The sequence below is a fragment of the Lactuca serriola genome, chromosome 5 (genome assembly GCF_051521515.1).
Source record: "Lactuca serriola cultivar US96UC23 chromosome 5, Lser_US96UC23_V15, whole genome shotgun sequence".
Classification (NCBI taxonomy): Eukaryota; Viridiplantae; Streptophyta; class Magnoliopsida; order Asterales; family Asteraceae; genus Lactuca; species Lactuca serriola.
In genome coordinates this window covers 326,561,607-326,633,695 of record NC_136412.1, presented here as the reverse complement: position 1 = coordinate 326,633,695, position 72,089 = coordinate 326,561,607, and the positions used below count along the sequence as shown (strand labels likewise).

At 34.7% G+C, this 72,089-nt stretch overlaps 6 protein-coding genes across 6 annotated transcripts; 1 reads left to right on the top strand and 5 right to left on the bottom strand.

Moving 5' to 3' along the window:
• Positions 1-713: 713 nt before the first annotated feature.
• Positions 714-1,847, top strand: LOC145055172 (uncharacterized). The gene has a single exon (XM_079003467.1). The coding sequence runs from the start codon at positions 857-859 to the stop codon at positions 1,538-1,540; it is 684 nt and encodes a 227-aa protein (XP_078859593.1). The 5' UTR covers positions 714-856; the 3' UTR covers positions 1,541-1,847.
• A 30,305-nt stretch (positions 1,848-32,152) lies between these two features.
• On the bottom strand, positions 32,153-34,624 carry LOC145050952 (uncharacterized). Its single transcript, XM_078999118.1, has 3 exons — positions 34,552-34,624; positions 32,556-34,462; positions 32,153-32,479 (listed from the first exon to the last, which is right to left on the bottom strand). Exons 1-3 carry the CDS (start codon positions 34,622-34,624, stop codon positions 32,189-32,191), a joined length of 2,271 nt encoding a protein of 756 aa, XP_078855244.1. The 3' UTR covers positions 32,153-32,188.
• Positions 34,625-37,899: 3,275 nt separating this feature from the next.
• On the bottom strand, positions 37,900-40,243 carry LOC145055170 (protein CIA1-like). Its single transcript, XM_079003466.1, has 10 exons — positions 39,891-40,243; positions 39,513-39,659; positions 39,202-39,420; positions 39,066-39,130; positions 38,893-38,958; positions 38,677-38,748; positions 38,528-38,590; positions 38,361-38,430; positions 38,164-38,247; positions 37,900-38,073 (listed from the first exon to the last, which is right to left on the bottom strand). The coding sequence occupies exons 1-10, from the start codon at positions 40,083-40,085 to the stop codon at positions 38,002-38,004; spliced, it is 1,053 nt and encodes a 350-aa protein (XP_078859592.1). The 5' UTR covers positions 40,086-40,243; the 3' UTR covers positions 37,900-38,001.
• Positions 40,244-42,338: 2,095 nt separating this feature from the next.
• Positions 42,339-45,875, bottom strand: LOC145055169 (Iron-sulfur cluster biosynthesis family protein). Its single transcript, XM_079003464.1, has 13 exons — positions 45,251-45,875; positions 45,049-45,156; positions 44,863-44,963; positions 44,682-44,768; positions 44,537-44,609; positions 44,386-44,451; positions 43,807-43,893; positions 43,618-43,683; positions 43,409-43,536; positions 43,221-43,307; positions 43,055-43,118; positions 42,814-42,957; positions 42,339-42,740 (listed from the first exon to the last, which is right to left on the bottom strand). The coding sequence occupies exons 1-13, from the start codon at positions 45,668-45,670 to the stop codon at positions 42,597-42,599; spliced, it is 1,575 nt and encodes a 524-aa protein (XP_078859590.1). The 5' UTR covers positions 45,671-45,875; the 3' UTR covers positions 42,339-42,596.
• A 3,495-nt stretch (positions 45,876-49,370) lies between these two features.
• LOC145055168 (pentatricopeptide (PPR) repeat-containing protein) lies at positions 49,371-51,246 on the bottom strand. Its single transcript, XM_079003463.1, has one exon. The coding sequence runs from the start codon at positions 51,175-51,177 to the stop codon at positions 49,729-49,731; it is 1,449 nt and encodes a 482-aa protein (XP_078859589.1). The 5' UTR covers positions 51,178-51,246; the 3' UTR covers positions 49,371-49,728.
• A 4,588-nt stretch (positions 51,247-55,834) lies between these two features.
• On the bottom strand, positions 55,835-56,263 carry LOC145050951 (uncharacterized). Its single transcript, XM_078999116.1, has one exon. It carries the CDS (start codon positions 56,261-56,263, stop codon positions 55,835-55,837), a length of 429 nt encoding a protein of 142 aa, XP_078855242.1.
• Positions 56,264-72,089: the final 15,826 nt, after the last annotated feature.

Sequence of the window (72,089 nt, the reverse complement as noted above, 5' to 3'; positions counted from 1 at the left end):
AAATATTAAAATATGGTTATAAATTTGAGACTTATACTATAAAACTATAAAGATAGATATATTAAAATATGGTTATAAGTTTGAGACTTATACTATAAAGAAATAGATAATATGATTTTACCACACTTTTTAAGTGTGTAATTTATTTCACACATATTTAATTATCTAATTGTACCACTTAAAAGTATGGCGATTTAGATTCAAGTACTATAGTCAAACCATATTTTCCATATAAAAGCAAATCATGTATACAGAATTCTATACACTTAAAAAAAAACTAAAGCTTTGAAAACAACTTTTAAACACTTGTAATCGCGAAAATGCAGTAAACGAGGAAGAAAGAAAGCCACAACTTTGTAACGTCTTATCTAGCTTTTGTTATAAAAAATTAATTTACTACAATGTTTATTTTTATACAAATAAATGAAGTATTTGGTAGGTGAGAGACTGAGAGCAGTAAAGGTTAATTTAATAAATAGTTATATTTTTTTTTATAAATACAATAATTGTTATACGAGGAATTAAACGTACGTAATAATTAATATTTTGGACTATATATATACATCCCAAAAGATCTTTAGGCCATCAATACTAACTTGCTAATTCCTCTGCAATGATTTAACCACACATTGTCACATCCAAAGACTCCCATGTTAAACAAGACACGTTCATTTTTCATAAACCATACAAAACTCACACTCTGTGTCCTCATGCATTACCACATATATGACACACCACCCACCATCACCCTCCATATTGACCCCTTCCCATATATATCTAACCCTCTTCTCTTCTCTTCTTCTCCATATAACAAGTCACGAAAGATCGTACACTCAGATTCATCTGCATTTTCTCCATGAGAAACCACCAAGAACACCAACAGGATCAAGAAGTACTCATGGTTTCAAAGGAATATTCCCAGGAAAACCCTAATCTTGAAACCACCCACAACCACCGCCACCACCATGTCATCGTTCCAGTAGATTCCCAAAAAAAGTCTCATCTTGAAACCACCCACAACCACCACCATGTCATGGACGTTCCAATGGATTCCCAGAAAAACCCTAATCTGGAAAGCACCCGCCACCATGGCCCATCATCACCATCGTCTTCTTCACAAGATTTCAAGAGAACCCATCATCAGCTTATTATGAGTCATGTTGTAAAGAAGACTAATCATGTAGATCAAGGGTGCATGGTCAGCAAGAATGCTCCTCAAGGGATCACAAAACCTTATGTTTCTTGTTCTTCGTTGGCGGCCGGAGGAGACATGACTACACCTGCACCACCACCACCACCACAACCACAAGAGAGGTTGGCCGTGGTGGAGGAGAGTGGAAGAGAGAAGCTAAAGAGGCACCGGCTTGAGATGGCGGGTCGGGTTTGGATCCCAGACATATGGGGACACGAAGATCTGCTCAAAGACTGGATAGATTGCACTGTGTTTGATTCTTCTTTGGGGAACAACAACATAATGTCGGCACGAGCAGCTTTGGTTAAGGAGAGAAGATCAACCTTAAGAATAGATAACCGATGCTGATCGATTAATTACCAAATTATTTTTTTCAAGTATTTTTCCTGATTTTATATATACAAGATTAATCTAGGTTTTTAATTTAGTTATATATATAAGTTGGGTTTATTTACATGGTCGAACCAGCTTCTTCGGTATGATCTTGTGATTCCCGAGTTTCATTCCTCCATATCCTTGTGTATTAATTCTTTAATCTTTAGTGAATTATGGAAGGTACGTACGTCATTGGATGAATGATAAGACATTCGACCCTTCACTTCAATTGTAATTTTTTGAGTTCTTTTTTATGAAATAATTACACAGTATTTATGTATTTCTTGATCCATTTAGGGTTTGATGATTTTATATGTCGTTTTGCGTGTCTTTCCAGGAAAAGTAATTGAAGCATATATACAATGTAGAATTGGATTTACGCTAATTTACGTGCTTTGTTATTCCAAAGTCATAAATTAAACTGTTTTAAAACCGAATGTTATAATTTCAGAATTCAGATATATCAATTATGTCAAAACAATCATTCGATCCAACATCTTTTTTCTTTAGGTTCGGTTTCGGGGATGCTTCAAACATCAAATCATGCACGTTTAATCGAAGGTTTTCACTTGGATCAAGCAACATGAATGGTCATAATTAATACATCTTCCATACATTAATATTGTTTCTTGTGGGATTTTTGAAACATGCGTATAATATATAGATCGATGTAACTTTTTGGACCATTTTAGTACGAAGGATCTACTGGTCAGTATCCCGTTTGCCTAATATACCAGGAAGCTGCCAAATATATAGATCGATGTCAATAATAAATTAATATCCAAGATTTCATCATTAAATCATGTGATTTTCCGAGTCTTTTCCTAAGACGCTTTGTAACTCTTTTACTGGTCATGACCGTTGATTAGCTATAGACACGATGACCAAAAGCTGCCAAAAGCTATCCTAAGACGCTTTGTAACAATTTTTATTTTGTGTATTTTATATTTTATTTCTCTATAGTGTGTAGGGGTTGTGATTTCTCATCAGCCAATTGATAACTAATGTACTTTCGTTTGTCATGTAACAATTTTAAGAAGGGTTATAAGGCTTGAGGGAATAGCTATAGTTTGAACCATGGCTTGCCACATTGGCTATGGTGCACACCGCCTCTTGTGTGTAGCTTGTTCCGAGCTTGGCTACCACATGCCACTATTAGTGTATATATTTTGTTATATATTTAGCTTGTATACTTAGCCTATTGTATTTGTATATATTCTGATTAATGAAATCATAATCATTCATGGGAAAATAATATCAAACATGGTATCAGAGCTTTGATATTCTTTCATTATTTCTCTCATTTATCTTCACCTTCATTCCCTCTCTAAAACCGACGGTTCCTAACCCTAGAACATCGGCCTCCACCTTCCTCCATCATTTCTATTATTCTCATCTTCCTAATTGTTCAAAATAGCAATCAAAAACCCTACGATACCACCAACATCAATGCCTACGTTCTTTTTATCCTTGATTTTAATGAACTAACCTACGATTCTTGGCATGAGTTATTTCAAACTCATTATCGTGGTTCTGGAGCATTAGGGAATCTCACTGACATTTCCAAACCAAAAGATGGCGATGATGAAGAATGGCACAATCTTGACACCATTGTCAGGATGTGGATTTATGAAACTATGTCTCAACCTCTCATGATGAATATGATTCTCAAACCTGATGTCACCGTTCATTCCGTTTGGGTTAGTTTCAAAGATCTTTTTCTTAACAACAAGAATGCACACACCATTGAACTTAATAGTGAACTCTAAAGTATGTCTATTGGTGATCTCATAATCTCTCAATATTGTCAACTGGTGAGACATGGACCTCCGGCGAGTCTTCGGGTCTTCTGCTACTGCAGAGATCTGCTAGTCACAATCAGAGAGATGTGTTAGAGTCGCCCCAAGGACTGTGCCCCGGGAGCGGACTCCGACGATCAAGTTAGATCAACTGATAGATCTGAGATGGTCCTCCATAGCTGGAGAGAACCATCTTGGTGCTGGTGGTGGTGTATGGTGGCTGACGGCGATGGGTGGCGGCCGAGCCACCCGACCGGAGTATAGTGGCGGCTGGGCCATAGGGGAAGATCCCTCTCCATGGAGGAGGTACTGTTCATTATATAGGGGACAATTAGGTCAAGGGGAATTAGGTTAGGCCTTCGGCCATCCCAATTCAGGCCCAACTAGCAAGGAGCTGGGTGAGGCCGCCCAGAGGCGCCGGGCAGGACTGGTGGGCGCGCACCAGGAAAGACTGGCAAGGGGTGTTAGGCAAGGGAGCGCCAGGTCGGGCCGACAGGAGAGTCCCCAACATGGCTAGCAAGGGAGCACCAGGCAAGGTTGGCAGGAGCGTGCCAGGCCAGGCTGGCGCTCTAGAGTGGTCTAGGCCATGCTAATGGACCATATATCATCAAGTCCCCCTAGTCTGGTGTTATTGGTACACGACCAATGACATCGGACTGGAACTAGTCATATAAACTGTGCGTCGTCAAGTCCCCCTAGTCTGATATGATTGGGTTGCCGACAATCGGATCGGACTAGATAAAGCACCAATACATTAAACAATAGAGAGAATGACCGAACCTCGCCCACGAGAGTCGTGGGTTGTGCGATGAGCCAAACATTGCTTATGCAGCTTGAGCTGACTTGGTACTCCTTCACTGAGAGGAGTGTGATCCGTCGGTGCGATGCAACGTAATTGTTGTTGGCAGTGTTATGTGGAGCAAAGATGCTAATAATGTTATTGCAGAGCGGGGCTAGTGTACGACATCTCTGTCGTGGCGTTTCTATCATCTTGGGGGAATGTCATCGACAATTATCTTCATGAGCATTCATAACCATTTTGAAGGTGTTTCTTGCTCGTGCTATTCCTAGCTGGGTTCCCCTCAGTCTGATGTGGGTAGCGTAGGTAGCCGTATCAGACTATGTTGCGCGACTTAAAAGAATTGCCTAGGCTTAGCAGCCATCGGTCATGGAGACGTCACGCGGGAAAGCATCGCGTGGAACAGATCAGGCTTCGCTGCCCACGATTGTAGATAAATCACGCGGGAAAGCATCGCGTGGATTCATAGAGGCAAAGGTTGCGATCCTTTGAGCCTCGATGGCGGAGCATGCCGTTAATGGAGTCGAGCTGAGAAGTCAGGCGACTCAAGGCAAGGGTGTTGAACCTCGCATGCGGAGCTTGCCGCTATAGTGGAGCCGGGCTGGGAAGCCAGGTGACTCGAGGCGAGGGTACTGAACCTCGCATGTGGAGCTTGCCGCTATAATGGAGTCGGGATGGGAAGCCAGGCGACTCGAGGCGAGGGTACTGAACCTCGCATGCGGAGCTTGCCGCTATAATGGATTCGGGTTGAGAAGCCATGCGACTCGAGGCGAGGGTACTGAACCTCGCATGCGGAGCTTGCCGCTATAATGGAGTCGGGCTGAGAAGCCAGGTGACTCGAGGCGAGGGTATTAAACCTCGCATGCGGAGCTTGCCGCTATAATGGAGCCAGGCTGAGATGCCAGGCGACTCGAGGCAAGGGTACTAAACCTTACATGCGAAGCTTGCCACTATAATGGAGTCAGGCTGAGAAACCAGGCGACTCTAGGCGAGGGTACTAAACCTCGCACGACTGGGCGTCACCCTACAATCTATGTGTCTAGCTCGTGTGACCAGTCTGGGTTAAAGCGGAATGGTACCTGATGCTTTGCTGCCTCGCTAGTCGTACTAATAATTGAGGCCTCGGTGTCTTGACTGTTTGCGGAGAGCTATGTGGTAGTGCTACTTAGAGCTTGATAGTGTAGCTATTGTTAAGAGGTGCGTAACGAGGCTGCTATCAGGAACTGTCAGCAGGGCCGTTGAGGCCCGGGCAGCGAGCTGCTAGCGATAGGTGAGCAACACGACTATTGAGAGTTGGGCAACAAGACTACCGAGAGTTGGACCACGGTGCTGCTCTTTCAACCCGAAATACTAATGTCGTCTCGAGAATGCACTACCGTGCATAGTATCAATTCTTCATGTACTTTAACTCTGCCCCTTCGGAATAAAAAGCACTTCTGCATGGTGTCACTAATCCTCCCCCCACCCATTTTCTTTTTATTATAGGAGGCAGAGAGAGAGAGAGAGAGAGAGAGAGAGAGAGAGAGAACGTTGGATGCATAGCAGGCCGACAATAGCTGGGTAGCGCTACCGCTGAGAGTTAGGCAAGGCAACTGCTGGGAGGCAGACAATGTAGCTGCTAGTGTCCAGGCCTTGCGGCCGTTGGGTTGGTTCGTATGGTTGCTTGTGGTCGGGCTGCATAACTGCTGAGGGCTGAGCCGTAAGACTAGCGAGGGCCGGTCAACATGAATGGTGAGGGGTGAGTAGCGAGACTGCCTACAGTTGGTCACCACGAATGTTGATAGCCGAGCAACATGGCCGTAGGTTCGAGTCCCACGGATGGCGCCAAATGATGAGACATGAACCTTCGGCGAGTCTTCGGGTCTTCTACTATTGCAGAGATCTGCTAGTCACAATCAGAGAGATGCGTTAGAGCCGCCCCAAGGATTGTGCCCCGGGAACGGACTCCGACGATCAAGTTAGATCAACTGATAGATCTGAGATGGTCCTCCATAGCTGGAGAGAACCATCTTGGTGCTGGTGATGGTGTATGGTGGCTGATGGCGGCAGGTGGCGGCCGAGCCACCCGGCCGGAGTATAGTGGCGGCTGAGCCATGGGGGAAGATCCCTCTCCATGGAGGAGGTATTGTTCTTTATATTGGGGACAATTAGGTCAAGGGAAATTAGGTCAGGCCTTGGGCCAGCCCAATTCAGGCCCAACTAGCAAGGAGTTGGGTGAGGCCGCCTGGAGGCGCCGGGCGGGACTGGCGGGCACGCCCCAGGCAAGGCTGGTGGGCGCGCACCAGGAAAGACTGGCAAGGGGCACTAGGCAAGGGAGCGCCAGGTCGGGCCGACAGGAGAGTCCCCAGCATGGCTGGCAAGGGAGCACCAGGCAAGGCTGGCAGGAGCGCGCCAGGTCAGGCTGGCGCTCTAGAGTGGTCTAGGCCATGCTAATGGACCATATATCATCATCAACACATCAAGACTATCTCGAATCTCTTGGGCAATCTTGACTCACTCGTACCGGAGAAGACTCCCATTGCTTATCTCATTTATGGCCTTTCACCAAAATATGACAACATTGCCATTATCCTACGTCATAGATATCCTCTACCTACATTTCTTAAAGTTGGACCTATGTTAACTGTCGGAGAGTTTCATCTCAACCTGAATCAATCATATCAACCCACTCATTCAGACAGTTCTTTGGTTCCCAACAATCCTTCAAAACACCACCGCCAATCAGCCACCCCAACGTCACCAGTCAAACAACAAATGAGGTGGTTGCCGCCCGTACCAGAAGCATAGTGACTACCGCCAACCGGTTGCTCCATCTTCTGACGGTACCGCTCCTGCAATGCTACCTTGGTAGCTCTACTTGTTGCCTTACCAGCCCTTTAGCTTGCCTATACCACCCCTTGGTATGTTCCATGCTAGCCCAATACAACCCAACAACGACAACAATAATACCAGCGACCCACCGCTCCTTAACACGACTACAACATTCCGGGCCCACCTCCCTAGCTGGTCCAGTAACCTCCTTCAGTCAACTCGATAGTAGCCTAGTCTGCCACATCAAGCTTGACACCTCCTTCTTAATGGTTTCATCATCTTTAATCTGATCACGCCACTGATCTTGCTCAAGCGTATAGCTCCATGTCTCTAAATGATGCAAATTAGTACATGGACACCGGGGCCACCTCTCACCTTGTCTCCGATACTAGCAAACTCACTTTTTTAGCGACAAGAATTATTTTAATTCAGTTCTTGTTAGAAATCTTCAATATATACATGTCTCTCACATTGGACATACTTACTTTCACACCCTTCATTGGTCTTTACATCTTTATAATATCCTTTTCACATCCAATAAAATTAAATATCTCACATTTGTGCCTAAATTTACCACCGACAACCAAGTTACTATTGAATTTGATCCTTTTGGTTTTTCTGTGAAGGATATCCCCACTCATCAGATTCTACTTAAATGTGATAGCTTCAGTGACCTCTATCCCGCCATTCCTACATCTAGCCCTCCTGTTGCTCTTCTTTTGAGTAGCTCATGTCTATGACATCAACACCTTGATCACTTGTGATCAAATATTCTCAAGTTTTTAATTTCTAAAAATTTTATTATATGTAATAAAGAAACTAGCCCTCCTACGTGTCATGCTTGTCAACTAAGAAATACAATACATTTACCTTTTTCTAGTTATTTATCTATTGTTTCTAGTGTGTTTGACATTGTTCATTCTGATTTGTGGCAATCTCTAATTCCTAGTACCAGTGGCATACATTATATATATATATATATATATATATATATATATATATATATATGATTATTTTCCACTTTCTTTGGGTTTATCCTTTAAGCAACAAATCTAATGTTTTTTTTTCAAATTCCTTTACTTTTGTGCATTTGTTCAAAACCAATTCAAAACGAATACTAAAATGGTATAAAATTATGTTTTCTTGTCCCTATACTTCCCACCTTCTCAATTAAACTCCATCTACCTCCATTAAACTGAAATACCATTCACAGACTCTACAAAAAAACCCATTTTTACCTATTTACGCGTTTTTGGCTGCTTAGGCTACCTTCTTTTACCTATGTACTCAACATAAACTCGCTCATCGATCTACCCCATGTGTCTTTCTCGGTTACCCTTCAAACCATCGAGGCTTCTGATGCTTCGACCTTGCTACTCGTAAAATTATCATCTCCCGCCACGTACATTTTGATGAAACCTCCTTTCCCTTCCACTCCATTACACCTAATAAACCTCTATCCTACAAATTCTTTGAAAACCCCATCACTAATTCTCAAAACTCCCATTACCACTAACTCTACACCTCATGCATCCATTCCTCCATTGCTTTCTGTTCAAACTGAGAACACTCCAACTGGGAACACTCAAACCAACACCCCTCATATTGAAACCACCCAAATCGAGAGCACCTCTGACCCTATCAGTCCATTTCTCACTCCCCCTACCTCATCTGTAATACCCCTTGCAGGGGCCTATTTGAACTAGCCTTTAATAAAATCTTTCAAAATAGTTTCATAGTGTTAGTTTGTGGAAAAACGGTTTCCGAATTTTAATTCAAATACTTTACAAAGTTCAAATGCGAATAACAGTCCCAATTAAAAATTTACAAACAAATATTTAGTGGTTTAATACAACAAATCATGCAAGAGTGCTATACTGACGGTGATGTAGATGCTGACACTAACAGATAGCGTGTAGAGTGTTTGACTCATCAGATCATCAGGTGTGACCTTACACTCACAATATTCCATACCACAACACATATACATTGCATACACATAATGACCTTCAACTTATAGCTGGTCCGCACCTTGGCCTTCAATATATAGTTGGTCCGCCCAATATAACCTTCAGCATGTGACTAGTCTGCTCTCTTTTGGCCTTTATCATAGAGCCAGTCTGCCCGAGTCTATTAGCATTCAGCACAGGGCTGGTCTATCCTCAACTCCTCACACAAATACACAGACACACACACACACACACACACACACATATATATATATATATATATATATATATATATATATATATATACATATAGAAAAAATTCACATAACAGGCAACTAACTATCCTAGTATAATTGCCTAAGTGTAGACTACAGGGTAACTATATCCTAACATATAGAGGATACATACTGGAGTATACAATATAGTGAGAAGAACTTACCTTGACAGATTATCATAGAATTAACAGTTAACCGGATAATTCAGCTGACGACCAACACTCCAAAGAGGATTAACCTACATTACTATAGTTTATTAGTTCCTATGGTAATCTGGTAATGTAAGCTAGACCTATCACCAATCCCAATGGATACTGATGGTTCGATCAAATAAGGATCATCCAGGCAGGAAAGTTGGGAGGCATGACCATTTCGGTTGATAGCCTTTCTAAAATCCAATAATCAAGCCAACGTGACCATTCTAGTCACCTCTCCCATAAGTAGATCAATCAGTATGACGACTTGGAATTCCTAAGAAATCTTAATTATAGGTTCCTAGTAACGACTTATAACTATAATTATAAATTACACAGAGGAAGAGTAAATGTAGCCCACTTACATAGTACTATTGATGAGAACCGGGATCACTGACTTGGGAACTCCTACTCAAAGGCTACAACTAGCTGAGCACTTAGGGTGTCGCAAAGTTTCACCGCAGGACAAAAACTCAAGGAAAAGGGATACATGAGGGAGAATTGAGAGAGAGAGAGAGAGAGAGAGAGAAAGGCACTAGGGGTTGGATGTGAGGAGCTTATACGACATGGACTATTTATAGGCGATTTTTCCAGCGTGCACCATGTGCATCTAGGGTTTGCGTCGTGCGCTTCTATGACGTTGCTCCCCTCGGCTCGTGTCACGTGTCGTGATATCGGTGGTCCACATACGCTTCTTCTAGAAGGTGTCACGTGTCACCTTCTAATATGGTGCCACATGTCACAACGTTGAAGAGCCATGTCACCTTGTCTCGAGAGAAAGGGGTTGCCCCGACATGGCCACATGGCGCTTTCTTGTGCTGCCATTCCTTCATGTGCGTCGCGCACTTTGTGAGCCCGATTTTTAAAATGACATAACTTCTTCATACAATCTCCATTTTTGACGTTTTTTAAATCCCCATAAAGATCTCGACGACATCTACAACTTTTCTTTAGACTCCGTCGGCTAATTTTGACTTTATTCTTTTCACACAGGCTCAGATTGTTAAAGCCCGTATAAAATGCATAACTTTCTTGTTCAGAATCCGTTTTCTACCATCCTTATATCGTTGGGTTCCTATTAACGAGATATTAAATTCTCGTTTAGAGTGTTTTGGATAAAAATCAACCGATCTAAAATTCGATTTCTGAGTTGTATACTACTATGTTGAATCTTAGAAAAATCATAACTTCCTCTAATGAAGTCAGACTTAGACGTCTCTATATGCTTGCTCTTGGTTTAAAGACTACTACGACTTTCATTTAGATCACTTAGGCTAAAAAGTAACTTATCAAAAATTTATTTTTTAACGATACGTAGAGTCCTACCAGTTTGATCGTGAAACTTCGAAGAAGTATAAGTTCTTCATATGAAGTCAGATTTACACGTTCTATATATCTACGAAAATCATATCGAGGTTTCCTACGTGTTTATGATGATTATTCTATCTTAAGAATAATATATATGTATTTCGTATTTTATAATGAGGTGTTACATCTAAACTTTAAAAGTTTTCATTCGACGTCCAACCACTATCAAAATTTATTTATGAGTTATCTATAACGTTTATTATGGTTATTAATCAAAATCATTTACCTTTATTTATTTATTTATTTATTTAAATTTATTTTATTTTAAATTACATATATTTTTTTATTTTTACGAAAATGCCTAAAAGTTCTAGCCTCAAAAATAAGATTTTACAATTATCCACCATTTAAAAGGATTCCTTCATCAGAATCAGAAAGGGAAGCAAAAGCCACACTTCTCCAATAAGAATTACAATGTTGCAGAAATCGGCATTGGCGGCCGATTAATCGTTTGACGGCCTTAAACCGATTACGATTAGGGTGCTTGGCGGAAATTGGTCAAAATCGGTCAAAGTCGGCCTTGCCAGTCTCGGCGGTCATAGGCGGGAATTTTTTAAAAATTTCAAAAAAAAATAATTTTCAAATATTACACCAAAATTTTAAATTTTCAAATTTTTAAACTTTCAAATTTTAAAAAATTAAACTAAAATTTTTAAAATTTTAAATTTTCAAATACTTAGTTTTTTAGAGAATATTTATTTTTTAAATAATTTTATTAACAATTAAGGGTCCCCGATTAATCCCTGCCTAGTCCGTTTAATCGCTTATCGTCAGTCGACCGCCGAGCTACCGCTGAACGATTTTTACAACCTTGAAGAATTATCAGAACATTTGATTGTGATCAACGTAATGAAATTCATAGATGCATAATGCGTGTGGATCCACCAATGTAGGGTCGACTCTTCAACTCACAGCTCGATGTAGTTTTTATTTTGCTTCAAATCCTTGACACAAAGGATCAAGTCAACCTTTAAACAAAGAGATCGTCAATATTGGGTAATGATGTCGGTTCATAGGCATGTAAACAAACCGAACGTTCATCGAACCGTTCATGAACTGTTTGGCGGCAAGTCCGTTTATGTTAATTTATTTAATAAATAAACGAACATGAACATAAATTTGCATTCGTTTAGTTAAAAGAACGAACACGAACAATGGCCTCATTCATCCATTTATGTTTGTGGACGTTTGTTTATGTTGTTCATTTGTGTTAGTTTATGTTTGTTCTTTTAAGTTTATTTATGTTCAATTCTTTTTTATTACATTACTATATTATATGTTCGTTTATGTTCATATATGTTCAATTATGTTTGTTTATCTTTGTTCATTTATGTTCGTTTAGCATGTTCATGAACATAAACAAACGAACACGAACAAGGTAATTTGTTAAACGAACGGACGTGAACGAGAAAACTCGTCGTTTATCCGTTCATGTTCATTCGTTTGTTCGACTAAACTAAACAAACGAACATGAAAAAGCCTTTGTTCGTATTCGTTATGTTCGTTTACAACCCTATGTTCATGATGGTATCTTCTTATTCTGATCGTCGATGTTCGTCTTAATCTGAGTCACAATATTCTTAAGCATACACAATTACTCCCTTGAATATAACTTTATTTCTTTGAAGCTCCCGATTCCAAGGGTGGTCATCCACCCCTTAAGACTCTTCTTACAAAGCTCGATTCACAGAAAACAATCTAACTCCGCCAAGTGATGGTGTGTACTATGTGTTAGCAATGTTACACACACCATAACATCGCATTCACACTAAGTCTTGACTTCGCCATCTAGTTTCCTGATTCACAAGTTGTTGCACTGGGTCCTACAACTGTAGCCATTCCCAAAACAATGTCGAAGTCACTTTGCAATGATCTCCTTGAATCTCCCAGGTTTGTCTCGTCGAGTCCTCAAGCACTCTCACATCTTGACAACCTCTTCCTTCGTGTTGTTTCATCGCTCCTCCAGCATGGGTCAAAGCTCTTCTAATGAAGCTGACATTTCCTGCTCCTAAGTAATGTCCTCATCAAACTCATTTCCGACATGTCAGCTGTGACTTTGAATTGTTGCCATCTTTAGAAAATCGATTTATTTATTTATTTAAAAACTTTATTTTTCAATCAATATCTTAGATTAACCTCCTAAGCCTAAGGCGTGACAACTAAGAATTCTAGGTTTAATATTTTAATATAAGATTTCATACTCAAGGTTAACCTAATCAAAAATAGGTCACTTGGGTAAAGAAAGCATAAGGGATGGTAAGACTGAGGTCTATAAGAAAAAAATATTATTTCAATCACTATTAAAGTCTCTGTTTTAAGTCCAAAATATTAATTTAAGCACCTAGTTTACTTAAACCAAAGCTTTGATACCAAACTGTAACATCCATCGCATGGGCCTATTTGAATTAGTCTTTAATAAAAACTTTCTAAATAATTTTAGAGTTTTAGTTTGCATAAAAAGGATTTCAAAGTTTAATTCAAATACTTTACAGATTTCAAACATAGATAACAATCCCAATTAAAATTTTCCAAAAAAAAATATTTAGTGGATTATTACAACAATCATGCGAGAGTGCTACAACTGATGTCAAAACAAAGGTTTAACAAGATTTTACAAACCCGAGGTCTTCTAAATATCCAAATCTTATTAGTCTCTTAAGCTTCTGACAATATCTATTAACCTGCAACAATATATCAACAAATGGGTTAGGCTATGGGGAGCCTAGTGAGTATGATTCCAGGGTTAGACATTATGGGTGGTGCATGAATGACATACACCAATATACAAACTCATATCATCTTAAATCAACAAAATCAACATCAATAGTCAAGTTGAGGAGTAAATATTATATTAGTAAAAGTACATTGTCATTTATGACAAATCTTATAAAAACTTCATCTATGAATAAAAAATAAGAGGTAGATGTACCTCAAGTAAAATATAACCAATAATCAAAATCCAAACAAGATCATATAGATCCAAATAATACTCATACAAGTTACAAAACACACGGATATGATCATCCGATCAATAAACAAGTGTACACTTTTTTTCTCTTTCAAAAAAATGTGTACAAAACTTACCACTTTTCTAAATATATATATTTTCAGGAAAAACAATCAAAATGGATAATGCAATGCGTGAAACTATCCCAATACATGTCAATTTCAAAGTCCACCTCCCAACAATCATCGGATACAAAGAACTCATGACAGAAAACCAACTTTTGTACTCACGTCCAACATCAAAATAATGATGGTTGGGTGTGAAGAATGAATGGCAGACGAGATAGTCGAGTCGCCCTTACACCCACAAACAAGGAAATAGGGCCATCCAACCTAAGCCACACGAGGGGTAGCGAGCCTCTACTCTTGCACGTGATGATTATCTAGAAATCTACTCACAAACAAACAACAAGCAACAACTGTCCATTTGGGTACCCGGGACCACAAAGTCACACTCATGCTAACATGATATACATGTATGCAACAAGTACGATGCCAAAAATTTATTTTCTCAAAATAAGTATTTTAGCTCCATATCAATCAAAATCATTTCTGAAAAATATAATTTCATAAATTCATAAATAATCCTCATACGAGCAACTAGTAATCAAGTATATGTTAAGCAGTTTCAAAACAGAAAAACCAATAATATAGGATGTATGCTCCAGATAACTTAAAATATAACCAAAAAGGGCAATTGTACCCATAATACTAAAGAGTAATTTTAAACCTCCCATAATTAAATCAATTTCTTAAAACATGTCCTTAATTCAAAAGGATGTATTTTCACTTGGAAACGAGAAGACCAGATGAAACAAGAGTACCCACATCTTTTCCCTAGTTCATGAGTAACAACTATAGAAATAATTTCGGGACGAAATTCCCTCTAACGGGGGAATGATGTGACAACTGGCAAAGTTGGAATCGAACAAAGTCTAAGAGTGTATTATGTATAGGTGAAACCACATCTTAACCTTGTTGCAATGGATCATCTACACCCAAAAGGCTTCATTGGTATAAATAGATATATACTTTGGAAACCATATTCATAATAAACCTTTCAAAGTCAGCAAGGCTAACTAATGGTAGTAATAAGTCATCAAAAATCAAATAAATAAGACATTAAGCATGGACTTTACACCCTACCTTGGAGTTTTCGATTTTGGGAATCTAAGGTCATGTTATGCTCGAAAACTCATCCTAGAATCAAAAGCACATGCTAAGGACCGAAATTACCCCACATGGCATCACAACAAGACCGAAAACACCTACTTTAAGGCCCATTAGGACCGAAATCAACATTTGTGAGTATGTACAAGGTGATTTCGGCCATGCCTTGGCCGAAATCATCCTTAGTTAGGCCGAAATCTCCTTAAATAGCTAGATATTTATGCCACTTGATTGGTGGATACTCTTTTCAAGATGAGATGTCACACTAACCCCAGTAAACTTCACTTCATCTTATCTTTTCCTTTCCTATATAAATCACGATTTTAAGACTCTCAACACTTCCCAGTTAAACATTTTCATCACATTTCTCTTAAAGATTAAAACCCTACCTTCATACATTTCCAAAATCATCTTCAAACATTTCCCCAGGAGAAAAACTTTTCCCTTAATCCTATGGAATCATTGTAAGTATTCCATGTATATATATATATATATATATATATATATATATATATATATATATATATATATATATATTCTAGTATTATTTAACACTTTATTTGTTAGTATCTAATTTGCACATATATTATGTGTTTAAAACAAATTAGGACACGACCATATTCACGTATTATAACTCGAAGATCATCGCTTCACTTCATTATCCCACCAAGAACACATTCGAGGTAAGTTCATACCCCCACATTTTCCAAAAAATTTCTATTTTTTAGGTCGGGGGGGGGGATACAAGTAAAACACAAGAATACTTGTGTAAATATATAAATCGTTTCTTATGTTTTCTTATATTTTATTACGTAAAAATGCTAAATAACGTTACTACCAAACTTATAAACTCTTACATGCGAAGTTGTTAAAATACAAAGGTTTTTCATTTCAATAGAACATACATTATAAACTATAATAAGTATAGTTCATCGGTCATTTTTACAATATTTATACACTTAGAAATTTCTATGGAAAAGTTACATTTTCATTTACTAAAGGGTATTACATTTTCATTTACTAAAAGGTATTACATTTTCATTTACTAAAGAGTATAACATTTTCATTTACTAAAGGTTTATTTCATTTCCTTACTCGTAAACTCGTTGAAGCAATAAATTTGTGAGACACGTCTTCAAGTACTTACCTAAGTACCAACAAAAGTCCTGACTTATAACAAGAGTCTCTTGTAGAGAGAACGAGATATTTGTTTATAGATCTATATGGGACTGACAATCCCACACCCTGATTGTTAGCTACAACTGGACCGGCTGGTCTGGGGTGAAAAATATGTCGTTAACATTTCGACGCCTGAAGAACGTCGTATCAGGCCGACTGGGTCACAGTATGGTTATAGGAACTCACATGGAGAAAACAACGACACATTTTACGGAGTAATATATTTTCAAACAGTCTTATTGGGATATAAATCTTACATTTGGTTTATGGGGCAAACATACATTCGACTAGTTTTACTTAATAATAAAACTACATTACATGGTTTTCCAGTACAACACAGTTTACATTTCTAGAAACATACATTTTAAAAGACTTCCATACAAATACAACTATAGTGCACTATTTTTCTAGTACAGTACAACGGACATTTCCGGAAACATATATTTAAACGATTCGATATTTATTAAACTAGTAAGTCTTTAAGGGCCCTTATCGCTAAATCTATGATTACTTAGTGTATACGTTATGGTTTTATATAATTAAGACCTTGTAGACTTAGAATGTATGATTCTGCCTTAATTCTTGTTCCTTGTTTGGTTGTGGGCTTAGGCAGAATCCCTTATTCGACTGTCTATTCGACCTTGATTATATAACTTGTACACACTAAGTGATCATAGGAGGAACCGGTATGGGTCACACCACTTATAAGAAATAAAACTACATATTATAAATTCTAATCATAGAAAACATATACATTTTGGTCTTAAGGTTCTAAGACTATAACACATATACAAAGAAAATATTGGATTTTCTGGAAGCACATACTAGCGTTTTCAAAAGAACAAAGAATATACCTTTACATACAAAATGCTTATGAACTCACCAACTTAAATGTTGACACTCTTTCAAAACCACTTGTATTCTCAGCAAACTAGTAGACAGGTACCCACACAGGTTTCAAGAAGACAGAGCATAGTGGCGTCACGTCTTATTTTTTCCTATAGTTTTGGTGTCAAACAAACAAAGATTCGAACACAATGTAAATTATATATTTTCAATATGATGGTCATGTTTGCTTTGATTACTATTATTCGATTCTTATGATACTATACATGAATCATCCACTCTGGACATTTCCGTCGTTCCGGTTTGGAGGTGTGACAGTAATCAACAAAGTTGAAATCCCTAAGTTAATGTAAAGTTTTATTCAAAATTTCATAATCTCACCATGAGATAAGCATGGCTAATGGATCATAAATTAGAATGGAATACATATCCTAAACATAACATCAAACTCATATCATTGTTCAGAACTATGGAACTTGATCTAAAGCACTTAGAGCTTGAAAATACCCAAATCATAATATGGAAGTTAAACTTGAATCAAACTCTAGAATTCTCACCATTAATTATGAATTAACAAATGGATCATGGATTTGAAGGAACACAAACAATCTGATCACAAATCCAATCTCTATCATTTCTTGGAATCAATAGTTTGAATCAATGATTCCTAGAAAGGAAAATACTCAAATTACCACCATTGGAACTATAACTTGATTCAAACATCATGGAATCTCACCATAAGCCAAAGGGTTGACAAATATATCATTGATTGAAGAGAATGTAATGTCTAACCATAAACTCAAGCTCATATCATTGATTGAAACTTCAAATTCGGATTTGAAGATCTAGGGATTTAGAAACCCACCAAATCACACCCAAACTCACATATCTCCCAACTATTTGTTAGTTGGAGTTTGTAGATATATTAAGAAGTTAAACCACATCAACAATTTCACAATAATCACCCGGTTATAAGCATAAATTTGGATTTCACTATTGATGGTTAAGAAAACTCATCAAAATAACTCAAATCTCAAAAATCTCATAAACATTTTTTGGTTGGAGCTTGGAGATGGATTAAGGAAAGAAACTACAACATTAATTTTATATAAACATCACCAATAGGCATGAAATTCAGGCTTATCATCTCATCAAAACCCTAATTTGAATTTAGGGAAAAAAGGAAGGAAGCGAACTTTTTTGTGCAAAATGTTGAAGAGTTTTGAGAAATGATTCATTTAGAAGTCTCAAGGATTCAAAACCCCATGATATCGGTGAAGAAATTTCGTTCAAAGATGAGTTGGAAGCAAAAAATCGCGAGAGGGAGAAAGATAGGTGAAAATGGGAAGAGAATAGCAAAAAAATGCTGAAAATGGGAAGAGTACAACGTCAAAAGTGTCACGCACTTCCAAGGGACACGACGCGCTCCCCCTAAAATTGGCTAATTCACATTTTTGGTCCTTCTTCTAAAAATCCTTTCAGAAATGGCCTTAAAGCTCACCTAAAACTCACATTAGCTAAAAAAAATAGTCCTTCCATATCTTAACTTATACAAAAAAGATCTGAGATGTTCATTTGGTCAAACCCTCGGGTCAAAGACAAGTTTCCCCAACTTGTTACTTTTGGTCCCTAGACTTTAAAAGTTTTTGTTCGACATCCAAATACTATCGGAATTTATTTATGATTTATCAATAATGTTTATTATGGTTATTAATCAAAATCATTAACTTTATTTATTTATTTATTTGTTTTCTATATATTTTATTTTAAATTAAAGAAACTTTTCTTTTGTTTTTACCAAAATACCTAAAACTTCTAGTCCCAAAAATAGGAAGTTACATCCTCAGCCTTTCTACTCCCCTCATTCTATGCTTACTCGTGCCAAACATGGCGTTAGCAAACCAATCCAACACCTAAACCTTTCATACTACTACTGAATCTGCCTTACCTTGCTCTCATATTCATTCCTCTTAGGACCCCAATTAGACAAATTTCATTCAAGATGAATATAATGATCTTATTTCTAAAAGAACTTGGGTGCTTGTTCCTAAGCCTCTTGGAGTTAATATTGCCAGGTCATTGTTGTTATTCAAAAAGAAATGCAAGGAAGATGGCTCGTTGGATCAATACAAAGCTCGTTTGGTATCTAATGGAAAACTTCAACGACCGGGCATTAACTATGACGAAACCTTTATCCCTATTGTGAAACCAGCTACCATATGCATGGCTCTCAATCTTGCGATATCTACAAATGGACCATTCACTAGCTTGATATTAAGAATGCTTTCTTGCATGGTCAACTCAATGAGACAATATATATGCACCAACCTCCTAGTTTACGAGATTCCCAACATCTGGACTATGTGTGTCATCTTCAAAAATCTCTATATGGTCTTAAGCAAGCCCACAGGCTTGGTTCCATCACTTTGCCACATACATCATCTCTATTGGCTTTGTTCACAGTCTCTCTAATTCTTCACTTTTTATTTTTCGTCAGGGGAAGGAAGTAGCATACTTATTATTATATGTTGATTACAGCATCTTGACAGCCTCTTCTACTCAGTTTCTCAGATGCATCATTTCTTTGTTGGATTTAGAGTTTTTCATGAATGATCTTGGGGTCTTATCTTATTTTATAGGAATTGCAGAAAGTAGAGATAACAATGGTCTTTTTATCTCCCATTGATGATATGCAATGGAACTCTTAGAGTGTACAAATATGTAAAATTGTAATCCCTTCCGGACGCCTGTAGACACTCAATCTAAACTTGATCCCTCGGGTCCGACCATTGTCGACCCCACTATATACAAGGATCTTGCTAAAGACTTTAATATCTCACATTCACACGAACTGATCTTTCGTATGTTATTCAGAAAAGATGCCTCTTCATTCATGATCACAGAGAACCTCATTTTAAATGCCCTTAAACGAATCCTTCGATACGTCAAGGGCACAGTGGTCATGGTCTTTACTTACATCGCTCCATGACATCAGGCCCCATTACTTATTCAGGCATAGAATTGGGTGGATTCCCGGCCACACGACTATCTATGAGTGCTTACTATGTTTTTATGGGTGATAGACTGTTGTCATGGTCGTCAAAGCATCAACCTACTAGCCCCATATCAAGTACCGAAGTTGAATATCGTGATGTTGCAAATGTTACAGCAGAAACCTGTTGGCTTCGAAACTAGTTAGAAAATTCATTATCCTTTTAACACAACTACTATTGTGTATTATGACAATGTTAGTGTGGTTACTTATCCACTAATCTGGTGCAACTCTAACGCACCAAACATATTGAGAATGATATTTACTTTATCCTAGATAAGGTTACAATTGGTCAGATAAGAGTTCTCCACGTTCCCTCTTCTCTTTAGTATGAAGATATCTTCATGAAAGTGCTACCAACTTATTTATTCTTTGATTTTCAATCCAGTTTTAGTGTTTGCTCTAGATCTCCTGCTCAAACTACGGGGGAGTATAAGTGTATATATTGTGTTATATATTTAGCATGTATACTTATACCCAATGTGTAGCCCATTTTATTTGCATATATTCGGGTTAATGAAACCATAATCATTCATGGGAAAATAATATCAAACACCACCCTCTCACTCTCTCTCTATCTCTCTCTCTCTCCCTCCCTCTTTTATTTTACTCCAATTTTTACCTTTTTTTTTTCAAAATTCAATTTTTTACATTATAAATAAAGCATTCAATCATCCAATTTTACTAGATCTAAAAATATTAGAATACTTATTTCACCTCTTCAGAAAGCTACAACCATGTTCTTTTCTTCAAACATACAAAACAACCAAAAACACCTACATGAAACACCTGATCAAACCCTTCATCACTCAATCAACATCAATTTGATCGACTAATCTATTTACCACCCGTCTACCATTATATCAGTATGCTACCGTATTATGGTCAATATCACATGCAACAAAAACGCACTCCACCACAAAATTAACCCCATCTATTACTCCATTTCCAAACCGAATTCAATTCCTTCATTTTTGTGTCACAAAGTCATCCTGAATTTGTTCCCAACAAAATTTGAATCTGAATCTAAACTTGAATTCATTCTGAAAATCAATCCAATGAATTACCTAAAAGAAAAGAGAAGGCCTAGAATAAATCTTGGAAATTGATAGAATTCATGACATTGGCACATGATGGGCCAACCTTCTTACCTAATAGGAATGGACAAAACCAAACGTGAGGTCAAAGGTAAATCCAAAAAATTGAATGACTTAAAAGTGATGGGATCAGAAATCACGAGCCTCAACGTAAGATTAGACAATTTTTTGGATTTCTCTCAAAAAATAACTTAGGAAAAAAAAATGGTATGAGACACTAATTTCAATGCAAGACACAAGTCATTACATCGGGGAGGAGCGGAAAGTGGCTTTGGCGCTAAAAGTCGAAAGTAGGAAAAAAAAATATAAGATTAGTTTTTTTGTTTTTAGTTGTAACGCCACAATTTCACAACCAAAATTTTTTCATTTTAATAAGGTAAAACTCCACATTATAAAACCCATGTTAAGAAAAACAATTGTTCCAAATTACATTTATTGAATCAGAGTAATATAATAATGTGGAATCTTCATTGTTGTTGATGAATGTGTATAGTTACGCCTTTGCCTTCCCACGATAACCAATGATACCTGAAAACAATAATAGTTGGGTAAGCATAAAGCTTAGTGAGTTTCCCTAAAATACCATACTCAACATAAAACATACAAGCATGCACACTAGGTCCTCAGTCATCGGATTGTAATACCCCCGACCCAATCAATCATTGGACTAGAATACCCATCTTTTTTGGCTTGCCACCTCGACCCAACCACTATTCCCGAGCCTCCATGCCAACAACTTGCAGCCGGACCGCAGCAGATATCTTGGCCTACAGCACACAGCAGGATCGCCTCAAGCTCAACTGCCACCATATGTCGACATATCCACCATCAAGGATCAAGTAGGCACATAATACAGGCAATTATTAATCATACAGCTCACTACTGCTTACTAGACATCTCATAGTACATTTCTAGGCTACCATCTAACCTCCATGAAATGTGTAACCATAACTCCATAAGTAACCAGAGGTGAGATAGCCACCCAAACAGATGAGCCTACTCTAGAGCCACAACCAAACAAGGAACGGGCAAGAAATCCTAGATCAAGAGTTCTCAGGCTATCCTATATGACTACATATAGCCCCTAGGGCACTCCACTAGACGATAACCAGCCTACTGGTACTCTAACCAGCATACCACTACTGCTGCATCCTACCACACCAGGATATATATATATATATATATATATATATATATATATATATAGCAGATCACTACAACATACCAACATCTTATACACAAGGATACATAACCAACTCTGCAAGGAATTTGTACCCATATATACCCAGAGGTGAGATAGACACCCAGACAGATGATCCTACTCTAGATCCACAACCAAACAAGGAAAATCCAAGAAAGACTATATCAAGAGTCCTTAGTATATCCTATGTGGCTATATATAACCCTTAGGGCATCCTACTAATAGATGATAACCAAAACTAGTGGGTCGACCTTGGTGCCTTCAACCTACAAGTACAGTGAGGAGAAACTCATATGAAATGAAGAACCCCGAAATACTGAGATGTGCTTTCCTTTCTGCACTGCTCACTCCCATGAATCCACTAATCACCAAACAAGGTAAAATCTTAAATCAACAGTCTAAAAACCCTCAATTTTTACCAAAGGTCAAACTTAGTCAAAAACTCAACAGTCAACAGAAGTCAACGGTTAACAGCCCCTCACGACGTGACCATCTATGGCTTATGTCGTGAGCCACTTCAGGACAAAATAATCGAGACTTATGATCCTCACGACGTGAAAGGCATATCCTCACGTCGTGAGATCAGTCTGAATGACATTTTTGATGCATAAACTTCTTAATGCATTAAGCCACTAATCCATCTTTTCTAGAAGGCTTCCTGACACCCCAAGGATCATAAAAATCGATGCTTTAAGGTCTTTTATATCCAATAAAAGACTTGATCTAGAACTAGGGTATTCATGAAGAAAAAGGAGATCAAATCTCAAACATGAACTCAACTATCATCCAAACTTCAGATCCATTACATATAATCACCAAGGGACCCTAAGGACCCATGAAGTTGCTAACTTTATGGAGTCCCAACACTCTAACTCTTATAGCCATGGATAAACATGCATAAAACCTTAGATCTAGCAACAAGGAAAGAAAAATATTGAATCTTGGTTACCCACAATGGTCTAGAGGTGTTGCTAGAGGTTGCAAATGGAACTTACAAGTTGAATTATGCTTCAATGGTGATCTCTTCTTCTTCAAGCCTTCAAAAATCCACCAAAAGCTCAAGAATCACAAGGAGAGGCTAGGGTTAGGGTTTTTCTACGCTTAGGGACGAAGTAGGATGCTTAGGAACCTTAAAATGAAGTTTATGGGGTTTAAATACAAAGGAAACCTTAAAAGATTATGGGCTTGGGCTGCAGCACATCTCACGTCGTGAGCTCAATATAATACAACACTTTCATTTAATCACTCCTCACGTCGTAACCCCCCTATGGTCACATCGTGAGCCTTGGTTTTACCCAAAATCTATGTCTTTGACTCCTTGAAGCCCTAAATCGATCCGATCTGGAAACCAGGTGTTACATTAGTCTAATGTTATGTAGTTTTTTTTAGTTTTTAGGTTTTTGATTTCATGTTATGTATTTTTAATTTGAATTAATTAAATTTAAAGCTTTTTTTAAATGAAATTGGTTAAATAAATTAAAATAAATAAATAATGCATGTTATGGCACCATTCTTAATGTGTTGCAAAAAGAATGAAATGTGGTAAAGCTTAGGTGGGTGCATAATAGAAGGAAAAAAATAAGCTTTTGATTAGAATTTGATAATTTTTCTTTTGGAATATCAAATCTTTCTTGCTTTAATTGCTCAAGGAACTTCACAACTTCTATAGCCGCCTTGTCTAACTTGAACTTTTAAGAAAGTTTGTATGTAGTATCTTCATCCAAATTCATGTTTAAAAATAAAGCTAGAAAATCGGGGTTAGATATATCAAAACATTCATAAGTTAGAGTGTAACACCCAAGTTTTCATACCATGTACACCCAAAAAAAATATTTCACATTTAAAATTTTTACAATTAACTTGGTGTATATTGGTACTCTGGAATACAAGAAGTCATCACAAGGATCGTACTGGCCTGAAGTACAAGGATCGTATTTGCAAAATAATCATCACGGAAACGTAGGCATCATGGCTTAGTGAATAACAACTATAATAACATGATCACATAAATCACAATCAAATGACCATCACTAATATGTAACAAATAAATTACGACAATTAGTGGTATTCTTATACTCTCTTATTGGCTTTAAATTAATTAGTTTCTCAATGATGATCTATTACTCAGTAATAATCTCTCTCTCTCTCTTCTCTCTCTCTCGCTCTCTCTCTCTCTCTCTCTCTTTCTCTCTTAGTGTGATATATCTCTCAATTATGATCTCTCTCTCTATCATAATCAAATTCTCACTCTTGATCAATCTATCCATCATGATCTATTTCTTAAACATGATATATCTCTTATTCAAAGTCTCTATCTCTCTAATTCTCTCTCTATCATGATCTATCTCTCTCAAAGTTAATCACTCAATTTATCAATGTTTATCTCTCTCAATGAAATTCAATCTCTCTATCAAGGTCTATCTCTCAATCATAATCAATATCTTAATAATGGTCTATCTATTTTTAATCATAATCCATCTCTAAATCGATCTATCTATCAATCATAATCAATCTATCAATTATAATTTATCTATCAATATGATTAATTCCTCACTCGTGATCTCAATAAAAATATAACTCTCAATAATATCTGTTTCTCAGTAATAATCAAACTCTCAATCAGTATCAGTTTCTCAATTATAATCTATTTTTTGAGAATGATCTAATTCGTAGTAATGTATAGTTTCTCCATAATAATAAATATCTCAACAATAATCAATTATTTAGATCTCTATATAATTCACATATTGTATATCATAAATAATATATGTATATATATATATATATATATATATATATATATATATATATATATATATCACAAATCTAATACAAATAATTACTTAGAAATGATCTAGATCTACATCTCAGATCTAATCTATCTCAATAAGAATATGTCACATCAAGGATCTATCTCATCAATGGTCTATATCATTTATAAATTATCTTTCAATTAATAATCCATCTCTCAATCAGGTTCAATCTTTAAATCATATATTACTCTCTCTGAATAATCAATCTTTCAAATATCAATCGGTTACTCAATAATAATTAATCATATAAATCATGTAATGTATATTACAGATAACACATCAATGGATGTTAGAGTAGTGTTACTCACCTGGTTAGTTAGCAGACTAATTCTAGTTTCGATTTCGATCCTTCGATGTCTATCAGCTCGTCACATGGTAACACCTCACTAAATCTCATACTCGAACCTGTATCTCCCTTAAAATGTTACATCTCATCTGTCATAATCTCCCGAGAAGGATTCCTGATCAACATCCTCGAACGAACGTGCCAAAAATCTTTCAAATGATACGAGAGGTTTGTATTTATACTCTGGGAATCGCCACATCGTGGCCATATATGTGTCACATCGTGGTGATCAATTGAACCCCAGTTTCACCACGTGTCTCACTTTCCTGCCACATGTTTCAGTGACTTTCCCCATGCCACGTCATGGTGTATTGTCTACCACATCGTGTTGATCATATTGTCACATGTTGCTCTCCAGTTTACATGTGTCCCAGTGAGTCATTCGTCTCCACACCTTGGTAAACATAGAACCACTTCGTGGAAATCATAGAGTTAACCGTTGACATTGACTTTTGTTGACTTTCTCAAAATAGCAACATACTTTCATTTTAACTTCTAACGGCCATACCTTTCTCACATGAACTCCGTTTTCGATGATCTTTATATCCATGCGTTCGTCTTTAAAAGGATCATTTTCTCAACTCCATTTTTCTAAACAACAAATATCCAATTTAAAGCAATTATATGCTTTATCTTGCTTACTCATCTCACATCAATTTACATCTTTCAAAGTAATACATGTTACGAAAAAAACAAGTGTTACATAGAGGTTCAATAATATCAAGAAATTTAAGGATGAGATAGAAATCAGGTAACATATGACATCATAAAATATTAAAATTATTTACTTCTCATCAAATTCCATAGAAAGCATTCTATTATAAGCATATATTTTAGTTTTAGTTGTTTTCAAGAATGGTCTACCTAAAATAATGGAAGTAGAGTTCTAGGAATCATTGTCTCCTATATCAAATACATAAAAATCAACCAAATATACTAGTTCATTCACTTGAACCAGTACATCATCTAATACACTTTTTGGGCGTACCAAAGAATGATTGGCCAATTGGATGATTATCTTGGTTTTCTTTAATGGTCACACATTTAGTGTTTTAAAAAATAGAAAAAGGTAGGAAATTGATAGAAGTGTCGAGATCTAGCATGGATCTTGGGATTTTAAGGTTTCCCAATTTATAAGGGACACTAGAAATATACGGATCCTTTCACTTTGGATGCATCCTTTTTCGCAACATTGCAACAATATTTTCGCCAAGTTTTTTGTTCCATTACCTTTTAGTTTTTTCTTCGATGTGCAAAGTTCCTTAACAAACTTTTCATACCGATGAACTTGTTTAATTGCATCTAATAAAGGATTGTTTATATTAACCTTACGAAACATGTCAAAAACTTATTGATCTTACCTCTCCTTTTTGTGATTTTCAACCTTGAAGGAAAAGGAGGGGGTGTAAATCTTACCTTAACTCCGATCAGATTTTTGATGTGTTGGATTATCTGTTACTCACTCGGTTTTTTTTAACCATGATTTCTTCTTCTTTGTCGGGCATGTTTGGGCCTTCATATTCTTTCTAGTTTCTCAAAGTAATGACACATGCCTTGTGTTTCGGGTTCTGTCTGATATCCCTTTTGGTTCTTTTTTTCTGTAAAGCCCACTTTTTGTATCACATGTTCGCTTGTTTGTAAACATATATGGTATATGGATTTTTGAACATTAGTTAAGGTCTGTTAACTTTTTTGTATAATTGGATATGTAGTCCATCGAAGTTTATTGCCTCTGAACTAATAGTTAAAGTACATTACCATTTCCATCATTACTTTATTTGTATTTACATTTTTTATTACCTCTTATTTAATAGCTTAAAGACATTACCATTATATTATATTTCCAATATCATATGAGTACATACCTTACCATTAACTTAGCATTTGTTTCCAATTCACAATAAAACACAAGTAAATGAACCATAAGAGTATACTGTCATTACTTTCCAATTTATTGTAAGAAAATTTTCATTTCCACATCTAAGGACATTTCCATTACTTTATAGTTCATATAATTACATTGACATTATTTCCCAATTCCTAGCAAATCAAGATACAGTTCATTGCAAAACAAAAGTATATTGTCATTACTTTCCAATTCAAAAGCACATTATATTATATTACCAAGTGCATTGTTATGATTACCATTGTCAAGTACATTATAAGAACTAGTACTCAAAACACTAGATAAAAAATTCATATGCAAAACTACAAAGTATATTACCTAAGACCACTTAATTATCACTATAATCAGGACTACTACAACATCTAAGAGAAAAAAAACTTATGGTCTTAGATAAAGCCATCATTTTTTTTCCTTATGTGAATCAATTTTCTCTTTAAACTCAGTGTTGTTCTTCAAGTACATATGTGATTTCAACTTGTGCTCTTAAGTTTCTTCATTTTGCATAGATGAGTCAACCCATATGAAAAATTCGCAATTTCTTCAAGGATCATGTAATACACCAAAATAATTATGTAGCACCCGGTTCCTGGTACGTAAATCTTATTTGAGTATTTCCCTTCTTTTAGCCTTGGACTCGGCGAGTCATAGGTCCGACTCGCCGAGTGGATGCGGGACCCAGGACACGTTAAGTTGGCGACTCGGCGAGTCCATATCCTGGACTCGGCGAGTCACAGCTGTTGGATGAAACCCTAAGTTTCAGGGGTTTGCACCCTATTTAAACGACTTAACTGCCCCAAGCCAACCCCCATTCACCCTCAGAGCCCTGTATCTCTCTCTAGTCTTGCTTTCTTGTGAGTTTGAAGTGTTTTGTGGTGTATTGAAGTTTCTTTGAAGGAAAAGAAGAGGGAATCAAGAAGAGGAGAAGGAGGCCAAGCATCTCTGTGTCATTCCAACGTTTCCCCTAAGGTATAGCTCGTTTCCCCTCCGTTTTTAAGCTTATAGCTCCATAAAAGTCCTTTTTGAGCCATTTCCAAGATTTTGTATGCTTGAGGGTTAGTAACAAATCGATTGGCCTCTGGATCTAGGCAAGATTGAGCTCCAGGAGCTCAGATCTGTTAGCTTTATGGCCCCATGTTGCTTGTTCACCCTAGATCTACCCTTTTGAGGCATTTTGAGCCCTAAAATCCATATTGGTGAATATCCACAAGTAAAGTTGGAAACTTTATGTGTGATTCGTGTCCTAGAAGTTCAGATTTGTGAATGGCATGGACTGGAATCGAGCAAATTTGTGTATTTAGTGGGTGCATGGCAACGACTCGGCGAGTCTGTTCGCGAGTCTCCGAGTTTGTCCCTTTTCGTAGTGTCGAGTGAGCAGTGAGTCACGGGGTGTGACTCAGTGAGTCGGAAGCTGAACTCATCTATGGAGGTACTCGGCGAGTCAATGCCCTGACTCGGCGAGTTCAAGGCAATCTCCTTAGATCAAGAACAGACTCGGCGAGTTGTTCATACAACTCGGCGAGTCTCAGCATAAGTGTTCTTCGGATGAAGATGGACTCAGCGAGTTGTTCATACAACTCGGCGAGTCTTAGCATAAGTGTTCATCGGATGAAGATGAACTAGACGAGTTGTTCATACAACTCGGCGAGTAGGATGAAGGACTTGAATATCAGTTTAGAAGGAGAACTCGTCGAGTCGTTGCCTAACTCGACGAGTAGGAATGGGATCCAGGACAATCGTTTGGGTGGTGACTCGGCGAGTTGGAAAGCCAACTCGGCGAGTCAGGTCAACTGAAAGTTGACTCTGACTTTGACTTAGGGTAGGAATGGGATCCAAAACCGGACTGGTATATAGGAACAGGTTCTGGGTAAAGTAGCGGGTAAAGTGGGTCTAGAATCAGAAAACCCGGTAAAAACTAGAATTTTTTGGAATTACTTAGTGACTGAACTTTGAAATTTTTTAATTTTGATATCCCAACTTCAGGGGACTGTAAGTTATTGAATATTAAACCAAAAATGACAAATTATAGTCTAAAATCATATACAAATTCTAAACTACACGTTGCAAAAACCTCATGATAATTCGACTTCAAATGAATTAGATATGCATGGTTTAAAATTTCACAGAATACAAAATTAAAGTTGAAAAACAGAAAATTCGCAGCTTTGATATCCCGACTTTTGAAGACTATAAGTCAATGAATATGAAACCAAAAATGACAAAATTATAGTCTAAAATCATAAAATCTATACTACACTTTGGAAAAAACCGTATGCTATTCTGACTTCAAACGAATTAGATATGCATGTTTTAACACTATCACATCATACAAAAAAATATGAAAAATATAAAACTTCCAGCTTTGATATCCCGATTTTGAGGGACTGTAAGTCAATGAATATGAACCAAAAAATGACAAAATTATAGTCTAAAATCATGTACAAACTATAAACTACACTCTGGAAAAAAAATCATGTCAATCCGACTTCAAACGAATGAGATATGTATGTTTTAAACTTTTCACATAAATCTGTTTCGGCCCCTAAAATCGGTTCCGGTTCTTCTCAAACCCGGTTTATCCGGACCCGAAACCCGGATAAAGTCATTCTTTAAACCTTGGACCTGGACCGGTTTTGCATATTCCGGTTCTAATGATTCCGGTTCTGATTCCGGTCCGGTTTTCCGGTTCTAAATCTCATATCTATTTGAAACCACGACGACCAAATACATAGAAGTTTTAATAATTATTTTGTTTGTTTCAGCAAACTATAGAGACCAATCACATGATCATTAAGAAAGAGTGATTATTACTTATTAGTATTTTGACTATTAATATATCAGTTAGTTAATATTAATATCTCTATAAAATAATACAACAATAATAATTTATAAAGGTTTTATTGTGTAAATATTTAAAGAAGGAACATAAAATTATAAATAAAAGACAAAATTTCACGATTGGTCCCTGTGGTTTACACAATATCGCACTTTGAGGACTTTCTAGCAAAAAGTCACGCGAATGGTCCTTAAGGTTTCATTTAATTGCGCGATTGGTCCTTGACCCTAACCCCGTCATTTTTGAGCCGTTAGTGAAGGGGTAAATTTGTCTTTTCATCTTGTTGTGCATCAGAGTATATAATTTAAGGTCCGCCTTTGTATCCTTCTACTTCTCGTTCCTTGCTTCTGTTCTTCCCTCCCTACTCACATTCTATTCCAAAATTGAAGAAGATGGTGATATGCCACTGTGGAAGGCCGGCGATTTTGGTGACATCGTGGACTGACTTGAACCCAGGTCGTCGATTTTGGTCATGCTCAAGGTTAGGAGGAACATGCAGCTTTTTTGGATGGTTCGACCCTCCCATGTGCCCTAGGTCAACTGTTGTGATTCTGGGGTTGTTGCGTGGAAGAAACAATCTCGAAGCAAGATTGATGATGGTGAAATGGCTACTTTGTCTGAGTTGGTTGTTTTTCATGGTGTGTTACCTTTTCAAGTAAAAAATCAAGAAGCATTTAGGGGGGGGGGGGAAATCTATAACTTGGAATCTGTGTTTTGGTCCCATTTTTTTCATAGCTTTTGAAGGATTTTCCCTATGATTGTATGTAATGTTGGGACAAGAAAATGTAACAGATATAATATGTAATGTAAGTATGATGTTTTGTTTTAATGTGATGGATATTATATTAGCAAGGAAGGAAATTGTCAATTTGATTGCATGTAAGTGTAATGTTGATTATCAAAGTGCAGTAACATAGCCAAAAAACTAATTACCAAAGTAGCATTACCATTAACCATAATGCATGTAAGTGTAATATCATGTTACAAACATAGAATACCCAAAAGACCTATCAAAAGTAGTTGTTTTGATTGACATACCATAACCAAACTTAGTAAACATGTTCTAACTTTAATTAGACATAATAGCAAAAGATTACTTAGAAATACAAACTAAGCTACAACATGTTTTCCCTTCTTTTGTCCACCCCCTATCCAGCTTCACTAGGACCTCCCTGCCCCTTGCAAGTCCTAGCATTGTGACCTTTGTTGTGGCATTTGCTACAAGTGACTGTCAAGTGTTTCCTACTTAACTTGGTACTTTGAATTGGCTCATCAACTGCCCTCTTCCTTTTTTTCTTTGGCCTACCAACCTATAAACAAATTCATATGGTTACATATTAACAAGTTTATTAAATAGTTTCAAGTTAAATTAAACAAAACATGTATGACAACAAACCTGTTTGTGATGTTTGGGTGGGAGAAGGGTTGTTGGACAATCAGATGTAGGCCACATGCTCCTTCCATTTATTGGGTCAATTGTGTGTTGGTACATAGCATTCCATGTACTGAGCCAGTAACATTTGCTCACCCAAGCCTCAGGATCTCCACATTCTGACCCATTCTGCATCTTATCATACATTGCAGCAATAGCATGCTGGCATGGAATACCTGTAATGTCCCATTTCCTGCAAGTGCAACTCCTCTCTTTCAAATTCACAACATACTGCTCCATCCATAGACCAGTCACTTGATATTTATCAGCTCCATTAAATAGAACCCTCATCTTACTTGCCTCTGTCTTATTGTTTTCTAAGATTGTTGTTGCAGTTGTACTTAGAGAACCTTTGCATTTGTCTAGCACCTTATGAACATTTACTATTCTCTTTGTGAGGTATTCTCTAATATATTCCAAACAAGTGATTATAGGCTTGTCCCTTGCCTCATCTAGCTTAGAGTTAAATACCTCACACAAGTTATTTGTTAAACTATCAGTCAATGCCCTTCCTATATATAAAACCAAACAATTAATTACTAAAATCAGTTATGAAATATGTTAGTGAAAAGAGTATGATACTTACCAGAGAAATGGGATCTTGCCCAGTGTTTTGCAGGAATTTTACTTAACCACTCATGTGCTTCTGGGTTAAGCTTTTTCAGTTTCTCCATAGCCCTATTAAATTTTGGTATGTTGTATACTTTTCCACAACACCATACTGCTTCCCTCAATTCATCTCCTTTGTGTTTCAATTTCATGTTGTCATACACATGTCTTAAACAGAACCTTTGCTCAGCTGATGGAAATAACTTCTCTATTGCAGCCAAGATTCCCTGTGAGTACAATTAAAATAAGTTAGTAAATGAAATAATGAAAAAAAGTAAAAGTGAATAAAAAGTTAGAGGGTACCTTTTGCCGATCTGAAATGAAAGTGAAGTTAGATGAAGAATTCAAATCTAAGTCATCACCCAAGTGTTCCAAAAACCATGTCCAAGAGTTAATATTTTCAGTCTCTACAATGGCATATGCAACTGGGTAAATGCCATTGTTCGAATCAAGCCCAACTACAGTAAGAATTTGTCCTGGAAAGGGACCCTTCAAAAACGTACCATCAAATCCAAGAAAATCCCTCAAACCTTTTTTAAATCCCTCCTTCAATGGACCTAAGCATATATATATCCGTTTGAAGATCCTTGTCTCAGAAGACACATTGGGTTCAGTTTCGACATCTATCTTCACAGTTGTTCCTGGATTCTTTGACTTCAATTCCATGGCATATTCTCTCAAAACACCGTACTGCTTTTCATAATCACCATAAACATATTGTTTTGCCATAGCTTTGGCCCGAAATACTTTCATCTTTGATATTGAAAGTGAATACCTCTGTACTAACTCCTCTTGTAAAGCACGTGTAGGGATCTTGGGGTTACTTTCAACTTGATGCAATATGTTGTTAGCTAGAAACTTAGATGAACAAGCCCTCACTGTCCTTGTTTGCAAACAAGAATGGGAATCTTCGTATGTTTTGACAGTCCAAAGTTGTTTCTCATCTGCCCTAGATATAAAAAGAACCCATGGACAAGTTGTTTTCTTGGAAAGTACTAAATTGCCCCTATCTTTATTACTGTCACCAGTCAATTCAGGAACAATACCCCTACACTTTACCCTAACTCTTGTCTTGTCATTCTTTACATAATGTAGATCCCTCCTTTCTTTTACAGAGTAGTTGGCAATAACTTCTCTTATTTTTTCCTTTTCCTTGAACGTCTGACCAATCTTAAAAGCTTTAGTGTGAACCTCACCAGATGAACAAGCAACTGGTTTTAGAATGGACCTTAACAATTTCTTCCTAGGCTCTTTTTCACTAGCAAATGACTCAACTACATCATTGTCTAAGACTTCTAAAGGTTCATCTTCAATGTCTTCATGTTCCTTAGTATTATTGTTTATCGGATCAAGCTGGCCCAAGTCCATGTCTTCATCAAGTACACTACAGAAGTTGATCATCTTCACCTCCACATCATCTATCAAAGGTTCCTCATCAAACACTGTTTTTTTTGCATCATGTTGACTATCAAAATCACTTTCATCTGCACTATCCTCACAATCATATTCATCATCTACAACTGGATCATTATTCATAACTGGCTCATCATATTGGTCATCTATGATTGGCACATCATTCATAACAGGTACATCATTCATAACTGGTTCATCATTCAAATCTGGTTCATCATTCACAACTGGTTCATCATTCAAAACCGGCTCATCAGTCATAACTGGCTCATCATCCATAACTGGCTCACTATCCTGTATCACTTGTGAAGGTCCATCAAATGTTCCATATGGCACAATGGACTGGGAGTAGTCTAATTTTATACTAGAAGACCCAACAACTTTTCCCTTCTTTTGGTTCCTATCTAGTTCAGGGGATACATCAGTAACCAACTCCTCAATAATAACCTTGGTGGGGGACAAAAAATAATTGTTAACCCTTGTATGCCCATGCTCTATGTAGATACTTAAAAGGTTATTTTTTTCCACATAATTTGACAATACATGCACATCCCCATCATTTCCTAGAGGTGACAGACCAAAATCCAACTCTACTTCTGGAATAAGAAAATGATAATACAAAGTTTGCCCTTCTACGTACCCTATTTCTCGAACCATTGTATCCAACTCATGCACAGAGAAAACGTCAATATCTACGAAGTCAACATAGTCTATTGTTCCATCTACGTACCTTCTCCCAGGGCTTTTCGTGAATATCCCACCATGATGGATTTTCAGAGTGAAATAGTTGCTTATTCCCTCTGAAATAAAGAATAACAAAAAAAATTTCAACAATTTGGGCATAATATCAAATCGAGAAAATCAAAGATCACTTTAGTAAGTCACTTACGGTATATCCTTTCCAAATCATACTTTGATGCTTTAGTGTGTTTGGAACGAAGTGACCATAACGTTAACACCATTATCGTTTTCAATCGACAGATGATCATCTGCCTTGTGTTCTGTTGGAGAAGAAGATGAATGCGAAAGGGTCATGGGTAGCTGAGGAAGATGATCTTTATACTTAATTACAGAGTTCATGCGTATATGTGCATAATGATCGATTATTAGAGTGACTGCAAGATGAAAAGACAAATTTACCCCTTCACTAACGGCTCAAAAATGACGGGGTTAGGGTCAAGGACCAATCGCGCAATTAAATGAAACCTTAAGGACCATTCGCGTGACTTTTTGCTAGAAAGTCCTCAAAATGCGATATTGTGTAAACCACAGGGACCAATCGTGAAATTTTGTCTAAATAAAATGTTTTTCTTTCAAAAAAGTTGTAACTAATCTTTAAATTCTTATACCCTTAACAGATTTTTTGGTTCCATCGTAATATGTAATGTTGTTTATCGTAATCGTTAATCAGAATGGTGGTTCTAAGTTTCATTTTATAAAAAGTATGATGAGATCGAAAAAGGGTAGCATTCGTTTTGGGAAATCAAGCATTCATTTGAAGTATAATTCACAAAGCTGGTGAAAACTGAAAAGTAGAAAGTTTTGGGATTCATCTTTACAATAAATAAATGTTAGTGTGTCGAATATGCATTCCATAGAGTTGGAATGGATCATATATAATAAGTGTGAATTGGTTTTAAAATTATTGTACTTTTGGCATGCGTATTAAAGCAATACAATCATTGTACTTGAAAACCATAATATAACACACGCAATTGCAAAAACAAAATATGAACATTTTTATCAAATTTTCACAAATATGATTGATGATTGATGCTTCGTTTTATAATATTGGGCTTTTGTAATTTAGTTCTATCTTATCTTCTTGTAAATTACTTTAATTTTAAGAGAGTTTTATACTACTATCTAAATTGACTAACGTTATGAACTACTGGGGTGGTCCATACGTTGCATCGGGTTTATTTTATATATATATATATATATATATATATATATATATAGGTTCAGGTTCATTTGAGACCATTCTAATTTTATGAGACCGTGAGACCAAATTTAAAAATAATTTTAAAATGCAAAATAAATGGAAAAATCCAAAAATTCTATTTTTAAATATTATTTTCGGAACTTGAATTAACTAAAAAAAATTAAAAAAATTTCCGTTTTTTTTTTAAAATACGTGAAATATTCTAATAGAATATTACACTGACATATTCTAAAAAATAATTTTAAAATGCAAAATAAATGGAAAAATCTAAAAATTCTTTTTTTAAATATTATTTTCGGAACTTGAATTAACTAAAAAAAATAAAAATAAATTCCATTTTTTTTGAAAAATATGTGAAATATTCTAATAGAATATTACACTGACATATTCTAAAAAATAATTTTAAAATGCAGAATAAATGGAAAAATCTAAAAATTCTTTTTTTAAATATTATTTTCGGAACTTAAATTAATTAAAAAAATAAAAATAAAAAAAAAATAAATTCCATTTTTTTTGAAAAATACGTGAAATATTCTAATAGAATATTACACTGTACATATTTAAAAAAATAATTTTAAAATGCAAAATAAATGGAAAAATCAAAAAATTCTTTTTTTAAATATTATTTTCGGAACTTGAATTAACTAAAAAAAATAAAAATAAATAAAAAAATGCATCTTAAGGTCTCACAAAATATAGGTGGTCTCAAATGAACCTAACCCTATATACATATATATATATATATATATATATATATATATATATATATATATATATATATATATATATATATATATATATATATATATAGGGTTAGATTATTTTGTTTTCACTATCTATTGTGTACATGTATGACTGATTCTGGACCAATCATTTTAGTTATTTTAAGAAAGTAATTAATACATATTAAATGTTGAAGATATAATGGATATTAATTAAATTTTCAGCATTTAATATGCATTAATTACTTTATTAAAATAACTAAAATGATTGGTCCAGAATCAATCATACATGCATACAATAGATAGTAAAAACATTTAAACATATATATATATATATATATATATATATATATATATATATATATATATGTTCAAATGTTTTTACTATCTATTGTATGAATGTATGATTGATTCTGGACCAATCATTTTAGTTATTTTAATAAAGTAATTAATACATATTAAATGCTGAAGATTTAATTAATATCCAAAGGAGCTTAGGAATAGTACTTTTTTAGGCTTTAGGTTTTTGCCACAAAAGTTTGTTGAATTTGACACTTTTAGTCCCTAAAGTCAATTTTTTTTATCATTTTTGCCTTTTTGATTAAGTTTTTGTGCCTTAAGGTTTTTGCCACAAATCTTTAACGACTTTGACACTTTTAGTCCTTACAGTCAAAGGTTTTACATTTTGGTGTTTTTCCCACAAATCTTTAATGAATTTGATACTTTTCGTCCTTGTAGTCAAAACTTTTACATTTTGAATTAAAAAACACAAAAAACCTCCTTTAAAATTTTGCCATCATATTTTCCCAAGTTTGACACCTTTAACATTATTGTCACAATATTTTTGGATTTTCTCCACCAGTGTCCCTTCTTTTCGTTGTACACTTTTGACATCTAATTTTACGGGTTGTCGACTTTCTCCCCTATTTATAGTGATTTACAATTTAAGCACATATCTTTTAAAGTTAGCCGATTTTTTCCATATTACCTCAAAAGCGGCGTAGCCGCTGGTTTTTTACTAGTTAATATTATATTTTCCACGTTATTTTTCTAACATTCTCTTTTTGTAATTTTGTGAAAAACAAGGAACATTTCTATAATTTAGTGAAACACATGGACCATTTATGTAAATTTTCTAATAGACAGGGACCATATCTATAATTATATGAAACATAAGAGCCATTTTTGTAGGAAAGGACCATTTATGTAATTTTTTAAACATATGGACCATACCTGTAAAAATAATTATGTACAGAGACCTATTCTGTAAATTATAGGGACCATTTTATAATTTGTTTTACATGTAGGGTCCATTTTGTAAGTTAGAGAGACTATTTTTGCAGAGAATTCTTTTGGCAGGAACAATTTGGATGAATCGAATCCCTTGGGAATTGCAAGCTTATGGCTTTTCGGTAAAATAGTTTACTTGTATAATTTAATTTTATAATGAAAAAGAAATTCTAGTATTTAGAATGAACTTCAAATTTGAATTAGTTATTTAGACCTCATTCCTTCTAACGTGTAACAAAATTGCACTTACATCTTTATTTATCCATATCTCATTACTTGCTTTTACAAAACACACCATAATTATATATTTTTTTTTTAAATATATTCATACAAATGATCATCAATTTGCAAGCAAAACGCAAATGAAAATTAGCTTACAAAGTTAATGTATTGAATCCAACTTCCATATCTTGATTGTGCCATCATCACTTGCAGAAGCAAGAACCCTGTTTTCCTGCAAATTAAGATTTTTAAAACAATTTACATATTTTGTTACCCATTTACATCGTTATTTTATTTTATTAAAAAAATAATAAAAACTTACCACAGGGCTCCATCTAACCGAATTTATGTCCATGTCATGAGCCTTTTCTTTCTTGTAAAGCAATTTATATGAAGGTCCATCAACCTACATAATAACCATATTGTCACGTAACAAAAGTTTTTAGAAAAAATCTTTTTAAAAAATTAGAATCACATTCGTGATTTTTTTAATATGTGAAAACAGTAAGATTTGGCTACCGAATGATCTTCAGACTCAACAAATAAACAAATAGCATCATCGGCTGCTCCAGTTGCTATTATACCTTCCCTATAAACATTTTTATATATTATTAAATGTGTATCAAGATTATTATAAATTCCTACATTTATTAAACTTACATAATAAAGATATAACTTATGCTAACCTTGACCAATGGACTGAAAATATTGTTCGTTCATGATAACCAGATAAAGTGCAAAGATGTCTCCTACAAAAACAAATAGAAACACTTGTATAGTTGTATTCTAGTATTCTTTTGTATTTATTATTATTAATTTTAAGTAATATACTCACCAAGATGCATTGTCATCACCCGATTGTAATCTTGAAATGTCCACACCCCATACTTTAATGGTAAGATCATCGCTGCAAATTTAACACAAATGAATCGAGTTATTCCCAAATTTATTAATTTTTAAAAACCAAAAAGTGTTGTTTCTCTTTTACTTAATGGAGTTAATGAGAAAATGTCATTCCTTTCGACTTAATACAGAAAGAACAACTTAATACCTGCATGTAACCATTTTGTCTCCAGTGTTGTTAAAAGCTAAAGCCCAAACTGTAGATGAGTGTCCACTGTAGTCATTACAATAAAAATTTATTGAGTGATTGAGTTGCAATAAAAGCAGATAATAACTATAAAAAAAAATGGTTAAAAAAAAGATGTTCATCTATCATCTTACCTGTTAGATTCACCTAAAGTTTGAACACATCGCCAATCATCACTATCACCATCCTCCGCCCAAATCTTTATTTGTTACATATTGATATTATCAGTAAAGGAAAGGAAGTAAATTGCTATGGAAAGATGTGAATTACCTTTATGGTGTTATCGTAGCTACAAGAGAATAAAACATCCACAGTTGGATGCCATTGGACCATTTTAACATCTTGTGTATGTCCTTGAAGAACAGAGACACAATCAAACTCATCCCCTGGTAAAACTTCCCATATCCAAACACATTTATCTCTGCTACAAGTTGCAAGAAGTGAACCAGATGCATTCCATGAAACACTTTTAACTTCATTTTCATGACCCTGTAGTACATGGAGAACTTACTTCAAATGGCAAAAAAAGTGCTTAAATGATGTAAAAGATTGTATCAAGAATCAGGAAATAGATAAGATACCTCTAAGGTGGATACACAATCAAAATCGTCCTCATTCTGTTCCAGAATAGCAGTGGTCGCATCAAAACTTGCAGTTGCTAGCTTTTTACCAGATGGTGACCAGGCACATGATCTAACTGTTCGAGTATGAGTCTCTTCTAACACTGCCTGAACAAGGTGAAAATTTTTCAAGCTAAAAAGGTGGATAATGGTGCATCTTGCATTTAAAAACAAGGTTTTGCATACAGAACAGTAGGTGTTTAGTATAAAAGAATCCAAATCAATCTTGTATTTACAAAATCATGTTCCAATTTCATGTCAATAGCGAAGCTGAGAGCTGAAAAGTAAGACCTATTTCTCCTAAACCTGAAAAAAGAAATGAGCAATACAAAAACTAACCTTGCAATCGAATGACGTGGAGGATGGGGTTCGTTGTTGCCAGATTCGAACAGTCTTATCGCCGCCGCATGAAGCGAGCATGGCAGCGGCGGTGCCAGTGGCCGGATTCCAAGCGAGACCCCATACCCTATCGGTGTGACCTTCTAGTCTTTGAACTTCTCTAAGTTGTAATCCTTCTTCTTCGAGTAAAGTCATAGTCGAATGCCGGAAAAACGGTGATTGCAGTTGACGGTAGATGATTGGAGGTGTTATGTGGAAGCGGAAGAAACGGCGATCGGTGGTTTTGGTGAGCGCCGGAGACAGCAGGAGTGTGGTCAACCCGTGACTTTCTGTCGCTAAACTTTGATTTTGTAAAACCAAACAAACTATAGTTTTATAAAAATAAGTTTCGTTTAATAATTTCTATAAATTTCGTTTAGATAGTTAAAACAATTATTGATTTTTTCAATAGTTAAAATCATTATGATCATTTTATATTAAAAGTTGATTAAAAGAGACAGGCTCTTAAATTTAAAGATTAAACATGAAAAATTTAACGATCAATTTAGTAACATAATACAGTATTGTTCTTTGTTTTATGATGTTACTCTAAAAAAATTAAAATAAGCATTAATATACTACTAATAAAATTGTAAAACATCAACAATTTAGAAAATAATGGCAATGTTTGATATCATAAATCGCAATAAATACAATGTAACCCAATTACTTCAAATAAAATGGATTATGAATATCGGGCTCTTCTTTGTCAAAGGGGGCTTTTATTTGATTATACCCTTAAATGGTTATTGTAAAAATAAACTTTCTTAATTATAAACGAATTGTAAACAATGAATAATAGATGAGTGTGCGTAGGACAATTTATAATTGGGTTTATTAATGATGAAAGTAGGTTGTGTTTTTCTGTATATATAAAAATTCCCGACAAAAGTTAATGAAACAAAGGCACCGGTAAAGTTTCAACTTAAGAAGATTCTTTGTATGGGATTTGCTGTGGGAAATTGCAGCATGGAAGAGAAACAGATCTTCAAGAATGTTCAAATGAGTGTCAATTTGTTATGAACTCACTTAATTTAATGAGTAACCACAACAAGAACAACACAATATAAAGAACAGAATGCAATTCCTTAACTATTACTCAACAGAATCAAGAACAAAATGATAGGTTCGCTGATTCGAGATAGCCACTCTCCTAAAAGGAAATAATTTCAGGTTAACAGAAAAGATCGATGTCTCACTTCCTAACCCACTACCCTCTTATACTATCAGTCATAACAACTAAATAATATAAAATACCCATAATGCCCCTGCACCAACAAGATGCTCTTTATTTGATGATTACCCCAAACTACCCTTTCTCTAAAATAAGATGACCAGAGTGGGTGCATAACACAATTACATATCTTTTATATTTAATATCTAAATGTTGTTATTCTTATAATATACCTTGTACAGATTTTGAAAAACACATGATAAGACAGATAGCTAAAACTTATTTAGTTTATGGGTTTAATATCTAAATTTATAAATAAATATTTTAAGAGAAAGGGACAAATCAGATTAATTCTATTTATCATCTTTCAACATGTAATCAAAAATTAGCAATTTGACCAAAATAATCATGGTTTTCGTAGAGGACATCTGCAAAAAAGTCAAAATGGTCCGTTTTCACAAATGATTTACTAAAATCTTTGCCATCTAGAAAAAAAAATCAATTTTGTTTTCACCGATGACAATCTGCAAAAATCTAAGTTTATCAACTCTTTTGAAAAAAATCACCTTTTCTAATGCAAATGAAAGTTTAATATTATAGTTTTGATATGTAAAAATAACAAAAAAAAAATGAAATTCTCAACTCTTCAAAATCCTTTTGAAAAATTGTGAGAAGTCCATGTTTTGTTATTTTATAGATTAAAACTACAATATTAAACTTAATTTTGTTGTATAAATAGTTTTTTAAGGACTTCTAACACACAAACTTTTAAAATATGCCTTGTTTATTTTAATTTTTGCATATAAACTTAGATTCCCACATATGCCATTTGTAAAAATCACGACTCTTTTGGTCAAAAAAAGAGTCAAATTGCTAATTTTCGATTAACTCATGTAAAATAGTAAATGAGATTAGCCAAATTTGCCTCTTTCTTTTATTATAAATCATGCATCAAATAGAAACTAGGACAACTAAACATACATCTAATTGTGCAAACATGAAAGAAAAAAAAAATCCCTAAATATGATTATACTTATACCGAATAGCTAACAAATTAGTGTGTTCAGGATTTTGATTAAGATTCCTACAAGCAAAAAAACAATCATGATCATTTTCGTATCAAGATCGTAGGATCAGATGTCATAAATTGATCCCATCCATTTTCCTTTGTGTTTAAAATGTATTACGATAATGTTTTTCATAACACTAGAAAATTAATGTCACATACAAGTTCATACATCCAACTCATATCCTTAATAATCTGTCCTTTAACTCGAAATCAAGCCTAAAAAGTTTGTCCATTGAGCTCAAAACCGAGCATTGGTGATCACATGAAGCCATATATAGAGCTTCATCAACAATGAGAAGCTAAAGTTATAATTTATAGTTTTAATCGCCACCAAAACAATGAACATCCAACATTATACACCATAACAAAAACAAAAGCTAAACGATCTTCACAATATAAACGTTCTTTTCTTCATCTATTAAATTTAATCAGACTTATCAATCTCTTTAAATCTCCTATCCCATTCCTGAGTGTCATAGTCTTGCTCAAATATGTCTCTTTCTGTCGTGTACACAATCCGATCCTTCCCAATCACCGTCCTCTCAGACATGTCCCGAGCACTCAGAATCTGTATCATATACAATTAATTAATTAATTAATTAATTAACTAATTAATTAATTAATTAATTAATTATTATTACCTTTCGTCTGAGGGAGACATCTGGCAATTCAAGTGCTCGAGCACGCAGCTCCCTGGCTCGGTTTCTTTTCTCTATTTCAGCATTTGTTTTTTGAGTGATAAACCATCGCACCAATGGAATAGCAAAAAAGGAGGCAGCATAAATCTGTCAAATCAATATATTATATTAAATATAAATATAAATATGTGATCAATTTTTATTTTAATAAAATAATTTTTAGGAGGGTTACAGTTACACACACCTGGAGAAGAGGAAATATTTCAGAGACAAATGAAATGAATCCGCTTGGTGTAACCGTCATATTCCTTCAAATATATTTTCACAAAACAAATTATAAAATTAAAAAAAGGAGAAATTACGGATTTAGAGAATACATAATAATATACATTTATTAAAAAATTACTTACTTCAACATTGTGCCAAGAACAATCACTCCAAACAAATTAAACGCTCCCAAACCAGCAACCATTGCCCTCTCTGCATTGCTTATTTTACTGCATCATCACCACCATGTAACACGTATGTCAAAACATTAATTCCATTTTGCAAACAAATATATATAATTAATTTTTTTTTTTTTTTTAAAAAAAAAGACCTGAAATCCCATTTTTTTTCCTTAAAGAACTTATCAACCCCTCCCACAAATTCATTCCATTTTCTCCCCACGTATTCCTTCCTACCACCTGTTCTTTGAAGCGATGGAAACCGATACAAGATGTTCCCCTACACAGTTATATCTTTTTTATTATTATTATTATTTATTTTTTTCAAAAACACCTTAAAATCTTGAAATTTTGTGCATACCTGTTCATCGACTTCTGGTTGACCATCGAAACGCAGAAGAACAGGTAAAATGTATGAGTCATCATCCTGTAGTAAATGTAAAAGTAAAACACAATTCAAGTCTTTTATTATATATATAATTGTGTCCTACATTTATAATTTTGTTTTTATTTAAAAAAAATGTAATATATGTCGAAAGGAATGTCTTACAGTTTTATCTGCATTTTCCACATCAAGATATGGAGCAAGTTCCTCTGCTGTAACAACACCACCATTTGATGCAATGTACTGACCAATCTGCATTAGTGGGAAATATATAATATTATCAGACTACCCACATATAAAGAAAGAAAAAAAAAAAAGAATATAAATTTAAAATACAGAAGAGAAATATGAACCTTATAGTGCATATGATCATTAAAACATTAGATATTCCTTTAGAATTATCATTTCTAAATATCTGTCATTGTCATTGCACTAAATATCATAGAATCTCACATAACAATAAGGTGGTTTTTCTTTTTTATTTAATGCAGAAAAAACAACTTAATTAAGAAAGTCATGCAAAAGAGGCATTCCCCATTAAGTCCTAACTCTTTTTTCTCATATACTTTTTAAACATCATTTATCAGGATTAGCATAAGCTATCTATTAACTATTAAGACAGATGATGAGAAGCAACAAGGAAAGATGATTTTTAATTTTCATAAAGGGCATATGATATACAGACATATCAAGACAAAACATTGAAAGTAACTACGGACCACTGAACTAGTGCTCAATTATTACCAACTTCCACCTCTCTTCTTCAATACCTTCATTTGGATCACCATCACCAAACACAAATGAAAACACCTACAAAACATATATATAAAATCATTCTCCATATCACAAAACAATAAAATTATCAAATGACAAAAATTACTAATATTCAGCTTACAGATTCAATGAAATTCATTCCATTATCTTCTTTGCGTACCCTTCGCCTCCTATAGTAATATGGATCCCAATACCTACACAACAAGTTCAACAGGTAAAGAAAAAGTGTCATGTTATGAAAAAAGAAATTGGGAACAAAAGATTACCAAAACAAATCCGCTGGATTAAGATAGAAAGAGAATCCTGAATCAAAAGATCTTCCTCTGCGTCTTCCTCCTCGATTATCTTCTTCACTGTCATTATCAGTAATATATCCAAACTGTTTCAGTTATGATCAAACATTTGATCTAACTCATCAAGGACAAAAAAGAAGGAAGAACAAAGTACCTACTACTTGTTAGAATAGCAATGATTGTTGTATAAACAATAACAATGGAAGCAATTAGAGCTGTTCCAAAAGTAACCCTGATCAAGTATTCAGCACCAGACTGCAAAAACACATTTGGATTGAAATTGTAAGTTTTGGGCATCATGTAAATCCCTAAATAACATTTTAGGAGTTTGGGACTATACCTTTGTCTTCTCAATTAAAGGTTCAAATTTTATTCGAAGTGACTTGGCTGCAAGGTTTGAACGATAATCTTTTGGAAACACATAAAGAACATCACCTTCGTCTGAAACCTGTTGAAATCATCTTTATGAAACACATATAATGCAATTAAATTATACAAAATTGCATAACATCAACATATCATAAGTGACCAAAAAACTCTACCTCCAAGAAGCCATTAGTATCAGCAGCTAGGGCTTGTAAAGCCCTTTGAGCTTCAGTCAACTTAATCCCAGCCTTACTTGCCACATCACCAACTGTCACCCTTCTTCCACACTTATCCACAGCGTCCATCGTCCGCTTCCTCACATCCGCCGGCAACTTATCGCTCTCAATTATCTTCCCAGGCCTAATCCTCGCCGTTGGTTCCACCGAAGGAACATTAAAACTGGACCTTATTTCCGACACAAAACTTCTTCTGTTACTACTCTGCTGTCTCTCAAATCTCAATAATTCCCTATGAAAAACATCATTATGTGTCCTAAAAGAGTAGTGGAATTGACAGGAGGGTCTAAGGGAAAAAACTGATGAGGGTTTTGAGTGGGATTTAGGTGTTATCGTGAAGCAAGTGGATATCGACGCCATTTATTGATTTATTGGATGATTATGGTAACGATTATTAGGTTTTCCCCATGGAAAACAGATGTGAATTTGAAGGTGCGAATCTTTGTTCTTGGTTAGTTTGAATGTGTGTTGTTTGGACGAAGAGGGCTGAAGGTTCAACGAGTTTGCAGATAGGATTCTGGAGGAAGGCAGGAAGCAGCCGAGGCCTTGTGTTAATGATGTTCCAATTTTACCCCTTGAGGAATTTATATTTTCAGATATACGTGTATATATATTTATATAAAATGTTGTTAATATCACATATAGTTTTTTAATTTCGCGATCGGAAAATTGGATCATAATGAACTATTTTTCAGGGAATATGACTTATTAACGTAATTAATTTTTCTCTGGGTAACTAATTTCTTTTTTTCACACATCTAAACGAACTTTTTGAAAATGTTCACATACGACCATTATGACTTTACGAATACTTTCAATATCAATAAGGTCGTGTGTACAAAAAAAATAGTTACCCAAATATAAAAAGTAAGAGTAAATTATATTAATGGTCCCTGTGGTTTGAGGGAATTTATGTGTTTGGTCCCAACTTAATTTTTTTTAACTCGGATGATCATTACTGTTTATTTTTGTTGCGGTCTTCCGTCTTACCTAAAAAAATTATTGTGCTCTTATTAATTTATTTTTTAATTAATTTTCTTATTTTTATATTTATATTTTATATATTTAAAAAAAATAACAAAGCCTACATTACTGTATCTCCTCTAATAAACCTAAAACTACATTTGAGAAATTTAATCTGGGTCCCACCGGTCACCGTCCCATCTCCTATCATCCCCAACTTCTATTTCATTTCCATCTTTAGTGGCATTGACATCTTCACCATCCCTTCTTTTTCGATCATTCAACTCCGGCGAACCACCACTACAAAATATGGAAAGGAAATAGAAGTTGTGATGCATTGGGTTGTGGTGGTGAAAAAATTGATGAAGAGACAGTGGGTTGTGGTGTTGTTTCGACGGAGTTGAACGACCGAAAAAAGAAGGGATAGTGATGATGCCGATGTCACTAAAGATGGAAAAGAAATAGAAGTTGAGGAGGATGAGAGATGAGATGGTGACCGGTGGGACAAAGATTAAATCTTTCGAATGTGGTTTCAGGTTTAGGGTGAAGAGATACAAATATGTGGGGTCTATTAATTTTTTTTAAATATATAAAATATAAATACATAAATAAGAAAATTAATAAAGGCATAATAGTCTTTTTAGGTAAGACATGGACCAAGCATGCAACAAAAATAAACAGTACGGACCATCCGAGTTAAAAAATAAGTTAGAAACCAAACACATAAATTTTCCCAAACCACATCGACCATTCGTGTAATTTACTCTTACTTTTTGTTTTGTTCGTATTTGGGTAACTATTTTTTGTACAAATCTAGATAACGAACTTGTTGAAAGTGTTCACATATGACCATTATGATCGGATCTAACCAGCTACAACAGGTCATAATAGTCATATGTGAACACTTCCAAAAAAATCGTTACCTAGATATGTACAAAAAAAAATTAGTTACCAAGATGTTAACAAACCGAAAAGTTAATTACCTTAATAAGTCATATTCCTATCTTACTAAACTAAAATAATTATAAGTTTGAAATAGTTATAAGTTTGAAACTGAAATGTATAGGCATATTCACTAAAACTAGTCATTGGACGTCTTATTTGTTTATGAATATTCGGCAAAAGTAGCTCTAAAACATGTTATTGGTTTTAAAAATATGTAATTAAGTCAATTTATATATATTTTTTTTGTAAACATTACTTAAAGTAGCTTTTGAATTAGAAACTTTTTGTTTTAGCCAAAATTTAAAAGCTCAAATTGTCAAAACATTTTATTTTTTGAGTTTTTTTTTTTTTTAAATCAAAAAGATGGAAGCTTTTAAAAGTACACACCCTTAGTTATATAAAGTTTGAAAGATAGCGATGTTCTAAAACATAAAATATAAACTTTAAACTTAACTACCTAATATAGTCTTACATGACAAATACATATCGACAAATGATGTATTGGTATCATTTTCCAATCTATAAATACACATATTCTTTTCTTATAAAACTCATTTACTGTGTTCGGGAAAGTAAAACACGATATATATATATATATATATATATATATATATATATATATATATATATATATATATATATATATATGTGGATTGACATCTATTGTGCGGACAATGTTATCTATGAGAATGACAAAGAAAATATGTTGTTTGATAATGTGAATGTGTTCAAATCGTCTATGAAGTTATTATAGATTTTTTTATTATACTCATTCTGTCATAATGTTTATTTAGTCGTATTCTGTAAGAATGAAAATAAGTGAAAAACAATGGGTGAGAACAAAAATGAATAAGAATTAGTGATAATGCATGAAAATGACGATAATTGTATAAGGTTGAATGTATTCACATTACTAAACAACATATTCTCTTAGTAATTCTCATAAAATAACATTGATTACACGTCCACACAATAGTTGTCCACCCATATATATATATATATATATATATATATATATATATATATATATATAATCTTAAAAATGGAGTAAAAAAGTTAAAAAATTATGAAGTTGTGAGGCTATATGTCGTTTCATGTTATATGTAATGTTCGGTTTTCGAACTCATTGGATAATTTTGAGGGTAGATTTTGAGTAGAAAGGAAAAAAAATTATGATTTTGCAAAGCATTGTTGAAATAATATATATGAAATTCATTTTTTTAGTGTCTGGAAAGAACTTAAAATTATATTTTAGATACTAAAGACAAAACTAAAAAAGGTGGGATTGGGTCGTTATTCGATTGTGAGTTCCTACCTACAATCTTACGATCTTAGATCTAATCTTGCTACAAAATTGATCATGTTGCGACCCATATCGTTTTTGACTTGCAGCAAAAGATTCCAATCCTAACAGCATTTTATGTATAACAATTTATTTCTAATTTCTTAATTATCATATCATTTTATTTTATTTTGTGTAATAATGATATCACATAACATTTACTTATTGTAAAATGTAAATACAACATTTACTCTGAATAACTTTTACTTTTACTTAGAGGGTAACGCTGAACATGGTACGGTTTAGTACAATTTTTGGTCAAAACCGAGCTGCAAACTGCAAATACGGTTTCCAATCACAAAACTAAATGGCGTGGTTTATTTGGTTTCCAATCACAAAACTAAATGGCGTGGTTTATTTGTGGTGTGGTATTTCGATTGTTTGATGCAGTGTGGTTTCATGCCCTTGCAGTTCAGTTTTTAACCACATGACTTCTATGCAGTTTAGATTCAAACGGCTAAAACCTTGGATGCTATCCAAAAGATAGTTGAGAAATCATTAATATAGATGATGAAATTGATTGGTGTTTTTTGCAACAGGCGATGTGGGACTATTTATAGATTAGAGTTAATCTTGTCTTTGGTTTTTGCTCACCCTGTTGAATTTGAGTTTGAACAAAAGAGACCAAAATATGTTTATTAATTGATCAGGTAGCAAGACATAGTTTTTAAGTACGAATTCCCTTATGCGAAGCAAAACTCTATAAACTGATAAATACTTTTTGGAGTGTTTGAAAAAAAAACTATTATATATGTAAAATGACAACAAAGGCATACTTATATATTTTAACTTTTTTTTTACATATAACAATTTATCTTTAATCATTTATAAATGATCATTTTGACAAATATTTACATAATCATGTATTCCAACTTAAAAACAACCAAACTATTGTTAAAAGAATTACATAAAGTATATTGAAAAAACAAATCGATTATTTCTTTGTGCAATGTGCATCATCTTTAACTAACTGTGAAGGCCAAGTAACAATCTTCCATTGGATCCAAACCATTTCTTTTTACACTCCTCGACCTCTTAGTCGTCATGGGTTATATAATCTGCAATTAACAAAAACTCTTTCATTTAATTAGTAACATACTTTTAAACCCAACTTTTTAATATTCAAACTTCAAGAGTTCAAGTGTTTTATGAATAAAAAACTGATCTTTCATCCAAAACCAAGCCCTTTCATCAACCTGTTATAAGTAGCAATATCAGGTATAAACCCCTTATCCAACATCTCATCCACTATAACCTTCCCCTCTTCCTTTTTTCCTTCCTTTGAATATCCAGATACTAATATGCTATAACTTACCTCATCTACATATACACCTTTCTCATAAGCCAAAACCCTCAATTCATTAGCCTCCACACTTCTTCCTGAACTACACATATCACCAAGAAGACAGTTAAAAGTCACACTATCAGGAACAATAGTGTCTTTATAATTAAGCATCTTATCCATCAATTTAAATGCTGCTTCTGTGTTCTTAACCCTTCTTAAACCTTCAATTAAAATAGTACAAGTGATGGAGCTTGGTGCATTTCCTTTCTCCCATATCTCATCTACTATTAATCTTGCTTTATTAACCTCATTCCTTTGATCACAAAGACTCTCGATTAACCCAAAATAATCAAACTTTTTTGGTAAAACTCCTTTTCTTGAAAAATCCAGGATGAGATCACAAGCCTCATAAACCCTTCCTTCCTTGGTAAGCCCATCGATCAAGATCTCACAAGTTACACTCGATAAACTGCACCCCAATTCAATCATCTCATATGCCATTCCTATTCCTTCTTTCAACTTCTTCTCCCTAAAGAATCCCTTGATCAAAGTGTTAAAAGTCACCACATTTGGAACACAACCCTTGACCCTCATTTCCTTAAACACTTCTAATGCTAACCCGAATTTGGAATTGCGAAAATACCCATTAATCAATATGTTAAAAGTGACCACATCGGGGTTCACTCGATCTTGAATCATTCTCCCATAGAACTCCAAACCCTTTTCGAATTTCCAGTACTTTATGAAACTATGGATCATGATATTGTATATAGCTGTGCTAGGCTTCCCATCTACTAGTTTACGCATTTTATCAAACGCTTGGAGTGCATCGTCAAACCTACCGACGTTACAGTACGCATTGATGGCGAAACGGAAGATGGGTTCGGTACGTGAGCAAGAAAAGATACCGTCGGAGCAAGGGCAGGGATTGGAGACGATGAAATCGAGGAGGGGTGATAGGGAGTCGAGGCGGTGGGTTATGGCAAGGGTGCGGACCATCCATTCATAGGTGGAGTGGTCGTGGCGGAAGGAATCGAGGGTGGCGGCGTGGCGGAAGACGTGGAGGTCGAGGTGAGCAAATTTGGGATGGTGGTGGAGCTGGTTTTTGAGGAAGGAGAGGAGGTCGTTCGGTGTGAGGTTGTTTTTTAGGTGGGTGTTGATGAAATCAGTGAGTTGGGATTGAGTGGTTGAGGTAGATGAGGGAAGAGAGAGGATAGGGAGAGTAGTGAGTGATGTGTCGAGAGGTGGCGGTGGGGGTAGAAGGTTAGCGGTGGTTGACGGTGGTGGAGGACGGCAGAGTGGTGGTGGTCTTGGGAGTTTCTTGAAGGCCATTTCTTCCAAAGTATCGCTTTAAACCGGTTACAAAGGGCTGGAGTAGAGGCGAAAAGAGAAAGATAATGAAGTTGAAAGGCTGCTTTCTAACAAAATTTAACCGTTTATTTTGTAAAACCATTAAGATAGTAATATAGTAGTATTTAAACACAGTAATTATATTAACACCTAGTTCCCAACTTAAATTTAACGAGAGAAAGGAAAGAAAATTAATGGAAATAAGAAGAAAATAAAAGAAATTAGTATTTTCGAGTTTCACTAAAAGAAGGAAGTGGAGGGAAATGGAATGATCATTTTCCCTCCTATCTAACTATCTTTCTTTCTGATTTGGGAGGATTTGGAAAGAAAAAAGAAAATGATTAATTTTCCTTTCACTTCTCTCTAATTCGGGAACACAAAAGAAAATTTTATTTTCCTTTCTTTTCTCTTCTTTTCCCTCATAACTTTCTTTTCTCTTCTTTTCTTTTCTTTTGATAAACTTAGGAACGGAGTGTTAAGAAAAACATAAATATAACAATAAAAATATTGATAATTTTTTCAAGATTTAGACAAGTTTAACCATCAATTTTAAAATAGGCTGCTGCGAAACGATATACTTGATAATTTTACCCGTTTTTGCTCATCCTCCGATCACCCATGGCCGCCAAACGACCGCCGATTCCAGCCAATGTCGCCGCCGCCAATGGAAGCCGTAAATTATCTAGTTCCATCGTGACTTCCATCGCCGGCAAGGACCACGAACAGTCACTGCCGATGAAGACGAGGAGTCACCTCTTCCGTCGTGATTTAGTTGTGGAGAAACAGAAGACCGACGACTTCAGGGACTGCTGTAGTCCATAGTCGAGTCGCCACACTGCCATTTCGGCGAAGACGAGGTTGTCGCCGGTCACGCCACCTCCTTTCACTGTTGCATTTCCGCCCTTTCACGCTTATTACCGTCGTTAGCCGTTGTTGTCGCCTTCTTGTGTCTCTGCCGCCACCAGGCAGGTGGTTGGGTGCATTTTGCAAACAAAATCGCGTGTGTATGTGTATTTCTGTTGTGTGTGTGTGTCGTGGGTGGTTTTGCTTGGCCGGAAAACCGAGAAAAGGCCACCACCACCACCGTGAGGTGGTAGCTGCCACCCTCTACCATTGTCGGCCACCACAAGGGTGTGCTTATCCTATTTTGTGTGGGTTATTTCAAGTTATTGCATTATGTAATTGTAATTAGTGACTAGTATAATCAAAGAAAACTCATAACCACCACCGTGAGGTGGTGGCTGCCGCCACCAGCCGTCGTGTTAGGTGGCAGTGTGCTTTTGCTCGTGATTAGTTTGCTTTTGTGATGCTTGGACATAATTGGACTAGAACCATAACCACCACCGTGAGGTGGTGGTCGCCCATGAACCACTGTTGACCACCATTACCCGAGGTGGTAGTGGGTGGTGCCTGACTTATGAAACCCTAGTGGGCCTAATAAAACCCTAATTGATCTAAAGACTTAGCTTTTGGGCCTAATTGGGTTGTGATTGGGTTGGAAACCCTAATTTTGGGTATATGGATTTTGGATTGTCGGAACTCGCATTTTGGATGACCGGATTGGGATTATGTGTTAAGCCCGTCCACAGTACATGATTAACCCAATAGATTGATGGACTTAATGGATTAAGCCCTTAATGGGTTAAGTAAGAAACACTTAACCCTAATCGTCATTTTATGTGAAAACCCTAATCTTGCTTGGGCCTTAAGTTAGGCCTTCCTATTGGGTTTTAGTGATTGGGCTAATAATGGGTAATCCAAGAACAAGCATATGGACTAGAATAATTTGATGGGCTTTAGGGTAAGGCCTATATAAGGGGTTCGGGCCCAATTTGGAAAATTAGGCCATAGATAGGCCATAACTAGGTTTTGAGGATTATGAGAGGTTGGACCATTGGAATGCCAAATGTTTGGACTGGACTAAATGGTTGGGCCTTAGGGTAAGGCGACAGTTGATGATGTACCGGTAGTACGAGAGTACCCGGACATATTCGCGGAGGATTTACATGGGGTGCCTCCGGAGAGACAGGTTGTTCTACTAGTGAAGGTACAGTGGTAGCACCACAAGGGTTCTGAGTGGGCATGGGAGCCCAATGAGGAGATGAGGGAGCACTACCCGAAGTTGTTTCCAGACACAGCAGACTTCGAGGACGAAGTCTAAGTCAAGTGAGGGAGGATTGTAACGTCTGGTTTCTGGTACATTTTTATTTATAAATTTATTCATTTTTATAAAGCTACTCGATGAGTTGGAAGCCCCTGACTCGTCAAGTAGAATCGAGTCTTGGACGCTGGTTTTCAGCTATCTACTCGACGAGTTGAGAGCCCTCGACTCGGCGGGTAGGTCTGTTAGAGTGAAACCCTAATTTTGGGGTTTTGGCACCCTATTTAAGCATTTTAATCCTCAGCTTTTGGCCTCATTTCTAGCCTCCAAGTCCTAAATCCTAGAGCATTTTGTGAGTGTGTGAGCCATTCTTGAGTGATTTTGTGTGTGTTCTTCAAGCTAGAAGAAGAAGAACGAGCTAGAAGGTTCAAGGAGAAGATTGTAGATCCAAGGATTTCCTTCCATCCTCATCACTTTATGGTAATCAAGTCTCTAACTTGATCATTCTTTCATTAGATCTACTTACTTCCATTTTTATGAGGGTTTTGGTTCAAGAACCTTGGTCTTTGGGATTTGGACGTCCCAAGTGACTTACATTTCAAATCTGGGATCTAGAAGGTGTTCCATGGCATAAAGGTGCAAACTTTATGACCATATATATATATATATATATATATATATATATATATATATATATATATATATATATATATATATATATACCTATGAAAATGAATCTTTACATGTTTTTGAGTTTTTAAAGTTTAAAATGAGTTTTTTCATCATTGTTTCTATTTTTTCAACCAGGGGTGACCATTTTCATAGGCTATAAAAGGGGGGAAAATACTAAAACTAAATGGAAAAATGTAAATTGTCGGTAATATTGGTATTTTTATAGCCTGCAAAAATGGTAATTTTGCGAGTGGTACATGCCAAAATAGCCAATTATGGTATTTTGCAGACCATTTTTTGTTAAATTTGCAGTTTGTATACACCTTCGAAAATACCATAAATAGGTATTTCACAAGCTACTTTTGATGTTTTTACATGTGTGGCTAGGGAAAATACTATAAATGTATTTTTATCTAGTTAATCAATATTGCATACCACTTTTGCCTAGCATGGCTAGAGAAAGGAAAATCTCTATGACAATCTCCTATCACATACTTACGTCCAATCCAATAGTCATATGTCGGCAAGAAGAAAAAACAATTTTTATGAAAATCTCTGTGAGAATCTCCGATCACATAGTCACATATCGGAAAGAAAGTACAATCTTGTGAAGATCTTTGATCACATAGTATCATTTAAGCGGAAAAAATTTGAAATGCTGATTAATTATCAGATTTTACAGGTAGAACGACGAATTGAAGAGAGGTGGTGCTCTTTTTGACGAGGAAAAAACTAGATGTTGGATAGGGTTCCGGTTTTATAGGGAGAAGGCGGATGATTGAGAGGTTGTGGTCTTTTCGGCAAGAGAAGTTGGATGTCCGACCAATATTGACGAACATGGGAGACGGTAAGGTGGTGCGAGGAAAGAGATGAGATCAAGATAAAAGTGTGGGGTGGTGAATCTTTTAGATTATAGTAAATTATTACATAATAATAACATAATTATAGACAAACGATAAAAAAAAATGTTATATAAATATATATAAATAGATAAGAGTAAAACTTTCATTTAACGTAGGTTGGGGACCAAAGACGCAATAACAACATATCATAGAGTGGTTTGAGTTAAAAAAAAAATTAACGGCCAAACATATAAATTATGTCAAACCATGGGGACCATTCATGTAATTTACTAAAAAAATTTATTAGTCAATATTTAGGCTTTAAGGGGTTAGGGGTTTAGTTATTGAAAAATGCATTTGGTATCCCAAAAGATTGAACAATGCAAAATCAAAAGTTACTCATTGTTACATATATTGTTTTCCTGTCATCCTGATTTTGCATGAACCTAGGGGAGGTTCTATGTGGGTGTTAGTAGTGGCACCGACAACATCTGATTTTTCCCGACGTATGTAAAGAATTTCGAAAATTTTTAATATTTTTTCTATTATCATGAAACTACTAAAGTTTCTCATGACACCTCTACTATAAAATCTTGCGTTTGTCACTACACGAATCCACGTTTTACAATCTTTTTTCATCATAAACTTAACAACAATCTTGCGTTTGTCACTACACGAATCCACGTTTTACAATCAGTGTTTCCGTTTAAAACTTTACAATCTTTTTTTCATCATAAACTTAACAACAAACAAAAGCAAACACCTTTATCTCTCTATTGTAATTACAGTTATGCCCATGTGTTCTAACATTCTCGTTAAATTTTTAACAATAGGCATCCAATTAATTCGCGAATAGTACCCAACAGTTTTTTAACATAATTTTTTTTATATTGTACAACCCTCCAAAAAATAAGTTGTTGCCGATGACAAAAAATTGTTCCAATCAATTATTCACGTTTTAAATCGTGCACTTAAGATTCTTCCCGGTCGTTGAAAGTTTACGATATTTTATCACTATCAAAACCTAACAAGATTCAGGTATGCTTTCTAAACCTGGCTTCCATCTTCCATCAACGATCTCCATCAAGCTTCCATTTTTTCCGATCTGCGAAACCAAATCACCCACAGCAACAGAAACACCTCCCTTTTTCAACATCATCTCCAGCTCCTGCTTAGTTATCACCAGCTTAATCCTCACTGTGGTTCTCGGGTTCTTGATGGATTCCGGCAAAGCTACATGAGGAAGTGGAAGCAGATAATATATATGACCGGCGACCATATCATCTTGGTGGTCGAGATGTCTAACAACCGGAGATACGTCGGAGATTGCATGGTCTGCATGTTGTGCTAAGACCTGATGGACTTTGATGGGTGATTTGTATTCAAGAACTTCACCATTTGTTTTGATTACCTTGATGGTCATCTTGTTTTGTTGAATTAAGCAGTTTCCCATGTTTTAGAATCTTGTTTAAGTCAAGTTTAATTTAGATTCATTAGGTCAATTTATAGGCCAGGAGAGAATGCGCATAGAGTTTTGATTTATTACAGAAAGCCCTAAATCGCACTTTTTTGAGTTTGGACCCACCTAGTTGGCATGGTGCTAATGTTTGGTATCCATGGAAGAGAGTGATTCGTTTTAATTAAAAGTAATTAGGTTACAATAAACTATTAAAATTAAGTCAATCAAGCGAACCCGTCAATATCTACAATTTAATCTTTATTCAAAATGACAAAAATCTTTAATTTCCATTTATTTGATGTCAAAACATATAAACTTAATTTTGAGTTAGTTAACTAAAAGTTCAATATTTTTGATATTTTAGAACATGCATGCATGGGGCGAAGATGGTGGAATTTTCTGGTGGCGAGGGGTGACGATAGGGATGAAGGCGGTGGTTCAGCCATTGTTGTGACAAGGTGTTCATCATCACAACGAAAAGAGTAGTCAAACTTAGTGATGATGTCGTTAGAATACAATATAAATTTGTGAGTCAACGGACGATTTAATGATTTTATAAGGTTTAAATTTGGAAACTAATTATAACATTACAAACAGACCAATGCAAATTAATTAACTAGTCACTAAAAAATGGGAAGTTGTATTTAACTTTTATCCAATGTAATCACAAATGAATAACACGTTACCTCACGATCGAAAGTTGGTTTTATCTGTAAGATACACTCAAGATCGATCACAAAAACTTTCCCCCAAGGCCAAGTGGTTGACCACTATTACGTATGACTTAATTTGTTCCTTTCACACTTACCAATCATATTCGCATAATCTTGACTATCGTTACAGTTTCCTATTGCCTAAGGAGGTTCATTCATATCCCATGCATGTAAGGATGTGAAGTGATGAAAGGGTATATATGAATACCTCCATTCATGAAATCATAACTTATAAACTAAAAGCATAGATAGAAATTGCAATAGCAGTTAACTGAAAAATCTTAATTATCAACTTAATTATAATATGCTTTCTTGATCACTATTTTCTAAAAATCAAAGATACCAATACATCAAATAACCATTACTTTAGAAAAAGAAATGATGCTATTTCCACATATGCATATATATAAACAACATGGATGGGGTTTGTGGGTTCACCATTTTAGATAATGGGGGTAGCAAATTAAAGCTCAATGCCGAAATTTAAATTATGTTCAATTTGAAATTTAATATTTATTTACTTTTTAAAGATATTTTTGGGTGGTGGACATGAGAAGATTATTGAAAATTAATATTCTATTAAGAAGTGATTTAAATGCCAATAAGAATAAGATTTTTGAATATTTTTCATTTTATTCAAAGAACATAATCGTAACAATTTTTTATTTGTTTTTAACCAATGATTCGAACATGTTGAGTAGTCAGTCGAACTAGTAATAAGGATCGGGTTCGTCGAGTAAATTTTTTTTTTTGTCTAATTTTTAAATTTAGTTTTAAATAGTTAATGTACTAAAGTAAAATTAAACTACTAGAAAAAAGTAAAAATCCAAACGTCAGTTCACTAGGAAATTTATTGGAAACGACTGATACCAACATATTTTTTTCGATGGAAAAAAATTCGAAAGAAAATAAGGAGTGGTTAAATAAATCTGACGGATCCTTTGACATTTTCCTGATATAAAGGTAATTAAAATGCAGTTCTGGCAAAATCTTTTAAGTGATACTTTCGACATAATTCCGATGAATGGTAGATTTAGGTGTCATTTGTTTTTTCGAAGCGAAAACGTTTAAAGTCTGCGGGCCATCTCTGCAACCCTCTGTAGCAGAAGAGGGAGACCAAGTCTTCTGAAAAAAAAAAAAAAAACAGATGCGAAGGATCAAGTGTTGCGTGTGTGCTGTGCGACACAACAATAAGTTGTCAAAAGTGGTTTTTTAGAAAAAAAAAAAAACAAACAACACCTTAGTTTACCACTTCTATCCATCAGAAAGCCAAACCCTAAATTCAATTTCTCATTCATCTTCCTCTGCATCTCAATCTTCATTTACCACTTCTACCCATCAGAAAGCAAAACCCTAACCCCGGCACCATCACTACAACCACCACCGCCACCGATCCTCACAGGAACCGGATTGTCAGATTCATCCAATACAAGAAAGCGGTAGACCACAAGGCGTATCTCGAGCATAACGTCAATAAAGTATTATACAACTCTTGTTCTTAGGAATGTATCAACAGAAATAACCTTGCTTCTAAATTCCCTACGGATTTCAGAGTCGTGTCTATCGATGATGACATTGTTGATTTGGTTATTAGGAAGTTTGAGGCACTGTAGATAGTGAAAGATGTTAGGGTTGATTCGAGTTACCATTTAAGGAACTTGATTAGTGGAATGAAGAAGAAAAGGTATGAGCGAGTTGAGGCGTTTGTAGATGGGAGGAAGGAAACTGGGAAGATCTTCACGTCAATGTCGTTTACTGATGGTGAAGTATCATTTCCTTTGATGGGCTCCATGACTTTCTCTTTAAGTTGGCTTCTAACATTTTATTTCTCTTTCACAACTTCAGGAATGCAAAAATTGGACGAATGAGAATTTACTAAATGATAATCTTGGACATGGAACATTTGTTGCTGGAGTGATTGCTAGTGAAAACACAGAATACTTAGGTTTTGCACCAAATGCAGAGACTTATGATTTCCGTGTGTTTACAGATGCACAGGTAACACACACACATACACTACAGTTCCTCATTATTTCTATCATCAAAACTATGTTAAGAGTCATAAATTTCTATTCAGCTTACTATTGGTTTCATACACATCTTGGTTTCTTGATGTATTCAACTATGCAATCGCAACCAACAGGGATGTCTTAAATTTGAGCATTGGTGGCCCTGATAACATGGATCTTCCATTTGTAGAGAAAGTTTAGAAATTAACATCAACATTATAATGGTGTCTGCAACTAGCAATGATGGACCATATTATGACACTTTAAACAACTTTGCTGATAAAAGTGATGTTATTGGTGTTGGTGGTATAGATTATAGTTCCAACATTACTTCATTTTCATCATGTGGCATGAGCACTTGGGAGATCCCTCATGGGTAATATTAACCTAGTTGGGGGAAGAAGAAGACCATTCGTGTAATATAGGCCTTAGAGAGTTGTTCAGAAAAGGTCCTTTAGGATAAATTGACAAAAAATACCCTCATGTGCAAGGCACATGGGGGCAAGTTAACGTTGGTATATATAGACATCCAACTCGGGGACTATTCACGTGCAACTTAACATCTGTAGGTACCATCTTAGGGAAAAAAGTACCGTAGGGACTACTTTAGGGAAAAAAACAAAACATTAAGGACCATTCGTGTAATTTAGCCTAAACATATATATGCTAACAATTTTTTACAATGTTCTTTGTGATTTTCAACATTAAAATTGACAGAAACATTAGACTATTTTAGGGGGAGGGAGAGAGATTATTATGTCCAAATTTTGTTAGTAAAATACATATCAAAATCTATTTGGAGGACGTTTAGATATTGTTGCAAGGGAAGAAAATCGGACTAGGTTGGCAAGACATCTTAGATATTTTTGCGAGAAAGACTTATATCGATCCCATTTTTGTTAGTTCATTTAAGACTCATTTTCCCATCAATAAACAAACTAATAATAATAGACTCAACAAATTTCTAAGGCATTGGGTTGTTATTCATTTTCAAACTACTAGACATAGATGCTTTAGTTATCAAAAGTAGAATCTAGGGATGTTATTCGGGCCAAAACCGAACCGAACCGACCCGAACCCGAATAACCCGAGAACCGAATAAGGGTATTTGTATGAACCGAAAACCGAACCAAATAAGCAATACGGGGTCGGTTCGGTTCGGGTTTTATTCGGTTCGGTTCGGTTCCTACTCGAATAACTCAAATAACATGTACAAGATGATTAATACCCTATTATTATTGTATAACCCGAATAACCCAAATAACCCAATTAACATTTACAATGTGATTATAACTATTGTATTTTGTATGACTTTTGTATTTTATGATTTCATAACAAATCTTTTAAAGAAACAAATTTGTTAATTAAAAATAATACAAAGTATATATAATTGTTCCAAAGGTGCAAAAAAAGTTAGAATTTGTGTACTAAGAATATAAACACGGATAACATGGATTAACTATTCTTGATTAAAATGAAAAATACAAACACCAAAATCTTAAGATATAGTTATTCGGGAATCTAAACATTAAGTTTTTAACCATATCCAAAATCTTTAAAACACCCACAACATCCAAAAATCTAAACATTAAGTTTTTAACCATATCCAAAATAACATTTTTCAAATACGAATTAACTATTCGGGAATATTAATTGGTTGTTTTTCCTTTCCATCTCTATTGTTTATCACATCTTCTAAAGATTTCGCGACCTCATCGTCTTTCAAAATGTCATCAATGTTGTCCACAATTGGCTTTCTTGATTTCCTTACCCAATCTTGGGTGCAAACCAAAGCATCTACTATATTTGCAAACAAATTTGTTCGATATTGATCCAATATCCGTCCGCTTGTACTAAACGCCGCCTCTGACGTCATAGTAGAGATTTGCAGTCCCAAAATATCTATCAACATAAACATAGAAAATGTTAAAATATAATTTTTTTTAAAAAGTATACAAATAATAAAGTTATACCTTTCGCCATACGTGATACAATAGGGTAGCGAGATGCATTGTGTTTCCACCAAAGTAGAATATCAAAATCTTTATTGTATTTAACTAACTGTTCGTTTAGGTATCGTGTCAACTCCGTTTCCATTGATGTTGATGGGTAATCAGTTTGCACTATTAAATCACCCATGAAGTCATTTTCGTCATCAATCACAACTACATCTTCATGACCATGTGTTTGATTTTTTGTAGAAATTAAAAAAATTCTCAAATCTTTGTTGAAGACCCCGTATTAAGGCCTTAGCCTTCAAAATGACTTCCGAGTTGAGCATGGGATCTTTTTGTGTATTCTTCAACTTAATCAACTTCTCAAAGGCTTGTTAAAGAAAATCAAACTTGAACCGTGGATCTAATATGACCGCAAAATACAAAAAATCGTTTAATTTTTCAAGATCGCCCCAATACTTATCGTATTTGTCAATCATGTCCTTCCCGATCAAACAAAATTGGGGACTAGCCGCCAATTCCTTAATGTGTTTGTACACATCACATATTTCTCCAAAAAACGATGTGCCATCGGTTTTGTTGACGTCGATACTATGTCGGTTTTCACTTTGAATTTCTCGAGAAATCCAACCATAGCTCTACAAATGTTGAAATCTTCTTTTGAGGGGGTCAAAACATCTCGAACATATGTACGATCTATTATAATAAATTAAATGTTAGTATTTTTTTTCAAAAAAAAAACAGCTTTTCTACACCATGTTTAGAGGCCTATATCTCACTGAATATGTAACCAAATATGCATTTAAATAGTCTAAACTGTAGTTTAAATTGTGAACTATAAGCTGGAAAAAAATTGGGCTAATCCGACAAATAACGAAGACGTTATGACAGTTCAAAGTTGGCTAAAAAATTCCAAACATGCTGAAACAAATAAACTCAACTTTAATACCCTATGTTTAGAGGCCTGTATCTCACTGAATATATAACCAAATAATGCATTTAAATAGTCTAAACTGTAGTTTAAATTGTGAACTATAAGCTGGAAAAAAATTGGGCTAATCCGACAAATAACGAAGACGTTATGACAGTTCAAAGTTGGCTAAAAAATTCCAAACATGCTGAAACAAATAAACTCAGCTTTACTACACCATGTTTAGAGGTCTGTATCTCACTGAATATATAACCAAATAATGCATTTAAATAGTCTAAACTGTAGTTTAAATTGTGAACTACAAGCTGGAAAAAAAATTGGGCTAATTCGACAAATAACGAAGACGTTATGACATTTCAAAGTTGACTAAAAAATTCTAAACATGCTGAAACAAATAAACTCAGCTTTAATACCCTATGTTTAGAGGCATGTATCTCACTGAATATATAACCAAATAACGCATTTAAATAGTGTAAACTGTAGTTTAAATTGTGAACTATAAGCTGGAAAAAAAATTGGGCTAATCCGATAAATAACAAAGACGTTATGACAGTTCAAAGTTGGCTAAAAAATTCCAAACATGCTGAAATTTAAAAAAAAAAACAATGGAATGGAATATGAAATTACCTTTGACTTCAAACATGCCAAAAACATTCTCCAGCTCCACCGCAATCTTCAATAAATCATATGTGGAGTTCCATCGGGTTGGGCTATCATTACACAAAATTTCTTGGATTCCACATTTAGTTCTTTCATGCATTCTTTGAACCTTTGAATCCGTTGTGTAGAATTCCTAATGTATTTAATGGCCTTTTGCATGCACTTGATACTAGATTGGTGTTGATCAAACACATCCCTAACAATAAGGTTAAGGATGTGGGCCATACACCTTACGTGTAATTGTTTCCCCCCCCCCCCCCATCATACAAGTTTGGTAGTTTTTTTCTTTAGAATTTTGATTGCTTTATCATTCGAACTAGCATTTTCTACGGTTATGGTCATTACGTTAGTGATACCCCACTCTTGAAGACAAGTCAACAACGTGCGCCCAATGTCTTCTCCCTTATGACTATCTAGAGATTTAAAGTTGATAATTCTTTTGTGCATGACTCAATCTTCATCAATAAAGTGGGCCGTGACCACCATATAGCTTGACCTTTGACATGAGCTTGTCCAACAATCGGTGGTCAAATGCACATTACTTAAGGGATTACTAAAGAACTTAAACAACTTAACCTTTTCTTCAAGATAGTGATCGGTGACTCTATTTGAAATTGTGGTTCTACATGACAAAACTACTTTTCCGTTCAATGCATTTGTATACTCAATAAATGATTCATTCTCTACAAACTTGAACGGTAATTCTCCAACTACAAATAAGTTTAACAAAGCTTTTTTTATTCTTTTCTCATCATGTTTCCAAGTCCCAATACTATTCTCCACATTTTCATTTTTTTTGAAATTTAAAGTGGTTTGGTTTTCTACTTTTTTTTTCTAAATTTTTTGGGTTCATTCTGCATCTTTCCGTATATCTAATCATACTAGAAGTACTGTTTCCGCCGGATTCGGTTTTGAGCAAAGTTCCACACTTTTTGCATTTGCTATATCTAACTTTGTCAATATGAATTACATCATAATCAACCCAACAAGCCGCCCTTTGGGCATATTTCCTTTTCTTTGGCTTTGTTGCTCAACTTGTTCCTTTAACTTGAGTGTTATCAACAAACACATCTTCATCATCAATCTAAAGCACAATAACAAAATCATTTTAATATAATGGAATGAAACAAATAAAAGAACAAATATGGTTGGTTTCTACATTAAATTCTCTCATTCAAGCTTCTCATTCAAGGATAACATACATAGAGAAAAGGTTAACTGTTAACATAACACACTCAAATTTCAATTGATAACATTCATAATAACACATTGAAAGATTGGGTAGTAGATTAAGATACAAAAACTTACTTGAGCTTCTTGATTGGGAACCCAATTTTCCATGACTTGAATGGAGTATTGATGATCGATCAATGACTCCAGGACTTCCAGGGACCAGGTTATCGCAAGTAGCAAGGTAGCAGCTGCAAGTCCGCAACTGTGTCGATCAAAAACTAATATCGCAAGCAAGGAGTAATGCCAAGGAGACGACGTCGACTACTCAGACTCGATTTGGTGCAATATGGAATCCGATTTCCTTGATTTTGTTTTCGTGTATTACGTGAGTTTTTTTGGGGTAGCGATCGTATGTTTTGATGGAGTCGACAGATCACATTGAAACCGAATAAAGAATCGTGAAGGGCAAAAAAAAATCGTGACTTTTCAGTTTTCATATTCGGTTCGGGTATTTTGGACCGAATAAGCCCTTATTCAGGTAACCTGGACCGAATAACCCGAAACCCGAATAAGCCTTATATAAATACACGAAAACCGAATCGAATTGCTTATTCGGGTCTAATTCGATTCGGTTCGGTTCGGGTTTTTCGGGCCAAATTCTCATCCCTAGTAGAATCAGTCTCTAAATTATCAGACGTAAAAACTTAATTATTTAAGTTATCAAATGCATGGCCATTTGTGATAGGATTTGTCCAAGTTAGCAAAATAGGGAGCATTTAGTCTCCAAATTAGCACATGTATTGTTATTTGTTATATAATTTCATCCAAGTTAGGAGATGCAAAACATTCAAGTTCCAAATTAGCAAGCACACATCACAACCAGAATAACAAGAGAATTATGATTGAAGACGAAAATTTTGGTACGGAAATTTTGGTCTTAGCAAAAAGTTAAAAAGCGAAAACAAAAGATATGGATTTTTTTAAAAAGAAATCCAAATATAGATATTTTATAATAATAACCCTTAAAAGAAAAACAAATTGAAATAAATCTAGTTTTATAATATGAATGACACTATTTTCTATGCCGATTAGGTCCATAATCTTAAGAAAATCGGGCATAGGTCATTTGGCAACCCTTTTTTTAATCCAACAACAAAGTTTTGATGTGGTTGTTTAATAACATAAAATATTATTTTATTATCTTAATTGGCATAAATATGTTAGTTTAATGACATTTTTAACATAATGATTTTACATGCTATGGTGACTAGATACGCACATCACATAAAAATAGTACCAAGTAATTACTTATTACTTATTACGTAACCACTTACCTATGTATCTTCAATACCGAATAATTGCGAAATGTAGTGGCATTGGCATATATAAAAGTGTTAATTTAGTGATCTAGTTGGCAAAATAATAATTGCACCCAAATTAGTCAAACTAGAAGAATCACCGAGTAGTATAATTAAATAGTCAATTAAACATAAGATAAAAACTAAAATTTCACTTCATTTTTAATTTGGTAACGGACTTAAAAATCATTACTAAAAGCATTTTACTTTCCAAAGTCCAAATTATAAAGTTCATTGGTCAATATCATTTTTTCAAAATGAAATACAATTGTGGCAAGCTTAATTCGCTTCTTTGTATTCTTCACAATGTACAAATGTGCTAAAATAAGATATATTTTGGGAAGTAGTGTCTTTAAAGGAAAAACAATACAGTACATCTCAATAAGAAAGATTTTGAAAGTATAATGCTCTAAATGAACCCATATTGCCACAACTGGTAAAATTTTGAAGTACAGTGTTTTGATACTTATAATGTTATATTTGGAAACCAAAATAAACCAATTTAGTAATCCAAAGTAAAGTAAATAATAACAAACTAAAGATACAATATCTTATATTATGTTTGATGTTGAAACTTTAAAAGTAACTGAAAGTATATTTCTATAATTAGTAATAAAAATAAACTAAGTTTAGACTTCAGATTAGTAGGAAAAAAATACAATTTCTTAATAGGTTGATTATTGAAACTATAATGTTATAAGTAGTTCCATATTCAAAAAAATATATCTTAAAAATAATGAAATTAGAGATAAGTTGTCTTAATAGGAAAAAAAAAAAAAAGACATTCGAAGTATGATGTCTTACTAAGTTGCATTTTCAAAATGAAAAGAAGAATCAAGCATGTTTGATTTTTCAAAGAACAAGGTCTTAATAGAAAAAAGTACAATGTCTTAAATCTTAGATAGGTTAGATTTTGAAGGGGTATTAATAGGAAAAATAAAATAAAAGCGCAATATCATATTGGTTACATTCTGAAAGTATAAGGTAATAAATCTATAAAGTAAAATGTCTTAATAGGTAAATAAGAAAAAAAAAAGGAAAATTAGAATATCTTAATAGGTAAATAAAATGAATGTATAATTGGATACCTATAGCCAAACAAGATTAGATTTTCAAGTGCAATGTCTTAATCAAAATAAAGTTGAAAGTTCAAACTACAAAGTCTTTATAGGAAAAAATAATAAATTTGCAATGTGTTAATAGGAAAATAAAAAGGAAAGTATAATGTTATAATTGGTAAACAAAAGCAATTTTTTAATTTCAAAGTCCATGTATAATAGGAAAAAAATAATCTTAATATGAAAAAAATAGAAATATACTGCCATAAATGGTAAACAAAATCAAACAAGTTCATATTTTCAAAACATGATTAGATTTACGAAGTGTTAGAGTTTGAAAATATAATCTTGTTACGCAAGTTATAATCTATGATTGGTTAGAGGTTCACGTAACATTTTTGGTCTATGTTCCAAGTAAAATGCCTAATTTTAGTCCCCAAGTAGAAATAAACTTTGCAATCTTGGTCCCAAAACTATTCTCATTATTCTTGGGACATGGACCAAAAATATTACAAAGAACTCAAATAAGGACCAAAACTACAAGGAAATTTTTTTGGGACAAAAATTAACAAAAACCATCTATATTATGGGACTAAAAATGTAATTACTGTTGATTTAAATTAATTGATATTCTGTTCAGAACATAGTGTAACACCTGCATAAGATACAAATGAATGGTATTGAACCGATACATATATCAAGTTTGGGAAATCACAGAAAATAGCAACACACTTTATTTTCTTTACCAATATTTGCAATGTAACATTATTTTTTACCCATATAATGTTCAGCCATTTAGGGTGCGTTTGGTTGTAGAAAATTTTCCAGTTTTCTAAGAAATTTTTTCAAGAAAAACGGAAATTTTGAAAACACGTTTGGTTCGTTCAGTTTTGCAAAATTTTCCAAGAAAATGAAAATTTTCAGTTTTCCAAATTGTATGTAAATTATAAAAGTGATTTTTACAGTTTTCCAAATTACTAAGATGGAAAATGAAAACTCCCCCGGTTTCAACCAAACGCGTTTTCTAAAATTGTCATTAAAAATTGAAAATGAAAACTCATGTAACATCCATAAAATTCACATCAATTTTAAACTTTTTCAATCATAAAAAAACCACATAGCATTGTTTATAAAAATGTTTTCAAATCATTTTTCCATTAGAGTGTCCCAAAATCATAACATAAGGATGAGGAGCGATACGGGCCTTCGCCTTCCCATGATCTCCTGAAGTACCTGAAACAGTAAACTGAAAACTATAAGCCCGAGGGCTTAGTGAGCTACCCACAAAATACCAACACCACACTGACAATGCCATAACAGTAATAAACCATCAATCAACATGCATACTGGGCCATCGGCCTGACTGGACCGCCCTATCGGGCCTACAATCTGTCTGGATCTATCCCGAGCCTTCGGCATGACTGGTCCGCCACGTGGGCCTACAGTCTCCCTGGACCGCTCATAGGGTATATTGGCCTTCAGCACAAAGCAGGTCCGCCTCAACCCAACCACAAGCAAATAACCATGTGCGCATACTATCATATACAGGCATATATAAACATCAACATATCTGTCACACTGATCATAAATCATAGAAATCTCTTGTAACTAGAGTACCGACCTAGCAGGTCACTAACATACCAATCCCTATGGATCATAAGAGCATAACATACTGTCTACCCCGATTCCGATTTAACAGATCATAACCACATATAGCATACCATAACAATAACAACTGAAGGGCCGACCTTGGTGTCGTAGACCCTATCGATATAGTGAGGATAACTCACCTCGCAAATGTCGACTCGGAAGGTAAACTCCAACTCTCGGATCACTCGACACAGACCCCACCACCTATAACCATAGTTCAATATATGCATAAGTCTTTATCCTTATAAGGTACTCCATAACCCAATAGTCAACCCCTGATCAAGGTCAAAGTCCTTAGTCAAGGTTAACAGTCCATGTTGACCTCAACTCGCTGAGTATACCCAACTACTCGCCGAGTCCCTTGAAGCACCATCCAACTCGCCGAGTCATCGAGGTGACTCGTCGAGTTCCTTCGAATCCCGATCAGACCTTAAGGCCACCCGTCGAGTTCCCTCCCTGCGACTCAACGGATATACTCGCGAACATATTCTTGGTTAAAACTAATCCGACTCGCCGAGTTGTTCAACCAACTCGTCGAGTTCAAGGGCCATCTTCATACAACTCGCCGAGTCGACCCTGCGAATCGCCGAGTCCATTCAGTCCTTTTCCCATACAGCTCCATTTTGAGCCATGCAGAGGCTCCAAATCACAGATCCAAGTTCCTAGGGCATGCTTATTACGTAAAGTTGCAAACTTTACGTGCATGCATGGATTTAAAGGCTTAAATGGCAAATCTAAGCTATTGAAGGGTCTTTATGCAACTTTATGCTTCTAGAATCCAAAGAGAGTCCAGATCTGAAGTTACAACTTTAGATCTAGCCCATAGCTCATCATACCAACTTGATATTTCAATGAAAACCCTAAGCTCACCCAATAAAGAAGATTTGTAAGGAGAATAACGGTTTGGGTACCTTTTGAAGTTGATATCTGAGATGAGTGTTGATTTCCACACTCCAATTGCTTCACTCTCCTTCCCTCCAAGTCTTCTCCCTCCAAGAACTCTCTTTCAAGCTTCAAACACACACACACGCAAGGCATACACACGAATAAGGCTCTCAAGGGTTCTTTGGAATTGTAAAGAGGCCCAAGGGAGGCTAAGGTCCCTTTAAATAGGGGTGAAAACCCTGGGAATTAGGGTTTCACTTGTCAGCTCCTACTCACCGAGTCCCAATATGGACTCGCCGAGTAGGTCACCTAACCCGCGATCCTTCTCACTGTTACTTGACGAGTAGCTAACTAACTTGTCGAGTAGGGCCTAATCCAAAAACTCATATTTACCATACCTGAGAATCGGGGCGTTACAACTCAACTCTATTTTCTAAAAACATTTTCTTAGAAAACGAAAACAATTTTCCACAACCAAACGCACCCGAAAATTTTTAAGTTTTCTAGAAAAATTTTCCAAGAAAAACGGGAATTTTGAAAACGCGTTTGGTTCGTTCAGTCTTCCAAAATTTTCCAAGAAAATGAAAATTTTTAGTTTTCCAAATTGTATGTAAATTAGAAAAAGTGATTTTTACAGTTTGTCAAAGTTTTCCAAATTTCTAAGATGGAAAATGAAACTTCCCCAGTTTCAACCAAACACATTTTCTAAAATTGTCATTGAAAATTGAAAATGAAAACTCAACTCTAATTTCTGAAAACATTTTCTTAAAAAATGAAAAGAATTTTTCACAACCAAACGCACCATTGGCTTTTCTTTAGATTTCTAGGTGCTCTCAACTGCCCTAGATTTCTATCAAATAGCCTCAAAAAGAGGATTTGTGAGATGTTAAATTGATAATAATTGAAAAAAGGTAGAAATACATAAATGTAGCAACAGATTATATGAGCATAATAATAACCAACAATGCAATGATGTTGTTAGCCATTATTAATTTGCAATAAGATTGAAATAATTAAAAATATGTTAACAAACAATCAATACTTGTTTTAATCTCATAAACAAACCAATAAACTACAATATATATGGTAAACCGAACATATATTCACACCATGACTAGATGTCTAGATCCAAGACTTTGATCAAAATTATTTTATTAGTCACATACCCACAAAAAGAAAATCTCCATATGATAAAACTAGTTATTCATAAGACTACTGAAATACATTCTCAAAACCATCCAAACACACAAGACATTGTCAAACGATCAAAAAAACCATCTAAACACACCGGATACACCATCTTCGGTTTTACAACAAAACCCTAATGAACAGATAAAGAAGAAAACCTCCAACGAAAAGATGAACAAAACTACAGAAAAAATATCTAGTTTCCTTCTTTTTTAAGTGACAATGGAACTGGTGCATTTACTTAAACACAAACCATAAAAGGTTGGGTCGGTGTTTGCGCATAATATATTCGTGTTTCAAAATTCAAACGTCCCGTTCTCAACAGACCCAAACACCTGCCAGAGGCTCAGAGCGATCCTTGTAACTCCGCCCCCGGAGACCCAAATAACGCCATCATTCGTAGGAGACGCACTGCCATGAATTTAATCCAAGAATCATCAAGAACGCTGTAAGGGGTTTTTTTGTACTTAAGATATTGTAATTCCCCTGTAAGTTTAAAATTGAAGTACGGATGTTAAAAAATCAAAGATTAATTTATGTTTTCTTAGTTCTCTGTTCTCATTAGGGTTTCTAGTATTACCTTGTTTTCCTCTTCAATATTTCGGCTGCGAGGTCTTTTTTTCTATAAAAGCCGATTTTCTTTTCTGACGGTTATTTATTTATTATTTTTAGAAGCCTTCAATAATTAAGACTTCCTAAAGAAAATAAATATGTTGTTTATATATTTATCTATCAATATTTTTGATTTTTATTGTTTATAAAAAATATTTAGTACTAATTGTTTATACTTTGGGTATGTTTGGTGGCGGATGTTTCGAAGCTTCTAACTTTTAACAAAAAGTGGGACGTAGATAAAAAATGTTTTGAAACTAGTTTTGATTTTTTAGTTTAACCAAAAAAAAAACTTTAAATTCATGAAGTTACATAACGTTTAAGAAAAAGATAAAAAGATATTGAGGTTTTTTGTAATTAATTTCTATAATTGCCTTTAAAAATATATTTATATATTTATCTTTTTTAAAAAGTTATTTTTTATGTAATTTTATATATTTCAAAAGCTATCAACTATTTTTATCAAACCCTCGTATAACAAATAAAAGTTACAGCTTCCAGCTAGAAGCTATCTCCTATCAACTACTAGATAATTTTGTCAAAAACATCGTTTATGTCCGTTTTTTAGTTTGGAATTAGCCATATATATATATATATATATATATATATATATATGGTTAGGATTTAATGTGAATCACAAATATAGTGTTAGGATTAAATGTGAATCACAAATATAGTGTGAATATATAACCAATTTGTGTCCATTAGATACAAAAAATGAATGGTTAAGATGATGATGGCATGATGGTAATTAATTTGAAAGAAATTAATTCTTTTTAAATTTGAAACATCTAGTAAGGATAAAATAGTCAAATTGCTTTAACAACAAAATATGGAAAATGCATATTTTGAGGAATACATTTTAATTACTGTGGATTTTTTTTCATCCAATCTTGATTTTTAGTTTTTTTTTTCGTTGTTTTTCCTAAATTCTTAAAGAGTATGATATAAAATTGTTCATATTGGAAATTTCTTATGTATAAAATTCTTTAGGAATATGTTCAACATAACATAAGAAATATCAAAATAAACACAAGCCATAATAAAATAGAATTCTTTACGCACATAATATTTTTAAAATACTTATTCTTTAAGAATTTTTATGCTAATATCATATTTAGCAAAAATAATTATACTATTAATCGGTACTACAAGAACAAATGTTTGTATATAAACAAAAGGATGTGAATAGCTCACATTCTTCAAAATAATATAACATTTTTAAGAAAATAAGATATATTCTTAAAGAATAAGACATTCTTACAGAATAATACATGTGAATTACATACGTAATTACATATATGCATGTATTCTTAAAGAATAAGATTGATCATTCTATAAGAATAATAATATTACACATGGGCTTGTGTTCTTGATATTACATTCTGCAAGAATGATAAACAATTTTTTTTTATTGAAATCCAACAATTCACAAAAGTCCTACCTGCATTATTCTTTGGTTTTGATGCATTTTGACAAGAATAGTTTGTTCCTATTTTAATGGTATAGAATTTAATACAAAGATACAGGAGGCTTGCAACCACGAGTAACAAAAAAGACAGAAACATTATTTGTGAAAAATAAAGTAAAGTAACAAAAAATAACATTTGAACAGATGCTAAACTATC

What these genes read in the sequence shown, in the direction of transcription:
- LOC145055170 (XM_079003466.1), bottom strand. Translation starts at nt 40,085, where the DNA reads ATGACTTTACTCGAAGAAGAAGGATTACAACTTAGAGAAGTTCAAAGA. An exon ending in GACAAAATGGTTACATGCAG is followed by an intron (nt 38,749 to 38,892) that starts GTATTAAGTTGT and finishes TTAAATTTGCAG; the next exon opens with CGATGATCTTACCATTAAAG. An exon ending in TTGAGTCTGAAGATCATTCG is followed by an intron (nt 38,248 to 38,360) that starts GTAGCCAAATCT and finishes GTTATTATGTAG; the next exon opens with GTTGATGGACCTTCATATAA.
- LOC145050951 (XM_078999116.1), bottom strand. Translation starts at nt 56,263, where the DNA reads ATGGGAAACTGCTTAATTCAACAAAACAAGATGACCATCAAGGTAATC.
- LOC145055172 (XM_079003467.1), top strand. Translation starts at nt 857, where the DNA reads ATGAGAAACCACCAAGAACACCAACAGGATCAAGAAGTACTCATGGTT.
- LOC145055169 (XM_079003464.1), bottom strand. Translation starts at nt 45,670, where the DNA reads ATGGCGTCGATATCCACTTGCTTCACGATAACACCTAAATCCCACTCA. An exon ending in AATCCAGCGGATTTGTTTTG is followed by an intron (nt 44,610 to 44,681) that starts GTAATCTTTTGT and finishes CTTGTTGTGTAG; the next exon opens with GTATTGGGATCCATATTACT. An exon ending in GAAAAAAAATGGGATTTCAG is followed by an intron (nt 43,308 to 43,408) that starts GTCTTTTTTTTT and finishes GTGATGATGCAG; the next exon opens with TAAAATAAGCAATGCAGAGA.
- LOC145050952 (XM_078999118.1), bottom strand. Translation starts at nt 34,624, where the DNA reads ATGGTGTTAACGTTATGGTCACTTCGTTCCAAACACACTAAAGCATCA. An exon ending in TGATTTGGAAAGGATATACC is followed by an intron (nt 34,463 to 34,551) that starts GTAAGTGACTTA and finishes TCTTTATTTCAG; the next exon opens with AGGGAATAAGCAACTATTTC. An exon ending in TCATTTCAGATCGGCAAAAG is followed by an intron (nt 32,480 to 32,555) that starts GTACCCTCTAAC and finishes TTGTACTCACAG; the next exon opens with GGAATCTTGGCTGCAATAGA.
- LOC145055168 (XM_079003463.1), bottom strand. Translation starts at nt 51,177, where the DNA reads ATGGCCTTCAAGAAACTCCCAAGACCACCACCACTCTGCCGTCCTCCA.